The sequence below is a fragment of the Phragmites australis genome, chromosome 6 (genome assembly GCF_958298935.1).
Source record: "Phragmites australis chromosome 6, lpPhrAust1.1, whole genome shotgun sequence".
Classification (NCBI taxonomy): domain Eukaryota; kingdom Viridiplantae; phylum Streptophyta; class Magnoliopsida; order Poales; family Poaceae; genus Phragmites; species Phragmites australis.
Window position 1 is genome coordinate 32,877,961 of NC_084926.1, and position 72,089 is coordinate 32,950,049.

Below are 72,089 nucleotides of genomic sequence, written 5' to 3' on the forward strand. Positions count from 1 at the left end.
CATCCGTCGTGACCCGGAGCGCAGCTCCAAGGAGACAAAAATCTCGTCATGTGATCCGAATGGACCACCACCTCTCGCTGCGAGGCTCGCAAACCCCAAAGTGCCGAACTAGCACGATAGCCAAACGGAAGCTCTGACTTCACCTGAATCTGTCATCATTGCCGTCAAAATGCTCCAACGCTGGCAGACATCCAACACTAGAACGAACTCCAAAGCAAAGCCTCCTAGGAGGACACGACGTCGAAGATGCCACCGTCACCTGATCCAGGAAGCCAGATATGGGTTTTCACCTAGAGAACCCTCCGGAAGGGTGGGCCAAGCAGGGGCACCTCGGCAACGCCTCTAACGAGAGGAATGGCGCCCAAGGGCGTTGTCGTTGCCTGAAGTCTTTCACCTGGAGCCCTTGCACTACCCCACTGCAAGTGTTGTATGCATGCTAGGCACCGGCATGGCCAGCCGCTCCGAGATACTCTGGTCCTCAGCACGCGGAACCAGACCACTGCTACCGCCCATCATGTGGAAAGCCACCGCGCAAGGCACAGACACAACACCAGCTATCGCACCGACCACCACATCCACGTCGACGTGTGGGATGCCGCCGTAGTGTTGTCCTACCCGCCAAACCTCAACTGTGACCCCATCGAGTGGTGCCAGGTCCACTTCCCCTACATCGGCGTACACTGATAGGTCGAGCTGCCTCACCCGAGCCAGGTGCCACAGCCCCGCAGACACGTCGAGCGCACCGCGCTCCGCAAGCTGCATCACCACCACGACGACCGCCAGAGACCTCCAGCCACCCCAACTATCACGCGCCACCGCGGCCCACCACCAGGACACCCCTACCTCCAATCTGGTTGCGGCAACAAGCACTAACACCATGTGGCGCCGTCATGTCGCCTCTAGCCAGCCCAGCCCCAGATCTACCTCCTGCTGCGAGCCCCGCCGGAGATCAAGATGGTGACCTCAAGCCCTGCCACCGCAAGCTACCGATGTGGGAGGCGCAACCCAGTTGGGGGGAAAGCCCCACTGCCACTGTGCGGGCTTCCGGCAGCAGGCTTAGGTAGCGACGAGGTAGGAGGGAGGGGGTGACGGCGCCATGGGTGTGGAGCCGCCCGAGTCGCCTCCATTGCTAGCCCGCCACTAGACGACCGGATCCAAGCCGCCACCCATGGATCCGGTCACCGTTGCCTCACATGGCCCTCCACCGCAAAAAGCGCTCGTCTTGTGCACAAATGCCGTCGTCTGCCAACCAACCTGCGTTCGCATCCTCCATTGCATCAGCCCGCCACTACACTCCATCCCCATCGCCACGTGACCTGCCTTTGTCGCTCGTGTCGCCGCACCACTCGTGCACCGCACACTTCCCTATGACCCAGATCTGGCAGGGGGTTAGCCCCACCGTCGCTGTCCTTGTGGATCCTGGATTTTCGACGGCTCGCTCGGGTGACTGCAAGGCCAAGGGGGAGAGATACGGGCTGGTGATCCACGGCGGGGAGCCACCGGTGTCTGCTTTATTGCGGGATAAGTGTTTGGTTTGGGAAAGCATTTCGCATGTTTTTTTATTTCCCAACATTGGCACTGAACAGTATGAGCTTTTTGTTTGGATGTGGTCAGAGCATCGCATTCTTTGACAGCAGGGGATGCTGCTGCGATCGAGCAGTCAGTTCGTGTTTGGTTCGCTCAAACTTTGAGGAGTTATGTCAATGTAGCATTGTAACCACGTAGGGGTGATGCTCATGCAACGGTGATAGGGAGATAATATAATAATAAATTTATGTATCTTTCAGAATTTGATATTTCTATCACAATTACATATGAGATCACTATAAATCAATGATATATAGAACAGAGTGTCAAATCCTAAAAGACACGCAAATTTAATGTTACATTCTCAAATTTCATAGTGATCAGGCCTACCTCTCCGGGCAACACCTGCGTCACGTTGTAGCCTGCGATGCCTCCCAAGAATTTCCCATTTCTGGGAGGATAAGTATTGCAGTTTTTTTGTTCTTTTGTTTAAAACAGATTTTAGCAGATTTATTTATGCCAAATTGATTCTAAACTTAGACACCGAAATCGTGAAAATGGTAGGTCTAGGTTCAGTTTGCGCTCGCTAAAAACGTGGTTCACCTGGAAATGAAGTCTGGTATCGGAATGGTAACTGGTTTAGTTTGGAAACGAATGGCTCTTTTTAAATTTTTTTTAAGAGTGGAAACGAATGGCTCTTGAAGATGCATGCATGGTAGCAGTTGGGCAGGCACGTTGAGCACGTCTGGGCATGCATGTGCTCCACAGGTGTCATATCGTGCCCTGCATCTGCTCTGCTCATCGATTCGGTCATGCGGACGTTCCTGCGTCGTCAGTCATCCCTGGCCAGACAACACATGCGTGATGCGCAGTGGTACTTGTTGATAGAAAAATGGTATGAATAGATTTTTTTTATACACTGAATAGTATTGTGAACTATGCCGTGTTATCGTTGGGCTATCTGATGTTTGTAGTTCGATTTTTATTAGAAGATATATTTTTTTAAAAAAATAGTTTGATGAGGAGCTCATTGAACGTCGGACTATCTAGAGAATGGGATGAGAATTTAGTACAGCGAATCATGCTTTTTGTATAAAATAGTCCGACGAATGATCCAGTAAAAATACTGAACTATCCGGTGTGTAAAAGGTCAATATGCGCCGAAAACTTGCTCTCTGGGAGAAACGGTCCGGTGGAGATTCTGGGGTATCACCGGACTATCCGGTATATAGAAGGTCAATTTGCGATGAGAAACTTGCTCTCTGGAAAAAATGGTCCAGTGAAAATTCCAGGTAACATCGGACTATCCGGCGAGAAGAAGAAGGTTTTTAGCCGAAAATATGTTCTCTGGTGAAAATTGTCCGGTGTGATCTTTGATGATCGTCGGATCGTTCAGTGCGTTCAAAAGAAAAACTTTGCAAATTTTTTTTGTTCTCTGCAAATATTGGTCCGGTGACATACTCTGGTGAGTATAAATATAACATCGGAATATCCGGTGTGTGTACGACCGAGTCTTAGAGTTTCAGCCGAGTGAACTCGCCGGATGGTCTGGTATTCTGGAGTTTGTTCTCATCGGACCATCCGGTGTTCAGTCCGAAACCAAATCGAAGTGGATTCGTGGATTTGTTCGGATCTCTTCGCGATTTTGGCCGAACATGACGTGTTTAGGGTTGGAATAGAGTCTTACTTTAATTCTCTATGGTCAAGACCATACCACCCCTTATAAATAGTCGATGGGTGGAGGTCGATTGCATATCCATCAGTCAATCGTATCTATTGTATCTACTTTTCGTTTTGCCTTCACTTTTTTTGCAATTTAGGGTTAGTTCTTCGCTGCTACTTCGAATCCCTGTGGTTCGGGTGGTAGTTCTTTGTTGATTTGCTCATAAATCATCCAGACGGTGACCTCAAGGTTACCGATTGAAACATTTGCTTGTTTACTTGTAAACAAGTCACACGTCTTTGATGGAGCTGTGTTGACGAGATGTTACCTAATTTCACGCCAACAGTATTTTAGGGATACAATTTTTGTTAAAGCCTAACTCGTCAATTCCGTATGCCGAGGGGGGGAGGGAGGAGAACTCGCCTCCACGTTTTTCTTCTCTGACCCTTTCCTGGCATTCATCTATTCTCCCCTGTTCCCAATCATGGCGTGACTGCTGCTGTTGCTACACTCCGGCCCATCCGCCACATGTCCCCGATCTTGTGGCTGGTGGCGCCCTCGCCGCTCTCATGTGAACCGCCGCCGTATAATCTGCCGTCATCATCTGAATCCATGTATCCATGACGCTGCTGTTACAGGCTTTAAAAGTGCACTGAAGGTCGAATAAGGATTGCAATAAAAAATGGCTTTGTGGGAATACAAAGCTAACTTAGCGAAGACACAATTAATTAGGACTCATGAATGGATCATGTTACTTACCAGCACCGTAAAACTTCTCAATTAAATATGATTGACATATATTGGCGTAAGATATCTTCTTGCGTCAATAAGTATGATAAGAGTTTCTTCTAAGGAGACTTAAGTTTGGAGATGAAGTTTGAGAGGAAGGAACACCGAAAATATATTAATGGTAACCTGGATTGAGGTAAGGGGAGTATCACTACGTGTTGTGTGTCTTTGTAGGCCTCTGTGTCTCCCCTGTGTCTCTCTCCTTTTCCCAGATGACCATAACCCCCTATTTATAGGGTTGTACATAGCTTGGTGTATAAATTATTATCATGTACAAATATCTAGGACTGGCCAAATTACATGACCTTATCCTGTGTAACTACTTTTAATCCTACAAAGAAGATAAATATCTACCATAACAATTATTGTGGTACAAGCAACCCTGAGGGGTGAGCCGGTTGCCAATTGCGACCTGGTGCCGCACTGCCAGGGGTGTCAGGATGATCTCCGTAGCACTAGAGTGTCAAGATAAGACCCACTTGCACCGGCATTAATCACCCATCACTTCGTGTCAGGTTGGTCGCAGGGAGTGTCATTTCTTGCCCGATATTATATCTAGAGACCTACTGCATCTTCAAGCTTTGGGAGGGCCACACGGGCACTGGAGGGGTGGGCCCGAAGGGGTCCATAGCCCCCGGAGGGTAGGCTTCCTGCTGAGGGTCCGGAAGCTGCGGGTTCTGGAGGGACCTTTGATAGCGATCCTTAACTATTGTTCATAGGCTGGTCTATTTTTCCCGAACAATATCCCCTCATCTACTGGCCCCGACGTTCAGAGGGGTGAGAGGATATAGTGAAAAACCAACTCCAGCATAGCATAGTAACAAGGATTCCTGAACACAATCCGTCGCCTCTGAGGAGTTTCCTCAGCGGGAGCTGTAGGCATTGATGGTGAAGGTCGAGGCCGGTAGTCGTAATTCGAAGATATAAGCATGTTTTAGAGGAGACACCGAGGGAGGGAGTCTCCAACGTCCTCAGTGGCTCGTCATGATGATATCGAAGGTATACCTGCTGTTGAAGCCAAAGCCCATCTAGGTGTCATCACCAGTATACGCTCTAGAGCCTATGCTGAGGTCGGAGGTGTGGCCATTGTTGAGGCCGAAGATCAAAGATGTGCTGGTAGAGGAGACACGCTCCGGAACCTAATGCAGTTGGTACATACGGCATTGGGACTAGAGGCCGGAGGGGTGTCGGAGGAGATGACACACTCCGGGGTCCGTGCCGAGGCCGATCTAGATCCTTCGAACTTCTTGGAGATGAGTCCTCTTACCTCTTGAATTTGTTAAAGTGGCTACTGCGTGTGGGATCCAGGGCTCCCCATGTTTTTCTGTTTGAGAATGGAAGGACGGGATATGTCACTGGCGTGTTTGACTGGGTAATGCGTGGGTTCGTTTGGGGTCTTGTGCGTGCGCCCCTGGGATGTGCCGTAAGGAGTCCAAGCCATTAATACGATAGGACGTGCGTGCGAGACAATGAGGCATCACCGTAGGATGTCGCCACGTGTAGGTGGAACGACCGAGATGTGGTCACGGGGCCCCCAGGGAGTAATAAGGAGCGTCATGAAACGATGCCGCATTGGTTCCGCTTAGTCTCCTGAGCGTACGTGGCTGCTTGGCCTGACTATAAAAGCACGGGTCATCCAGTTGGGTTCATCACTGCCTTGTGAGCAAGTACTTAATCTTGACCTGAATATGGCATCATCTTCCTCCTCATCTTCTTTGGAGATGTCGATTGTAACATCCTGAGTTTAAGCCTGCCAATAAGTACAAATTTCACTCCAAATTAAAACTTTTTAGGGTAAATTAAGTTGATTAAGATTAAGAAAATAGGAGTGTGGATGTATATATACAAGTATATGTATACATTCATATTTATGAGTTGTGCTAAGTTGCAGAAGTATTCAAAGTGCACTAAGATCAAATTCAAAATAACCTCTGCCTTAAGTTGGTCCTTGTGCTTTAGTTGAGTTTTTATGGTTCTTTGGGTGGAGATTTGAAATTGAATATCTCTCAATTTCAAATATACTTTTAGTTTCTATTCAGCACAAATCCAAAATTGAGTTGGATCCGTTGGTTCAAATCATCTTAAAAATCTCGAGATCCAAGTTCAAATATTCAAAATAGAGTTGTTTGAATCCAAAGTCAAAACCAAATTCAAATTCTCCAAATTTGAATTATTCCAAAACCTTTTCTTTCCCTCTTTCTTTTCTCCTTCCAATTTTCTTTTCCTCCCGGGCCGGCTTTCCCTTCCCTCTCTCTTTCTTAGCCCAGCCAGCCAGCCTGGCCTCCTCTCTCCCGCGCGGCCCACTCTCGCCGCGCCGTGCCGAACCACTCCCGTGCCCGCGCTCGTGCGTCCTCGGTGGTCCGCTGAGCCACGCGTCGTTGATCCGCCCGCGTGTGTCCGCGCGCCTCTCCTTCCTTCTTCCCTTTCCAGCGCGACGACGCCTCTGCCGGTCGCCGTCTCTCCGGGAAATATCCCGCGCGCACCCGACCAGCCTTCGCGATACCGCTCGCTCTCTCTCTCTCTCTCTCTCTCCCTGCTGCCCATTCCTCTGCGTCGTGACTTTCGCGGCCCATGCACGTGGCCGGCGCAGAGCGCCCATGCTCCGAGGAAAATAGCAGGCGCCGACCGCCACCTCACCACTGACGTCCCTGTGACGCCAGCACGTGCACCGCCTCCCCGTGCTCCCCCCTCCCGTCTATAAATAGAGAAACCCACGTTTCTCTCTCTCCCTTTCTCCACTTCGCCGCGCCACCGCACTACCACCATCCCCATTTCTGCCTCTGCGACCTCGCCGTCACCCATTCGCCGTCCACGTGCTGTCAAGGGGTTCAGGACACTGCTGTCGTCCTTGTGCCACCGTCCAATCACCGGATGCCCGATGGGAGCTCACCCGAGTTAGTAGCCGAGTAGCACTGCCACCACCTCTTTGACGAATCACCGGCCGCCACTGTGCCCATCGTCATTTCTGCGCTCGGTAAGCCTCTTAGCTCCCCTAGCACCCCCCTAGAAAGCATGTGGCGTCTCCTGAGCCCTTTTTTTTGCTTATTGCCGCGTGCCGCCGTGCGAGTGTCGCCGCCGGCGTGCTTATACGCTCTGGGTCGTCGCCGGCCATCGTGCCGTGTGCTCTAGAGGTGTTAGGCCTCTTTTCCTCGCAGGATTGGGCCCTCCCCATGAAGGGGAGGCGCTGTCCAGTTGCGCTACGCCGTCATCTCCTCTCCAGCTATGATCTGGCGTCGTTCTCTCCGCTAGTCACCGTCGAGATGATCCTTGCCAAGTCCGCCATATCGCGTAGAGGCCTAGCGTTAACTTGTCGTCGTGAAACTCCGGCGAAAATAGATCCCGGTGAGCTTTTCGGCGCTGCACCGCCGTGATTCCTCATCACCGGCTTGATTCCTCTCCGCTCCGCCACTCCGCCGCTCGCGCGTGTCCGCATGCCGGCGCACTTGCGCAAGCCAGCTCGGGTCGTGTCTCGGCCTGGCCAGCACGCCTGGCTTGGCCCAGTGGCTGGCCGGCCTGGCTCCCCTGGCCCGTTAGCTAGCCAGCCCAAGACCCGAGTGGGCCAGTACTATGTAGCCCATTACTGTGCAGCCCAAGCCCAGCCTAGGCCCATCTTGGTCCGAATCCAACCCAATCTAAGCCCATTCGGCCCGACAGGGTACTGTTCATGTGAGTCCCACCAATTCAATGTTCATGTGGGACCAGGCTACTGTTCAGTGGGCCCCATCTATGAATAGTGCCATTTCATAATTTCTAGATTTAAATTTATATTAAATCTTCCAGGAGCCGTAACTACTCCGTTTTGGCTCCGATTTTGGTGATTCTTTCTCCAAAATTCATCTAAAATCGAGATCTAGTCATCTATTACATTATGATGTTTACTAGGGCTTATTTGGCTTTCCATTTGGTGTGATTTGGTTCTTCCCTAGTATAGCTCCTTAATGGTCGTAGTCGCAATTGCAGAACTGCAAGAATTCTATGAGTGCTGCGCGGGAAGCATCAGAAGCGAGGAAGATCCTGATTACAACCAAGATTTTAAAGAAAACTCCGGAGAAGGCAAGTCCTATTTCCTTGATCATACTGAACCTATGTTTTCGAATAATATACATGATCAACTAAAACCGGACTTATTATCGCATGTGCTATATATTGTGTTTTCTTTCAAACTGCTTGTAGTAGTTAATCCTATCAACACTGCCATGCTTTACATGTCATCATCCAGAATACATATCACCTTAGGAATACTTGTTAAATATATTAATAATAGGCGACGCCTTGATATCTAGCATGCTTAGGATTGAATACATCTTCTCTTGGATGTCGCTTTTAAAATACGTCTCCTCAAAGATATTGCTTTTAAAACACTTCTCTTCGGAGACAAGATTTACTGTGATGATAAATCATATACCATGCTTCCTTGATGGTTGTGAATTCCGTGATGGTCGGGAAATCCTTGATGTCATGTGGGACATGGAAGGTGATGTGTAAAAATAGGTGAACACTGTTTTGGCGCGGGCAGGTAGAGTAGTCCTCTGGGGAGGATGCTCTTGGGGGCTTGAGTTACATGATGGTATTCATTGCCCATAAAGATGCCTAGCCCGGCCGCTTAAGGACCGAGTCTTGTGCCATCATGCTTAGCCACCCTGTGCAACCATGCGTCCTGTATGGGCAGGACTTGACTTTTCCTTTACTGGACTAAGTTGGGCATCATATCAGGCGGCTGAGAGCAACGAGCAGCCAAGGGTCTATCTGTCCCACTGTTTGGAGGTTCAGGGACTGGCTTAGGCTTAAAAAGGGAGGCTAGCCTTCAGAACATGGAGCTCTGGAACTTGGCGTGTCTTGTGGAAAAGCCCGTCAGGAAAGGTGTTTGGAGAATCTCGGTATGATTCGCTCCTCCGCTTGTAACGGTTGGAGGCTGAGCATATCGTGTGGGTAAAGTTGTACAACCTCTACAGAGTGTAAATCTATTCGAATAATCGTGTCCACGGTCATGGACATGCAAAGCATTGACCTTACTTGAATAGACTCTGGGTGCGTGTGTCTTGATGAGTGAGTGTGTGGACTAGATGTCCGTGTGATGAGGTTCTTGGCTCGATCTGCCAGAAGCTGTATAGTACTAGAGGTACACCAGATGTGCTACTAGGGACTGCGGAGTGAGGTGTAGCACCTCCTAGGACCAAAGAACCCCAGATACAGCTTTGTTGCTGGTTTTTGAACCACCTTAACTGTTTTAAAAAGTCATTAGTAAATAATACCATTGACCATCTGCATAAAACTGCTTTATGCCAAAACTAAAACCGTAAGGCCTTGCCCTTGAAATACCCATTTATGCATCTATCAACACTTTGAAGTAGTATAGGGCTTGCTGAGTACCTTTTGTACTCACTCTTGCTGTCATTCAGATGAAGAAGCCGATGCCGACTTCACCGGAGGAGAAGCCGGCAATGAAGAATAGTCTCTAAAGTCGCGTTCGCACCCTCGTTGCTCGTGGCTTGGCCTTTTGTTCCGCTGTGTGCTTTGATGGCCGCTAGGCCAGGTTTGTAATATACAGTATGGGTTGTAACCTTTTGTACTCTAAACCATATTACTTATGCACAAAGTTTGACTGTGATACTATGACTGTTATACTGTGTGTATCAGCTACGTAATCCAGTTACTGATACTGGAGGAACAGGGGAACTCGGGTTCGGGGTCCTGACATCGATGATCTCGACTGGTTTGACTAGGGCGGGGTTGTCTCGACTACCGGCGGTGGGTCTGGAGGTCGTCATGCTTGTGCCCCTGCGGGGAGGATAGCCGCCTACTACTCTGGCTCAACCCCTAGTCCAAGAGATTGCGCCTGTCAAGATCATCGATATTTCTGATGATGAAGAGAAGATCGACTTGGATCTCCTAGGGAGGGAGAGTGATAAGGAGGAGAGTGCGTCTGCAGAGAAGTCGGCGGTCCTGGTGGCGAAAGAGGAGGCCAGGAAGAAGGGAAAGGAGGCCACAATGATGGTTTCTTCAATTTCTTCCCTGTCGTTCAACAGCTCGAAGGCCGGCTATTACATTAGTTTACGCAGCGGCAAGCCACAGATGAGGCGCATACACCGCTCCATGCGCAGACCCTACCGGGACCCGTAGGAGGCGAAGGCACCCTCCTGGGGAGTTCTTGGTGAAGTCGCAACACGTTCCTTTCTTTTGCCACCTTGTATTCTTTCTCCCCCCTGGTTTGCTCTTTTGGGGTCTATCTCCTCTGTAGCACCGTTTGTACTGTTTCTTCTTTGTACACACCCTCCGGATGCACAAGTTGTTAATAATATAGATCGGACTTTTGGGGATGATTGTATTCCTTCTTGGGCCAAAGTGTAAGGGGATCCTCCGAATAGGTGACCGCATGTCTGTGTGCCTTTGTACCTTCGGGCCATGCCTCTCCAACCCTCTTGTAGGCGATGGTTGGTTTTAGCGACCGAAGTACCAAGACCTCGCATAGGTCTTAGCCTGAATTCGACCGAGGTATGTGCTGGTGCGGTACGGAGGGTTTGGATCTTGTCGTAGTGGTTGAGCATACTAACTTCATTCATTTATGGAGAGGTGGCCTTGGGGATCTACTGGTAGTAGACATGTAGGGTAACCAAGGAGGGCCGGGTGAAGCAATGGCAACCTCGTCGTTCCCAGCCATCGCTAAATTTCAGCGCAACTTACTCGTCATGTCCAGCGTCGGTAGGGACTTCTTCCAAATTTGTTCAAAATTTCCGATTCAAAGCAGTCCATCTTGGACTTCGGGGACAAGCTCTGGAGGTGGTCCTCGACCCTTCGGGTCCTTAGCCGTTGCTCGGCCCCGGAGGCACCTCGTTCAGAGCCTGGTGGTGTTGTGTTGAGGGTGAGGCCTATGCTAGGCCGAAAGGGAGGTATGTGACCCCCTTGACCTGTAGCCACTGCCCGACTCCGGAAGCACTTCATCCGGAGCCTGGCGGTGGTTTTATCAAAGGCAAAGTTGAAGCTAGGATGGAAGGGAGGTCCGTGACCCCCTTTACCTTTAGCCGCTGCTCGGCTCCGGAGGTACTCCGTCTGGAGCTTGGAGGCAGTTTTGTCAGAGGCAAAGTCGAAGCTAGGTCAGAAGGGAGGTCCGTGACCCCCTTGACCTTTAGCCACTGCCCGGCTTTGGAGGTACTCCGTCTGGAGCCTGGTGGCAATTTTGTCGGAGGCAAAGCCGAAGCTAGGCCGAAGAGGAGGTCCGTCACCCCCTTGACCTTTAGCCGCTATTCGGCTCCGGAGGTACTCCGTCTGGAGCCTGGTGGCAATTTTGTCGGAGGCGAAGCTGCTGCCTCTTTAACCATATGTGTTTGAGTTATGTAGGCCATACCTCTCCCGATGTGGAGGGTTTACCAGGTAGGTTTTCAGAACTTCTCTGTAGACAAAGTTTTTCAAACATCTCCTTGCGCGGAGGTTTTCAAGACGTTTTTGCCTCATGGCTGTTTTTTCAAGATCCCTATTTGGCGGAGTTTTTGGAAGACATTCCCATTTTTACTAAGGTTTTGGGAGACGTTTCCACTTTGTGAAGGTTTTTGGAAAACTCTCTGTCTTGCAGAGGTTTTCAAGACATCTCCATTTTTGCGGAGGTTTTTTGGAAGGCATCCCCGTTTAGTGGGGTTTTGGGAGACTTTCTGTTTTGCCGAGGTTTTTCTAGACATCTCCGTTTTTGTGTAGGTTTTGAAAGACATCCTAGTCTTGCGGAGGTTTTTGAGACATCTCTATTTTTGCGGAGACTTTTTGGAAGGCATCCCCGTTTTGCGGGGGTTTTAGAAGGATCTATGTCTTGCGGAGGTTTTCAAGACATCTCCGTTTTTGTGGAGGTTTTGTGGAAGACATCCCCATTTTGTGGGAGTTTTGGAAGACTCTCTGTCTTGCGAAGATTTTCAAGACATCTCCATTTTTGCGGAGGTTTTGTGGAAGACATCCCCGTTTTGCAGGGGTTTTGGAAGACTCTCCGTCTTGCGGAGGTTTTCAAGACGTCTTTGTTTTTGTGGAGGTTTAATGGGAGACATCCCCGTTTGCAGGGTTTTGGAAGACTCTCCATCTTGCGGAAGTTTAAGACTTCTCCGTTATTGTGGAGGTTTTGTGGGAGACATCCCCGTTTGCGGGGGTTTTGGAAGACTCTCCGTCTTGCGGAGGTTTTCAAGACATCTCTATTTTTGCAGAGGTTTTGTGGCCCTTTCGGCATGTATTAATGCTGAAGGCCCTACACACTATCGAGCTATGCAATACCTTCTAGGAAACCTAAGCAGTCTTACCTTACAGGTGACCTAGGCATGCTGCGCCCGCAGTGTGTAGGCATGTCGTGCTCCCAAGGATACTCCCTGGGTGCACCGCAACTCCACTGGCGAGGGTGTGCCTCGGTGCGTGGCTGTCGAGGGTAGATCCCTGACAGTGATTCCGAGGAATAATGGACAGTGGGTGTGTGAACAGTGTTTCAGGAAACGAGTGTGTGTGTTCGGGCCTCCCAGAGGATAATAACCCTACATCATGTGTGTGTTATGAAGGATCTCAGTTAATTACAGATGATGTTCTCGCTAGTTCCCAGGCCCTTCTTTTCCCTTACCTTAGGAACAAGGTCCTCGTCCCTTTATATAGTAGAGAGAAGAAAAACTTACACGTGGGTCCAAACAGAAGACCTCTGCTCATTCTAATATCTAATCTAAACCATCATTATTGAGGACCAGGCGTGCCCACTTGCTTTGAGAGCACCATGCATCTTGTTGTCGTGCGCCACCGTGCTGGCCTATAAAGTTCCACCCCGCGGCATTTAATGCTACAGGATGGGACAAGGTCCTTTTGCGCTGACCCTATCCACTTGCCTGGTTGGGCTACTGATGGTGTCCCATCCGTCGTGCGCCACCGTGCTGGCCTATAAAGTTGTACCCCGCGGCATTTAATGCTATGGGACGAGACAATTCCCAACTGCACCGTCCATGACTTCGTCATCTGGTGCTGGCGCCTGGGGAAAGAAAACACTTGAGTGGATATTAGCAACTACGCTCTAGACAGGTTGCCTCAAATCTAGCCCTACGACTAGTGGGGCTGGTCACGGTTGTAAGCGATGGTATAGGGAGACTCATCGTGCGGACGTTAGACTGGTCGATGTGGTCGCACCTTGGTCGTACGAGGACCAGTCCTCGGGGAGTATGCTCCTCTAGTTGTTAGGTCCCTTGCGGAGCTCGTTTAGCCAGGGTATCCCCTTACTTAATACACTGATAGTAGTCCCTAAGCCTTCCCATGATCGTGTTCGACCTGGTTGTGCCACTTGGGTCTCAGGTAAATGTAGTCTGCCTAGAGAGTGGTCATTCGATGTCATAAGTTCCCAAAGCTCAACTCTGAATTTTGTGTCTTGTGGGGAGGCTTTAGTGTCCTGAGAGAGAAAAACAAAGGGGATGAGAGGAGAGACATTGAATGCCGCTAGACCTGAAGGACTCTTGGCTCCATTAGCGTGCCCCCTCGGGTTTCGAGTGTTTTGAATGTCCCGCCGGTTAGGGTGCCGCTGTAGGTTTTTAAAAGATGAGTGTTTGATGGCCTTCCGATCCACCCCCTGCCTTCCCTCCTCCCTTTAGGTCTTCTAGTGCCTAGAGCCCATTCATCTCTATCCTATCTCGCGCTCTGCTCCGCAGTGTAGGCAAACCCTCAGGCCATGGCGTACTCCCTTCATCGCCAAAGGGGTTGATGATCTTGGATGACTCGGCGGAGGTGGAGTTTCCTCCGCCTCTAGATCCGCCTGCCGAGGCATTTCTGGAGGCGGCTTCCATTGCGGATATGCTTGCGAGGTTGGTGCCGGTGCTTGCAAGATTGGAGCCAGTGACCAACAAGCTTCCGTTATTCCAAAGAAGGCCGCCTTCTGCTGGCCCTTCTTGCTTTCCCACCCAGGTGGATCCCTCGGCCGAGGTCATCGATATTTTTGATGACAAGGAGTGGATCGATTGGGACCTTCTGGAGAAGTAGATCGATGAAGAGGAAGAATTGGAGATGAGGAGGAAGAGAGGTCTTCAGGGCGCATTGGGGTTGGTCATCAGCTCCAGCAGGGCCTTTGCCTCGGCCTCCCTGCCTGGCCCTTATGTAGGTCGTCGCCCGATCCCTGGAGCGGTGAGCTGCCATTCCAGGTAGGAGTATAAGAGGTTTCTTGACTCGTTCAGAGGTAGGTAGAGATGAGAGTCCGACAGACTCTTTCTGTCAACTTCGCGTTAGTTACTTGAGTCGGGGAGGATAGAGCAGGCATGTACTAGGATAGTTGATCCGATCGGATATAACTAGTCGGCTTGTAACCCTTCCTTTTTATGAATGGAAAATGTTGAGGTTTCATGACGCTCGTCTTTATCCCATCCCGCTTGCTAGTTAGGTTCTTAGGGTGTAGAATAGATCATAGCTCGACAAGCCCATCGGTGGTGACAAGCGCTCGGCCCGAGTGGTGGTGTGTGGTATTGTGTTTGTTGCTTCCAGCTGTTCGTACCCCTGTTATCATACGGGATGGGGATTTGTACTATTCTAGGGTGCCTTGTCATTTGGAGGATCTTGTAATGGCCGTTAAGTGTGGTTGCATGTTGTGGTCGATGAATTAACCTGTCGGGATCCCATTGCCGGTTAGGGAGTCCTGCAAAACAGGGAGTCTGGTTTTTTGAATCTTAGAACTTACAGGTTCTATTCCATGCTCGTCCTGAAGGCCCTACAAAAATAGAGAAACATGCTCGTTTTCAAGCGACCCTACACATAGAGCTTGTGCAACAGGGCGATGTTCCAGGAGTTGTGTAATTCTAGGCCATCCTCCATGGCTAACCTGACCGCACCAGGCCGGGTGACATCAACCACCTTGTAGGGCCCTTCCCACTTGGGGGAGAGCTTGTTCTAACCTGCCTTATTCTGAATTTGCCTAAGGACGAGGTCACCTACAACCAATATTCGTTCTTGTACCTTCTGGCCTTGGTAGCATCTGAGGCTTTGCTGATATCGAGCGGCTTGAATTAAAGCACGATCACGGAACTCTTCGATCAGGTTTACGTCATCCTCTCGTCGCACCACCTGGTCATCGTATGAGTAGTTGCTGACTCGAGGCGACTGGAGGGCAATTTTTGAGGGGAGCATGGCCTCCGTGGCAAAGACCAAGAAGAAAGGGGTCTCGGTCGTAGCCCGGCTAGGGGTCGTCCACAGTGACCAGAGTATTATGGGGAGTTCATCCGCCTAAAGCCTTGAATAGATTTTAAGCCAGTCAAAGACCCAGGTTTTCATCCCTTGTAATACCATCCTGTTTGCCCTTTCGACATACCGTTGCTTTGGGGGTGAGCCACAGACGCATAGCAAACCTTGGTCCTAATTTCATCACAGTAGTATTGGAAAGCACTACTAGTGAACTGAGTTCCGTTGTCCATGATTATACAGTTTGGACCGCCAAATTGCACTACCAGCCCTCGTATGAACTTAATTGCTTCTGTGGCAATGATCTTCTTGACGGGTTCGGCCTCGATCTACTTAGTGAATTTGTCGATGGCCACGAACAAGAATTCAAAACTGCCTGGGGCTAAGGGAATGGTCCCACGATATCGATCCCCCAGACAGCGAAAGTCCAAGAGAGTGGTATGGATTGTAGTGCCTGGGCTAGTAGGTTGGTATTTCATCCGTGGTACTAACACGACTCTACCGTTTCACCAGCTCGCAGGCATCCTGGAGTGCAGTGGGCCAATAAAATCCTTGCCAGAATACTTTTCCAACTAGGGTGAGGTACGAAGAGTGGCTACCACATATGCCTTCGTGGATATCAGAGAGTATTGTTCTCCCCTCTTCTTAAGTGATGAATTTCAGTAAAAGGTTGTTGCTCTGGCGGTAGAGGTGTCCTTCTACCAGGGAGTATCTGCGGGCTTACCGTGACACCTTTTCTGCTGACACATCATCGTCAGGGGCTACTCGATTATGAAGGTAATCCGATGTTTGATCCATCTAGGTCGTACCCAAATTGAGCAGGGCGACCACATGATGGTCGCCCGAGGCCGATGGCACCGAGGGAGGCGTTTCCTTTAAAGGTGTTACCTCGGGTGTTCCATTTTTGAGTGGTGCATCCACTTCACCTTGGCCTGATGGATGGTCGTGAGAGTTTTTCTTCAAAGACTCCGACTAAGATAGGTTGACAAGAAGAAGCTAGACGGGCTAGCTCATCAGCTATGAAGTTGTCCTTGCGAGGGACGTGCTTGATCTCAAAGCCGATGAAGCGTCACTCTAGTCTTCTCACTTCAGTGAGGTATGTCACCATCGTCGGGTCAGAGCACTAAAACTCCTTTTGCACCTAGTTCACGACTAGAAGTGAGTCCCCTATCGCTAACAGTCGTTTAATCCCAAGTGTGGAGGCTGCTCGCATTCCGGACAAGAGGCCCTCATATTCAGCAGTGTTAATAGTTGCTGGAAAAATATAATTGAACTACGTACCTGAGGATGTTACCGGTGGGTGAGGTCAGAACCACTCCTGCTCCAGCTCCCTTCAGTGTGAATGACTCGTCAAAGTGCATGGTCCAGTGCTCGTCTGCCTCTGGTCGCGGTACCTGATCGGACTCGAAGGACAACCACTCGATTACAAAATTGGTTAGCACTTGGGACTTGATAGAAGTTGGGGGGGGGGGGGTGAACTGGAGGTTGAATCCCCCAATCTCTACTGCCCATTTTTCCGTTCTTCCTATCGTATCTCTATTATGGAGAATTTCCCTAACTGGGAACGAGAAAATTACCTTGATTTTATGAGCCTAAAAGTAGTGCCTGAGCTTGCAAGAGGCTATTAGTATGCCATATAGTAGTTTCTGAGCCTGTGGGTACCGAGCCTTCGTGTTGTGCAGGACCTCGCTGACATAATATACTGGTTGCTAGAGGCCATCCCGCTCAGCGACTAGGACCGCGCTTGCGACCTGTGTTGTTGAGGCGACATAGAGCAAGAGCTCCTCGTTGGGCCGAGGCACGGTTAGTATGGGATGGTAGGAGAGGTACCTTTTGAGCTCTTGGAATGCTGCTTCTGCCTCCGACGTCCACCAGAAGTGGTCATTTTTATTCAGGAGTTTAAAGAGCAGCAGTCCCCTTTCTCCTAGCCTTGAGATGAACCTACTTAGAGCTGTAATGCATCCTGTTAGCTTCTGAACCTCTTTTAACCTGATCGGGGATCACATCTGGTTGATAACCCTGATCTTGTCAGGGTTTGCTTCTATCCTCCGTTAGGATACGAGGAATCCGAGCAACTTCCCTGACGGAACTCCGAATGTACACTTCTCCAGGTTCAGCTTTATGCGGTAATTTCAGAGATTGTCAAATGTTTGTTAGAGATCTATGATCAGGTCTGTCTTGGTCTTGCTTTTGATGACCACATCATCTACGTATGCCTCGACATTTCTTCCAAGCTGTGGTCGGAGAACGAGTTGAATACACCGTTGGTAAGTGGCACCGGTGCTTTTTAAGCCAAAAGGTATTTTTACATACCAAAAGACCCCAAAGGGTGTAACAAAAGCCATTTTTTCCTCATCTTCCCTATACATACTAATTTGATGGTACCCCAATCGTGCATCTAAGAAACATAACAGATCACTGCCGGTGGTTGAGTCAACCAGCCGATCGATTCAGGGAAGTGGGAAAAGATACTTCGGGCATGCCTTGTTGAGATTGTGAAGTTGACGTACATTCTCCACTTACCATTGTGCTTCCAGACCATGACTGGGTTAGCCAACCATTCTGGATACTGCACTTCCCGTATGAAGCCTACTTCGAGGAGCTTGTCGATGTCCTAATGAAGTGCTTCCTTCCTCTCAGCTGCGAACCAACGCGTCTTCTGCTTTACTGGTCGTGCATCTGGTCACATAGATAGCTTGTGCTCGATCACACCCCTTGGGACTCCAGGCATATCAGACGGACTCCATGAAAAGACATCTGCGTTCGCTCGGAGGAAGGTGATGAGCACGAGTTCCTATTTGGGGTCCAGGGTGGCCCTTATCTGGACCGACCTGGTCGGGTTGGTGTTGTCCAGACTCACTACCTAGAGCCCATCTACGGGGCTGGAAATGATATGGACTTTTTTTGGCCGCCCGCTGGGTTCCATGGTCACGGGATGCGACCCGGGAGTCAGTTCGACCATGTCAAGGCTCATCTTGTCCCAGTGTAGGGCTGTCTTGGCGTTGCCAGCAACGGTGATGGCCCCTATTGGCCTAGGGATTTTGATCGACTGGTATGTGTAGTTATTTGGTAATGGCCATAAGCTGGGCTATCGTTGGTCGGCCTAGGATCGCGTTATACGCAGTCCCGAAGCCGGCAAAATCAAAACAGACTCTTTTGGTTCTAAAGTTGTCCAGTGAGCCGAAGGTAACGGGCAATTAGATTTGCCTCAGTGGCTTGGCTGAGGAGCCCGGAGTGATCCCGAAGAAAGGTGGAGGTTGATCGAGCTTCCACCGTCGATGAGCACGCGACCCAGGCAGATGTTCTGCACCGTGGGTTCAACCACGATAGGGTAGCGACCAGGGCGTTGGACACACACGGGGTGGTCGGCCTGGCTGAAAGTGAGCGGGACCTTCGACCAACTCAGGCGTGGGCTTGGGTCAGATGCGGTTGCCCACACCTCCCAGACCACCGACTTTTATTTCCTATTAGATGAATACATTGCAGTGCCTCCAAAGATGTAATGGACCATATGATCAGCCTGCTGGTACCCCAATGCCAACTGGTCGGGGCGGCCTTGTCCTTATCGTCATCGCCATGCTTGTACTTGTGCTCTCTGAGCTTTTGGTTGATGATGCCTTGCACAACCTTGCATTCGGTCAGGTTGTGGGTGTCTGAACGGTGGATCGGGCAGTAGCCCCAACCCTTTTTCCCCATCTTTCTTTTTGAAGCGCTGGCTTGTCCGGACGGTTTGCTCAACCACCAAGACTTCAAGAGGTTTGGCCATACGCTTGCTCTTCTTGTCCTTCTGATCAACCCCTTTAGCAGGAGTGGGTTGTTCGGATGAAGGTTATAGACTGGTGTCGATCTGTCATTCTCGGGCCTCGATGGCCTGTGCGCACTTATCCGCGAGCTCGAAGAGCTCGGTTGTGCTTCAGATTACCCAGGTGGCCAGCTTCTCAACCGTTTCCTGGTCTTTGAATCCACGTTTAAAAGCTATGATCACGGATTCTCCCATGATCCGTGGAATGGTGTTCTGGTGTTCAGTGAAATGTCGGATGAAGTCTTGCAACGACTCTCCTTGTCACTGTCGGATCTAATATAGGTCGTCCTCGACCCCTGGTCGGGCATAGGTCCCCTAGAAGTTAATGACGAATAGGTTGCATAGATCCTCCCAGGAGTGAACTGAACCGCGGGGGAGGTTCATCAGCTAAGAACGGGCGGAACCGGTTTGGGCAATAGGGAAATATTTGGCCATGACCTTCCCATGGCCTCCCGCAGCTTGCACCATGGTGGTGTAGATCTACAAGAATTCTTCCGGGTTGGTCAAGCTGTCATACTTCTCGGCTAGGACTGGCCGAAACTTGTTCGGCCAGCGCACTTCACGTAACCTAACGGATAGGGCGTTACACCCTGTCCCGTAACGGGGAGTCACTCGTTGTTGGGTGGCTGTGCGTGCCCGGGGAGAGAGACGGCGGTCTTAGGGTCCTGGTAAATGGGTGGAGCCGTCCGATGACTCCCTGCAGGGGGAAGGCATGCGGCAAGGCTGCTTGCCCTTTTCCTGCTCGCGCCAAGCCTTTTCCTCCTACTCTCTAGTGGCCACCTAGCTCTAGATCACGCCCCAGAGGTCACGTTGGCGCAGAGAGTTACGCAGGTCGGAGGGCTAGTTGTCCTGACATGGAGGTGGTCCGCGAATACTCCTCGTGGTTGGGGGAGCATGGGACCTATTCTACCATGGCCCCTGTTGTGACCCCTAGCGACCGTGATCCTCACCAGCCCTTGCGATAGGCGCGATGCATGTTGACGTGGTCTGGCACCGAGTGGTCTCGACCAGGAGGGCAAGATCACACAGCCATGGTGCCACAAGTGAGCCCTTCGTTACAGGTACCGATGGGTGGCTGAGGAGGATCTGTAGAGTCTGTAGGTTTTACGTCGGCATCATGGTCTTGTAATCGAGACGCTAAGCGCGGAGCAACGATAAGTCACGAGGTGGGGAGCCCCCAACTTTTGGGCGGTATGATGGCCAAGGTGACGATGCCATCATGGAATGTGCTCTGTGTAGCGGCTCATCAGGACGGTGCTGGGGATGCAGGGGTTGTCTTGAAGCACCTACCTGTCCTGCATCAGGCTGGTTTCCCTCTGGGCGTAAAGCCGGGGGTTCACCACCGGCGTTTGATACATTTGGGCCTTCAGTGCCTCCCGTTATATTGTCCGCCATGTATACCTCACGTTAGGTCTCAGAGCCCTCGGACTCCAGCTCGGTGTCCCATGCCTGGAGCACTTCAGGTTCATCCGAGTGGTACCTCATGATGAACACCTCACGGCGACCAGGGTCCTTGGAACAGGACTCAGCAGTTGCCGTGGATTCGGCCATGGGCGACCTGGTCAAGTTTTTTCAAACTTGCTAAAATGGCAAACGCGCCCCCCAACCTGGCACACCAAATGTCGAGGGTAGCTCCCTTACAATGATTCTGGGGTATGCTAGACAGTGGGTGCGTGGACGGTGTTTCAGGAAATGGGTGTGTGTTTGGTGAACTAGAGGACACAAGGAGTTATATAGGTTTGGGCCTCCTGTAGGATAATAGCCCAACATCATGTGTGTTTTGAAGGATCTTAGTGGGTTACAGATGATGTTCTCGCTAGTTCCCAGACCCTTCTTTTCCTTGACCTTAGGAACAAGGTCCTCGTCCCTTTATATAGTAGAGAGAAGGAGAACTTACATGTGGGTCCAAACAGAAGACCTCTGCTCATCCTAATATCTAATCCAAACCATCATTACGGAGGACCAGGCGTGCCCACTTGCTCTAAGGGCATCATACATCTTGTTGCCGTGCAAGCCGTGCTGGCCTGCAAAGTTCCACCCCGTGGTATTTAATGCTACGGAACGGGACAAGTCCTTTTGCATTGACCCTATCCACTTGCCTAGTCAGGCTGCTAATGGCGTCCCATCTGCCATGCGCCACCGTGCTGGCCTACAAAGTTCTACCCCATAGCATTTAATGCTACGAGATGGGACAATGCCCAACTGCGCTGTTCATGACTTCTTCCTCTGGTGCTAGCACCTCGGGAAAGAAAACACTTGAGTGGATATTAGCAACAGCGCTCTAGACAAGTTGCATCAAATTTGGCCCTGCAGGTAGTGGGGCTGGTCGCGGGTGTAAGTGATGGTATAGGAGACTGGTCATGCGGGCGTTATATTAGTTGCTGTGGTTGCACCTTGGTCGTACAATCGACTAGACCTCGGGGAGTATGATCCTCTAGTTGTTAGGTCCCCTATGGATCCCGTTTAGCTAGGGTACCCCGTTACTTGACATTAACAGTTACATTTATACAACTGAAGCTATGAAATACCTTCCATGAAACTTAGGCTTGATGCCTTCCAGGTGACCTAGACATGCTGTGCTCACGGTGTATATGCATCTCGTGCATCTCGAGGTGACTCCCCGAGTGCACTACAACCTCATTATCAAGGATATCCCTTCATATGCGGTGTCCACACTATCGAGGCTACGCAATGCCTAGGTCACCTAGGCTTGATTCCTACTAGAAAACCTAGGCATGTTGCGCCTGTAGGTGTGTGGGCTCCACTACCTACTAGAGAAATGCTATACCCTCCAGGAAACCTAGGCTTGATACCTTCAAGGTGACCTTAGGTTTAGGCAAGCAATGCTTACAGGTGAGTGGGCGTGTCACGCATCCCGAAGAAATCCCTCGAGGGTGCTGCAACTACATTACCAAGGACGTCGCTTGGTCACTGGCATCTACACACTATCGAGGCTATACAATACCTTCTAGGAAACCTAGGCTTGATGTCTTCTAGGAAACCTAGTCATGCTGTGCCCACGGTGTGTAGTCATGTCATGCAACTAGGATATCCTGCGATGGTATTCCTTAGGGAACCGCATATTCGTCACCGAGGATGTCCCTTGGTGCATGGCTTCAAGACTACCGAGGCTATGCCATGCTTTACAGGAACACCTTGGCATAACCTGCCCTCTGGGTGACCTAGGCGTGCTGTGCCTACAGGTGTGTGGGCCACACTGTCTACCGAGACTATGCGATACCTTCCAGGAAACCTAGGCAGTCTTGCCTTCTAGGTGACCTAGGCATTCTGCGTCTGTAGTACCTGGGCTTGTCATGCCTCCCGAAGAAGTCCTTTGGGTGCGCTGCAACACTGTCTATCAAGGAAGTCCCTGATACATACCAACTACATTGCTGAGGCTATGCAATACCTTCTAGGACACCTAAGCAGTCTTGCGTTTCAAGTGATCTAGGCATGTTGTGCCTGCTGGTGTGTAGGCATTTGCATGGCTATGTACTAGTTAAATTTGGCAGTCTACTGTTGTCAATAAGCAGCTAATTGCAGTATAAGGCATAACTAGGTCAGATGACTATTAAGTGCTCATGCCAAACTAAGATATAACTTAAGTTCTACTGCTTACTGCTAAACAGAGATATAATCTAGGTTTACTATTTCTACCAAGTGGTTTATCTGTGGCAAGAACTTCTAACAACAAGGTTGGATGCTTCCAACATGTTTTGATCTTACTGTATGAGAAATAGACCAACTAGGTAAACTATTGATAGGTGATTGTGGGCGTACCTTTGCCAGAATAAGGCCTCTATCACGAGGTTTGGAGGCTCAAAGCCTATGGCTAGGCCAGGGGAGGTGTTCCTCGACCCCCTCGACCCTTAGCTACCGTCCGACTCCAGAGGTAATCCGTCCGGAGCCTGACGACGGTATGTCAAAGGTGAAGCTGAAGGCTAGGCCAAGAGAGGTGGTCCTCGACCCCCTCGGCCCTTAGCCACTACCCAGCTCTGGAAGAAATCCGAACGAAGCTTCACGACGATGTGTCAGAGGCGAAGCCAGAGGCTAGGCCAGGAGAGGTGGTCCTTGACCCCCTCGGCCCTTAGCTGCTGTCCGGCTCCGGAGGCATTCCATCTGGAGCGTGGTAACGGTGTGTCGGAAGCAAGGCTGAAGGCTAGGTCGAGGGAGGCGCTCTGCGGCCCCCTCGGCCCTTAGCCGCTGCCCAGCTCCGGAGGCAATCCGTCCGGAGCCTGGCGACCGTGTGTCAGAGGTGAGGCCGAAGGCTAGGCTGGGGGAAGTGCTCTACGGCCCCCTCGGCCCCTATCCGCTGCCTGGCTCTGGAGGCAATCCTTCCAGAGCCTGGCGACGGTATTCTCTGACTTAGTCCTTGTTGCTGGGATATGGTATCGTCGGTGGCGGAGTTGGTGGTGACGGCGTGTCGGAGGGCTAGAGATTTGCCCGAGAGCTTGCCTCAGGCTTACGACCCATGTGCCATCCTTCACCGACCCCCTCTGTGGCTGGGTATCTTTCTTGTCTTGCAAGGCATTCCTCCCGGAAGATCGTGAGGGTTCAGCAGTCGTTGGTATTGTGGCCGCCCCCCGACCCATGCAGGATGCACTCGTATGCCTCCGGGGGTACCGGAGCTTGCGGTTGATGTTGAGGTTGTTGCCGAGGGTTGTCTGCCCCGGGGCCAGTGGTTTCCCCGGGGCCTCGTTCCCTTTGGGGAGACTGAAGAGGCCGTTCGGTGAACCGGCTTTTGGAGCCAGAGTGGCTCCGACAATGTCTCCCTAGACGGGGTGGACATGAGGTTCCCTACGCGCGGTTGGCGTCACGAGGACTGCGTCGGGGGCGCTGGCGGGGTCTGTGCACTCCAGAGCCCTACACCTCCTCGGAATCTTCTTTCGCCTGAGGGACCCAAGGAGGACGCTGGGCGGATAGACTCTTCGAAGATGTTGGCTCTCCCAGGGCATCTCGAGCGTTGTCAAAAAAGGTACTTTAGGACCAAGCCCAGATGGGAATACCCCTGGGTTTGACCGCCCAGAACCATTGGAAGGCGGCCTGCTTGGCTGCGACTTCAGCCGTGGACTCTCTTGGTGTGGTGGGGTATTCGCCATGCAGATGCTGGAAGGCCTTCGTGCTGTCTTGAGCCTCCGTACGAACCCAAGGTTTTGGGTTGGCAAAGGCTGGAGGAACGCCATCCCACACAGTTGCGGGGCTGGCGGGTGCGCACGGTGTGCCTGGGTGTGGCAGCCATGCATATGGTTGCATGGTTGCAACGGTGGATATGGCTACCGGAGCTAGCGTTTTGGTGGTTTTTCTGGTGGTGTCCTAACCTCTCTTAGCACTTCTGTGTTCGGGTCTCCACGGACGACGCGCTGTTGGCGCAAGAGATCGTCTTGCGCTAACAAGTACGACGAGAGTTTCTTCTAAGGAGGAGACTCAACTTTGGAGACGAAGTTTGAGAGGAAGGAACATCGAAATGTATTAATGGTAACCAGGATTGGGGTAGGGGGAGTATAACTACGTGTTGTGTGTCTTTGTATGCCTCTGTGTCTCCCCCTATATCTCTCTCCCTTTCCCAGATGACCATGACCCCTTATTTATAGGGTTGTACGTAGCTTGGTGTACAAGTTATCACAATATACAAATATTTAGGACCTGGCCGAATTACATGGCATTATCCTGTGTAACTACTTTTAACCCTACATAGAAGATAAATATCTACCATATCAACTATTGCGGTACAAGCAACCCTGAGAGGTGAGCTGGTCGCCAATTGCAGCCCGGCGCCGTATTGCCAGGGGTGTCAGGTTGACCTCCGTAGCACTGGACTGTCAGGATAAGCCTCACTTGCATCGGTATTAATCGCCCATCATTTCTATCAGGTCGGTTGAAAGGAGTGTCCTTTTTTCGCCGATATTACCTCCGAAGACCTGTTCTATCTTCAAGCTTTGGGAGGGCCACGCGGGCAACGGAGGGGTAGGCTCGAAGGGGTCCATAGCCTCTGAAGGCCAGGCTTCCTGCTGAGGGTCCAGAGATCGAAGGCTCCGAAGGAACCTTTGATAGTGATCTTTAACTATTGTCCACGCGCTGATCTATTTTTCGCTAACAAGATACTTAGTCCATTTGGATTCCATAAATTTTACAGGAGTCAGTATAATTCTGACGGGATTTGAAAATGAAGAAAACTCTTGCGTTCCGCCTTAGCTACTATAGGGTCTAGAGTCCATTTGCAACCGCCCTTGTTCAAATCCAACTCTATGTCGGTTTACTTGCTTGAAAGCACATGCCTACGTTCTATGAAGTCCCAGGTTTATCCCTACCTCCATATAAATCCCAGGTCATCTTCTCATCTTGCTTTGGATCCATATGTTTTCAATTTCACGTGACTCTGGAATAATTGAAAGGCTATTCGTCTGGCGCATATAGTGTGCCGCCTATGAGTAGGTTCTAGTTGGTAGTGATGATGAAACGAAGGATTTTGGTCTCAATAGATAAATAAATAAAATTGGTTTGATGAAAAATCTGAGTTAGATGTCATGTATTTAACATATTGATTAGTTTTGGATAAAATATGGTCTCCAATATATATCTTTAACTACTATTTTTTATTAGAATATATTTATAAAATCTGTTGAATTTATGGTATAATGAAAGTATTTTTCAAGACAAATTTATTTAGATAATTTTAAAGTTTTCAAACTAAATATTTAAAAAATTATTATTAGTTAAAGTTTAAAAGTTGATTGAATCCTTTTTAAAACTATATATTTATGACCGGAGCGATTATGGCTTCAATCGGATGTATGTCATCTCTGACTCTGTTTATCAATGGAGAGAGTAGCACATGGTTCTGCTTAGTAGTAGTTTCGTTTTTTAAAAAGCTGATAGTTTGAAATAAACATTAAATTTATTGTTAGTTTATGATTTTTCTGATAAGTTGATTTATATGGAATGAACTAAAAGTTAATAAATTGGTTGAGATCAGTTTTTCTGAAAAATTATTGTGCTGAGAGCCTAAAAATTAAATCTATAAACTAACCAGTTTTCTCATAAGCTATAAACAATTTTCGAATAAGCAGTTTTTTTAAAAAAAACTTATAAATTTCAGTTATGTCAAAACAAGACTAACGTGAGCTTAATCAGTTGGAGACAGAGAAAGTGGTACGAGCATTTGGTTAGGATATGTCGACGACCTTGGCAACATGAGATGAACCTATAGGAAATTTGGAACCCCATGTCACCTGTCTGTAAGCAACTGTACTCCACAGGTCGTGTTTGAAAGTTAAATGTACAGTTGTACTACATACAGTACTTAGGTCCTTGTACAGTTGTGTCTGTCTGGTAATGGGAACAAACAATGCTCCTTGTACAGTTGTACTACATACGTAGGTCGGCTGATAATGGCGATGACTAATAGGGTGCTTATCTATTTGTTCCCGGCACAACATGAAGGCATGCTAGGGCCCCATGCCGCCATGCGCCTCGGTGACTGCTAGGGCCGAACGTCGCCGTCGCCGCCGGTTCTGTTTCACCGGTGAGCTTTATCCAATTCCTCGCCCTCCGTGCTACATCCACCCTTCCATACTTTGACTCCCCGCGATGGTTTTACACTGTCGTCGCCATGGAAATCCCGCGGCCGCCGAAGCACTTCGTTTGCGCAGACCTCGCACAGCCGCACGGTTCCTCTCCCTGCCAATCACGTGGGTCGTAAGTTTTGTATTTTCTGAATTACTGTTCAAAACTAAGAAAATGAATTAAAAATTCATCCCACTCACTTAAGTTAAGAAAAAAATAAACTAAATACTGATGTACAATTATCCATCAGTTATCCATTGTATCCCTACATTCACACCATTAGTATTCTTATAGAAGTTTTCTGAAGCTCTTGACATGCCTAGTGGCGGAGCCGGTAATTGGTTATATGGGGGCCAGGGGCCAGCTGGCTAAAGACGGAGCTAAGGCTAAAATAACCATCGATCGGGTTGGGTAAATATGTCACTATATCATCCTAATACATGATATAGATACATGATTTTCTAATAAAAGCATATATATAAAGCTTAAAAACACAAAAATATTATAGTATAATATCGCAATTACCTGACATGAAAAGAAATAGCTTGCCCAATAAAATCTGACCTCATCTTTGAATCCTTGAATACACCATATGTCAGTTGTCACTAGCCATTCCTTAATCTAGGTAAAAAAAAAAATCAACACCTAAATAAAAAAAAAGAGAATTAGATTATTCATGGCATCATAATCAAAGCAAATACCTAATTTGATTAACCCTACCTAATCAATCTAACTCTAATACTTAGTTTAATACCTAATTCACAATTAGAGATTGGGATAGTCGGGAGGTAGTAGGAGGCATACCTTCCTTGAGCTCAAGGCTTCGCGGCCCTAGAGTTGCAGCAACGGTCAGAGGCACAGCCATTCGGAGGGCGGTGGCAACACGTCGTACTCATAGAGAAGAGAAGAAGCTAACGATGCGTAGTACATCGATACGGAACCAGCGAGGCAAGACGACTGCCTGCCTGACTTGGCAAAAAGGCCTATAGCCTTGGTTGGGCCTATTGGGCTTAGAAGCGCAAGAACAGCAATGAAGGGTGGAGCTTACATCGACTATGCATAGCAATTAGCATGAAGATTAGAGGTTTCCTATGAGAAAATTGTTTCGTTTGGGGGCTGGCCCCTGCCCCTGTCTCCACCCCTGACATGCCTACACCCGTTAGGTTTCTCCCTATGTCTATGACAAGTAGGTCCCACTAGCAGGAGTGTATAAGCACTCCTATAGAAAATATCATCCGTGATAGTCTATCACTACCAATTCAGCTAGAATCAACAGTAATAGCTTATTATTGTAGGTTCATATCTCGAATGTTCGATTAATCATTTAGGTCTTATGAACCGATAATAATAATACGTATTACTATCGATTTTTGTAATACATCACTGTCGGATCATAATAAGAATCAGTAGTAATAGTTTGAATATTATTGTCGATTCATATTAAAAATTGACAGTGATATATTACTATTTGTTTGTAATATGAACCGGCAGCGGTTTAGAAGTATTTTTTTATGAGCCGACAATAATACTACCATATATACATTATACTAAGGCCTTATTTGGCCCATCTACTGGATGGACTGGGGATTGAGTCTTGCCAAACAAGGCTTAAATGATTTCTCATTGATTAATTCGTGGGTGAACTGTCCATGGATCGTTCACATATCAGCCTAAAAATTAAAATTAAGATCAATAGTACAACATTTTGGTTAACTTGGGACTGTGTTTCCGTTTGCTGTTTAGTTGTCATTTACCTTTTTTTTTGTCGGTTTTTGTGTGTAGACGTGGATGCGACAACGTACAAGACCTGAAATAGCACAGCAGCAGAAGCAAGACCCTCCGGCCTTCTAGCAAGGCAAGACCTATTGAACATGTTGGTAGAAATCGTTTACTATGATTACAATGTGTTAGGTACTTATTACGTATGTACCATATTGTATTAAGTAAAATTTTGACAAGTGGCAATAGTTTAGTTTAGAATATTAATTGTCAGTATTATTACCGCATTCAACATTGACAAGATTTCTTTACTGGCCCTAGCTTTCATTAATATAATAAGAATAGTATAGTAATACACACTATATATAGAGTCAGTATAACTGTTTAACCATGCTTGTCAAATATTAGGTACTAATTACATGAAAATATTTTTAATGAGATAAAGTTCCATGTGTTATTCCGTAGCACCTTATGGAAATTAAAATAGAAAGGGATATTTATGGAGTAAAGCGAGTGGATAGTTGAGGGTGGTCCAGTGTATACATGAGAAAATGTGTAACACGCCACTTTTCTAATATTTTATTAGTTCAAAATTTCCTGTAACAAGAAATAGTTTTTTATCGTCCAAATATAACTTAAAATCTTGACAGTAATGATAAGACCTGAATGAAAATCTATTATGATAAAGGTTTTAAGTAAACCCTAATCGCAAAAACAAAACAAAAAATAGCAAACTGCAGAAAAATAGAACATCCAAGCGATACATAGTCTCCTCTACAAACCCACCACTTTCACCCCTTCATTTTCTTACCTGACAAGAGGCGACATGAGCTCAGCGTTCCCCTTTCTTTCTTCCTTCTCCATGCCCATCCTACTTCCATGTCCCGTGCAAGTGGTGCAAAACACAAGTTGACCTTACAACTTGCATGCCTCACTTTAGTGCTGACTAGGGCCAACAATTGGACCCGTGGATTCGGTTACCCGTGGATTCTGCACCTGACAGGTTCGGATTTCATTTTCCGCCCACGGATCCATTGGGTCGGGTTAGGCTCAAGTTTTGCATTTTGCTCGCGAGTGCCCAAGGGTTACTCGAAACCCAATCTAACTCCCTCGGTCCCCTCTCAACCCAATATCAAACGAGCCCATCAAACTACCCCAGCCTCCCCACCCTCCCCTCCGCCTCCCCTGCTCTCCACCCCGACTCTTGTTCGCCTCCTCTCCCCGGACTCTTGTCCGCCACTGCGCCCCGGCCTCCACGCACTGGTGTCGCCCCGCCCCACGCCATCGCCGCCGCCTCGGGCCTCCGCACACCCCGATCTCCACCCCGCACCGATGTCGCCCCGCCTTGTGCCACCGTCATCGATGTCGCGCTACCCCTCGCTCCCGTCTCCACCGGCTTCCTAAGATCCAGATCTAAGTGCTTGACGGGTACGCAAAACCCGACCCGCGTCCGTCGGGTGCGGGTTTGGGTGCTGGTTTTCACTCACTTTCTATGTCGGGTTCAGGTTATAGTGAGGCTGGCGGGTTTTAGGTCAGGTATAGTTTTGCTCCACCCAAACTCAACTCGATCCATTGCCAGCCCTAATACTGACCCCAACAGCCACTCTCAGCAATCCCAACTTTACACAAACTTGGGAGCCAGCCCATACGGTCAAAATTAAGTACCAAACAGAGTGAACAAAGTAATCGTGACTCATGGTGTATTTAAATCTACCGTTGATGTCGCTGGGCTACTAAACTTTTGCGATAGAATAGAGCGGAATATTTGTAGCCCAGCGGTTCCATCGGTGACTTTTCATCATGCTCTCGATTATTTTGTTCAGTAGTTGTTTGATACTTCATTCAGCTTGGAACACGATACGTTGGAGAACGGGATGCTAAGGTAGCGCAAAATAATAATTTCTACCACACTTGACTAGGAAGTCATGGAGGGACATTTCGCTCACATATAAAAGTAGAGGAAAATTACTCTTTTTGCAGTTTTTAACGAAGGTGGTGTCATCATGGCATGACGAGGAGAAACTTTGAAATTCCATGGCATGGAAGGAAATCGCGGTTCTTCGATAGCAAATTGTGTAAGTTCACTTATTCAGTGGAATAATATCATAGATTTTTTTTAAAGATTTTATTGACAAAATTACAACTATTTCCTTAGAACCAAATTTTTCCTTCCCCTCCTAATTAGCAAGAAAATGACTTCATCCAAAAAATATTTTTGTGTGAAAAATCAAAAGAATTGTGTTGGTAAAAAGGTGACATATATATAGAATGTGAATGTCTTCTGAATCCTGAAATATCATTTACCAGCCCCAAAACGATCTTGGGCCAAAACCCACTGAAGGCCTAGTTACTTTTCTTTCTTCCAGGCCCAAGCTCATTTCATTTTCTTTTCTTCGTGGCCGTATGGCTTCTCTTTCGTCCCATTGTTCCATAGGTGCTATACTGACTGTTACCAAGCTTTTGACATGCTTGTAGCTTCATTCCCGTGCGTGTTTGTCGTGAAGCCATTGAAATTGCTGGCGCCGACACTAGTGCGCTATGTTATGTTTAAGGGTGTCGGTGTATCAAATAAGGGTATTCCGGCTAAACAAATCTTATGAAGGGTGCAAACAGTCTGAAAAATATCTTTAAAAATACTAATCGGTCAATGAGCTATCATGATCAGTACAAGGCTTCTAGCGATCAATCTCGCTATATCTTCATACAAACCGACGACTAGTCCCCCTAGTCGCGGGACTGAATTGGACACTTGTCCGAATGCTTCTCTTCAGCAGGCACCGGCTCCGATGGATAAGGTCGTGGGTGGTGCAGGGGGCGTTGTCCCATCCCATAGCATTAAAGGCTACGAAGTGAGACTCTACAGGCCGGCGCACCGTCGCACGACAGATGGAATGTTGTCATACATCTGGTAGGGAAAGTGGACGGAGATGGCGTAGAGAGGCAAGTGGATGGGGACGACGCGGAGAGGCAAGTTGACGGGGATGATGCAGAAGAGCATCGTTCCGTCCCGTCGTATTAAATGCAGCAAGATAAGGCTCTACGGGCTAAGCAAAGATGGTGCACGGCAGTACGATATACAACACCGTCAGAGCAAGTTGGCATGCCCGGTACTCCATAATGATGAGTTGAGTTAGATATTAGAATGAGAAGAGGTGTGTAGGATCCGCATGTAAGTTCTTCCTCTCCCTACTATATAAAGAGATGAGGACCCCGCCTGTAACAAGGGAGATCAATTTTGGTAAATTGCTAGAACATCGTCTGTAACCAAGTGAGATCTACTATAATATAAACACAGGACGTAGGGTTGTTATCCTCTGGGAGATCCGAACCTGTATAATCCCTAGTGTCCCCGAATCCATCATCTGCACACAAACACACCCGGTCCCTGAAACACCGTTCACGCACCCACTGTCTAACATACCCCGGAATCGCTGTCAGGGATTTCCCCTTGACAAAGGGTGTGTTTTGTTTTGTACCCAAATGTGCCCATTCTTGCCCAGCCAAAATTTCGCTTTTGGCATGCCAAATTTTGGCTTGTCTACTAAGTGGCAAATTTGGGTGCAAATTTATAATGCCCAAGAGTCTAAACTTGCTTCTACCCATAAAATGGTCAAATCATACACTCCATCAATCCACTTATGTTTTTGTCCTTGCTTTATTTAAAAAGGTTAACCCGAATTAGTAGCATGGATTCAAGTAACCTGATAAGTTGATTCTACTCTTGTTCAACTAGGTAGGTGATACTAAATATGTGCACTTATGGACTCTATCCCAATTGGGTTGGGTGTCACATAATCCCCTCCAAAGCATCTGACGTCCTCGTCCAACGAAAATACCCATACTTAGGCAAATGACTAAGAACATTCTCTGTTAGCATATGTTTGTGTGTCTAGTGCCGGCACATATATCATGTTGTGTCACCACTCAGGGCCTACACGCACTATGCATCGCATACCCAAACCCATTGGCCCACATGCACTTGTGTAACCACAAGAATTGACTCATGATACCACACTGTACGAACCGTCCAAATTATCAATTTAGAGGATACTTAATATGAGCTCGCATGAGCGTAAATCAAATGTTAAACCAAATCTACAAGTCATTCCATTAAACCCACCTCTCAATTACAGCAAAGATAATTCCAATAGTCCCCGGTATGTATCTCAAGACATACCTAAGATCAACACACACAAGTAGTTTCACATGCATATCATTATCATCATCACAAGACTAAAAGAGTGCAAACTTTAATATAGATTATAAATCTTCAAATATATTACAAGTTCCAAATACCAAATGCTAGGTTCTAAATTTTAATATGAGAGTTTGCCATACAGGTTCAATAAGCTCTCAATTTAACTTAAGTTGCAGTTAGGCTATTACACATCAAGTTCATCCTAGCATATTTGGTATCAACATTGCAGCGGAAGGTATCTTAAAATAAATAAAAGGCCAGCAATGTCATTTCCCATAAGACAATGGCGGAGTAAATGTTGCCAAACATGACTTTTTTCCTCACTCAAAAAAGAGCATTATGAGTATGAGTACGAAAATACTCACAAGACTTACATATATAAAATAAAGGAGAATGCATTTGGATTTATCAAGGATAAAGAGGCAATATGATAATCAAAGCTTGACACAACAAGAGTATGAAGACTTAGCAACATAAACAACTTATGGATAGCAACTACCACTTCCCAAAGTCCCAGCTTAACCCAATTCTCATGATAAACCCTATAGTTCAAGTTTGACATTCCAATTTTACATTAATCATTTATCGTAACTAAACAAAATCCAAACGGCTCGCGAACGATGGTGCCCTTACATTGTTTGGCCCTCTAACGGTAAACTAGAGCATGGCTAAGTGACTAATCATAAAAATTAACATGAATGTTTACCTATGCTAACAAGATGACAGGGTAAAGAAAAAAATTATGAAGGCATAGGAAATGCAATAATAAGGAGGTAAGCAGAGATGGTTAAATGGATCACTTGAGTCGGCTCGGCAGGCCCAACTACGGCACGGCCCGGCTACTGTAACGGGCCGTGCCATGCTGGCCCGTATGCCTTCCCCTCGACCTACGGCACGGCCTATCGGTCACCGTGCCGTGCCGGGCCAGCTTGAGCACGATTGCGGCCCGGTGGCACGGCTGGCCCAACAGGTACGACAGGCATGGGCGGCCCAACGACACACAGGTGGTTTGTCGGCACAGCCGGCCCGATAAAATAAAAAATAGTTACAAACTAAAATAATATATAGAAAATAGATAAAAATATGATAAAAATATAGAAAATAGATAAAAATAGCTACAAAATTAAAAATAATGTAGAAAATAGAAAATAGGCAGGCCTATGTGTACCGAGCTGGGTCGTGCCCGTGCCGACTCGGACTAGGTTATGCCCGTGCCGGCCCGACTCAGCCGGCCGTGCCATGCCTGGACCATATCTACAGTGTCGTGCTCAGACCGGCCTAATAGACACGGCCTATTTAGACATCTTTAGAGGTAAGATATCAATAAACCACACACAGATAAACCACATGGATAACTACCCATAATACATAATAGCCTATTTAATCTATGGAGCATCACTTTTCTAGTAACATCTACGGAGAGTGAAATGACAACATTGAGCAACAGATTTTTGAGATCTCCGCATATGGACACACTTAGGAGAGGCATCAGAGGGGAAGTTGATGGGGGATACACCTGGATGTTTGGCGAATGGTGGCATTTGGCTTTTCGTCTTCCTTTGATTTTGAACACATAAGAGGAGGAAAGGGAGTCTCTACATTGTTAGTGTTTTCATCTGACGCTATCAAATGCAGAATGGCCGTATAATAATGGGTTGCACCTCTTGGGCTTAAAGGAGCTGAGGCTCGTGAAGGCCCTCTATCTTTCAAATCTTTCTCTTTTTCATTTTGTAATATTTATAATTAATCCATTTATGTATAGAATTATGATTTTTGTCTCTTATATTCACTCAACAATGTAAAGATTCGATTCAACGGCCTATGAAACTTAAATAAATAATTTGGAATGACATGTGCAAAATTTTGTATGTAGTTTTTTAAGCGGTGTATTCACTCACCTTTGATATGTTGACATCATTCAAAATTGATCTTGTATTTGAAACCAGAGTTCTTTTATCACCATGGCCATGTTTAAATTCTAGTTTTCAGATGGTCCCCCAATGTAAACATTCTGTGTTTTTTTTACACCTCTCGACTAGATACAAATATAGCATCTGTTCGTACATGCACATACATAACACACACCACACCACACACTCAACACATACACACAGACCTACATCTATACGAAGCAAAGCGTTCTTCTGGGAATCGACGAAACCATCCGGTTCCGTAGGTAACGGGCACGTTACAACCCCTTTTAGCTCTACGCACGAGAAGCAGACCTAAAATTAAACAGAAAAATCCCGGTACAAACCCGTATTGAGCAACGCTCGAACGACGAACGCGCGCTGACTCAGACGCACACGCCGTCCTTGCCAACCGAGCCGACGCTCGGATGCCCACTTTGCCCGTCTGTTGAGTGCCAGGCGAGGGCATCTGCGCAAATTGACCATGTTTCCCGTCGCTAGACTTAATGTTTCAGCTTGGTTCACATCTAAAATTGTTTTAGCATTATACAAATTAAGTAACCCTTTCGAATCTGCGCATATTGATCATGTCGGCCATCGCGCTAACACATCTTCAAACAGTACAAAAGCAAACCCAGCTGCAGTCACGTTATCTGCAACTGCAAGCAGTGCTCAATGCCGTGAATCAGAGAGGTCGATCATCGTGTTTCTTCCAGATGCCCACACCCTCCTTTTCTAGCAGATTCTAGGTGACACGACTCACCGGACAACAGGCATCCACAAGTCGGCAACCAAGTGGCGTTATTCTGCTCATGAATGAATTATTGCCATAGGGACGTGCGAATATCTAAAGGGCAGCACAAACAAATGCCAAAGCTTCATGTGCAGCTGCCATCTTCCTCCAGTTGCACAAAGAATCATTCGACTAAATATACTATCTCATTTTCGTTTACTTGCCACCAGATTTTTTATTATAGTAATTTTAATATTACGTTTTTTCTAAAAAAGTTTATAAATACTCAAATGTATATAATACTCTTGAAGTACATTTCACGCAAATTTAGTGATACGAAAATTTTAAGTATCTATAAACTTTTCGTAAAAAAACGAAAAAGTCAAAATTACTACAATAAAAAGCTAGTGACAAATAAATAAAAACAAAGGTAGTAAAAAAAATGAAATGGGAATCACAATAGCCTGTGATATGAGAGAATAATTTTTTTATGGTACTGCGATCAGCTCGAACGGAAAATAAGACGGGAATACATCATGCTCAGTTATACACAAGTCACACCCCTAAAGCACAAAGCATGATGTGGAGAATGCAAATAATTCCAAGCAACATGTCAAAAAAGGAGTTACTCAAAGCAAATAAACATGAAAGCGAACAATAATAAGCCATTCGTTTCTTCTGTCTCAAACAGAAAGTACTGGTTGCAGGTAACACCTCAAACAGGATAAGAGGAGCTATGTTTAAGAGGAGCACAGTTTCTTCAAGGATAAGGATAACATAAGCAACAGTGTACTAAATGATATAGTTCAAAAAAACAATGTACTGAATGAAGGTAAAAGCAGTCATTACTGATCATGACAAAATAAACATGGCTAAATATAAGCATCGATCGAATCTCTCTCTGATGAGGGACGGGAACGGGCTAACCAAACCGGTCAATCAAGAAATTTTTGCATACGAACAAAATCAGATGCCAAACACGACCATATCGTTCTTGTTAGTTTCAACCAAGCATACTTGTGCCTCAATAATATCACAAATATATTCCAACAATTTCTTTTACCAATTCCAAAATTCTTTCCAACAGCAATTCAATTACTTTCTCAACTGTCTTCCACCTGTCAAAAAGTGCTCGTCTCATTCTAGAGACATACTGACTCTAGTACAGAATTTAATGATTTTGCCACACCATAACATCAATGAAATAACAAGTGTGACTCCAGTCGTCAACTTAAATCAGCAACTAAAGAAGCCTTGCTCCAGATACAGACTTCAAGAATAATATTAATCCCCACAGTATGGGGACCAAAGAAGAGAGAAGCGAAGGACTCAAATAATCCAGGAAATGACAAGCGCAATCGGTTGTTGTATCTAGTTATAGGGTGACTACTACAAAACCACAAAAAGGCATTCGTATATATGAAGCGTTACAGTATAAAAATGATACAGAATGGTATATAACTAATTGTGTTAATGAAGAGGAATGAACGCAAAGGATACAGCAACGCAGGGCACAAATAGCATAGACAGAGCAATGCGTGATTCTGCCTTATGTGAAAGCATAGAACTACAATCAGTTTATACTCAGGGGAAAAATTCAGTAGTTGTCAAACTGCATTGAATATCATCCTTGATGCCCAGATTGCAAGAAGCTTTTCGTGCTATCCAAAGGCTACAAGCATATGTGATCATAAAGACAAGCATATATGATCCCTCTCATGCGTCTAGACCAGCAATGAACCATCATACAACTCACTAATCACTCAAAGGCTACAAGGCCCACATATCCCAAATTGCAGCAAACCAGTTGAACATGTGTCAATTGAACACGGAAGAGATAAAAACAAAATTAAATCGCACCCAATTACATTACAAAAATGAGGAATTTGATTCAATTCCAATCCATTCATGTTATTACTTATAGCATCATTTGGACCCACGATTATTAGGCAGAAGCAGAACGGCCCTCAAATCCTTTTACACAGGCCTCGGAGGCCTCGCCGCCGGTATCACACAACACAAGTCACAATACCACGTTGCATATTTTCTTACTAGTCACGAAGACAAGCATAACCATCACAACAACAGAATCAGATAGCTATTGTTTGCTGTATACCAATTACCACGGCCGGCCGAGGGAGGTATCGACGAGGAGGGGTGATCAGATCTTGTCGATGTCCTCGTCCTCGAACTGTATGTAGTCGTCCTGCCCGGCGGAGTCCTCCTCGTCGACGACGCCCTCGTTGAGCCTGACAGTGTCGGGGATCTCCCCGTAGGCCTTGAGCAGCCGGGCCTCGTCGTTCATGTACTTGAGGATGACGTCGGCCTTGTCGTCCTGGTAGTCGCGGAGGCCCACGAGGACGATGTCCCCCGCCGCGATCCACACCTTCTTGTGCATCTTGCCCCGGATGTGGCAGAGGCGCTTGGTGCCGTCGATGCAGAGCGCCTCGCAGCGGCCGTTGCCCAGCATCCGGGCCACCTGCGCGTACTCCTGCCCGTCCTCCTTGAACACCAGCTCGCGCTTCTCGTCATCCGCCTCGTTCTTGCCACGCTTCCGGTTCTTGCCTCCCTTCCCCTTGTTCTTCGGCATCTCCGACCGGCTGCTTGTTCTCGCGGCTGGGGCCTTGGTTACCCTCCCCTAGCGCGGTTGATCGAGGTAGCGCTGGGGAATTTGTTGCGTCTTGTTTGTGCTCCTCTGTGTTGACGACGACGGGGAAGCTTGCTTTTTTATTGGCTTTATAGAGAGGAGGCGGCGGGTGAGAGGGGGTGGACGGTGGGGATGGGTCGTCGGGTTACCGACGCGGGCTCTAGTCGTGGCCCGCCACCGGAAGGAAGATCGGGGCAAGAGTCTTTTCTTTCTTTCTTTCGGTTGCTTGGAGAACCGGATACCTACCTGGATCTTTTTTTTTAGGTCTCTGGAGTCTGGAACATTTAGTGGTACCCATATAGTGTGACTGGACTCGTCATGGTTCAGCGCCTGCTCCTGGGTTGTTGTCCGGAGCAGCATGAGCTCTACCAAATGCCACCTACTTGAAGCCAACAAGAATTTGAATCTCTTCATTCTTTCCTCTACTAATGGCCCGATGAAACAAGGGATGGAACACGGATTATAAAGAACTCGAAGCCACTGCTAATATTAGATGTAAACAAGACATGTGGAAATAAAATGATGCATCGATACTTGGAAAGAAAAATAAATGTTTTAGGAGAAGAGCATAATGATCTTCACAAATTATACAAAACCATTTATGGACAGTCAACGTCCCGCTTCCATTAGTATACTTCGATGCGAATTTAAAGAATAGCACTTTCAAAGAACTATTTTAGTTGTGAAAATGCTACTCAAAATTTGGTTCTCACCGGTGTAGGCCATTTTATTTTCTTCCATCCCACTTCAACCCTAATTCGACATTTTTCTCTTCCTTCCTCTTTCTCTCTTTTTGCTAGCATGAAAGTACATTAGTAGGCGGCAATGGTGCATGACTACTCCATGATGCTTGAGGCCTCCCGTCCATATGACCTAGCATGTGCCCTGTGGTCAGGGGCGAAGCTAGGCATCGGTCAACTTGGGCTTTAGCCCCCATGCCACAATTTTTTAAAGACCCCAAACCATTCATAGCTGTGCAGCTAATCAAGCCCACGAGTAGTTAGCTCATAGAACACACGAACACACAATCTCTTAGCTCATCTCACCTCGCCTCACCTGATTGGAATTGGAGAAACGAAACACCCACACGATCTAGCCTGACGCATCGACGACATCCACGGTGGCCTTAGCCAGCCGCTGTGCTCTCTGGCTACAGTAATTACTTAGTGCCGTTGCTGCAACCCACCCAACCGCAACTCCACAAGGCTCCATGGTAGTGGCAGACGTAGGAAAGAGTTATTCCTTCTCCACCTCTCCCTCCTCTTCTCCCTCTCTCTACTTCTCCCTCCTACCTCTGGAATTCCAGCTAGTAGGGGTCTTAAGAACCCCTAGCCCCCTGTAGATTTGCCCGTGTTGCTTGGCTATAGCTCCCCACATGCGTAGGTTCTCCTTCTCTTCTTCTTCTGAACCTAAGAACTAGTTCCTTAATCCTTAGGCTTATAGGTTAGGAAGGCTAGAAGTGCCTATTGGAATGGTAAATTGTAGTAAATTGGGATCGATTGTAAATTTTTTGTTGATAATTTGAGATGCTTTGTGCCGATAGGTAGTATAAAACTACCATATAAGAGTACCTTATACGTATCCAGATCCACTAGGTTTTCTTGTATTCTTGGAGAATATGTTCATGCCTCGGAAATAAATCCTTTGATATATGAACAGTAAAGAATGATTGTTGGAAGAAGAAGGATCTTCAAAAAAGCCTATATATAAAGAATGCTTGTTGAAATATGTAGATCCTTTGCATGGGTCATATATAGATTGGAAAGTTGAGGAAAAATTTGAATCAATATCACCACAATGGAAGATAGAAATGAGAGAAGAAATTCTAAAAGAGTTGAATGATAAATTTGAACAAATGAAGAAAGCTTACGATGAAAGATTTGAAATTCCACTCTTGGATGAAGATATAATGGATATTGCCAGACATGGGCAAAATCCAAAATAAAAATTATATGTATGAATGTATTAATAAGTAATATCAATAATTGGAGCGTGGAAGACCCATGCATATAATGCAGAAGACGATAGACCTGAAGACACTAATAATCGGAGGCATTCATATAAAGACGAAGACACCAATAAGTGAAGGCACTCAGGTAGAAGCGAACAAAAGATAACTTCACGTGGGTTCACGTGGTTTTCACGCTTTGTCAGCCGTCGGCAGGCGAATATATTCCAGGCTATGTGATTCCTGGCTACTACCTAGATAAAATTAAATAAGGAGGAAAGAGCCCCTCTCGCGCTATAAAAGGCAGCTTCAGGCACCAGACACCAGACCACCAGCAGCCTTCAAGCATCCTCCAGAGCAGAGCGAGAGCATCTATAGTACTCTATCTCATTCCTAATAATAGTCCACTTGTAAAATAGGCTATATTGAAGGAGGAAATTGTGCTACCACCTCTATAAAGTAATCTTCCGTGTGTAAGTAAGTTTTTGGGGTTCCCGAAAGGAAAAACTATTTGTAAGCTATGCTTATGGAAATGAAGTAGTGTTGTCTTTGAAAATCCCTTGGTTTTCTAGTTTGTCTATATGAGATGAGTTTTTATGCCATGTACCCTATAGGAGAAACATCTTCAGTAGTTCTCAAGTAATCCCTGCATCTGGCATAGCCATAATAGAGGAAGGAGAACTCTGTGTCCGTAGAGAAGTGTTCACTTTAGGTGGAATTACCTGGAGTGATGATAAAAACTTATCACATATATTCATGACTAGAGATATTCAGAGAAAGCTTTGCTACTTCTGAAATAATCTAGCAATAAGAATGGTGAGTACCGAGTAGGATTTTTACGACTATTGTGCAATCGGCTGAATTATTAGTTTCGTCAACCTGCAAAGATCCTGAATAGCATCACTAAATACTACTGAAATAAAAAAAGGTCACTTTCAATATTGAATATTTTGTTATTATTGTTACTACTCAAAATAGTGTTTTAATAATATTAAATCAACTCTTTACTATTCACATGGTGTGTAAACAGTACTAAATAGTACCTAAATAGTACCAAATAGTATCTAGATAGTAATTCTTGAATAAAGAATTGCACGCAGAATAGTATCTAAATAGTAATTCTAGAGGATGAGTTAATTCTATATCCTTACACCATCTCGTGCTTACGATAAATATTGCTTATCATTATCTTATTAGTGAATACTAACTCGAATTTGAATAGTAAAATTATATATATATATATATATATATATATATATATATATATATATATATATATATATATATATATATATATATATATACGGACCCAAGAGACCCTGCGCAAGACAAAACACAAGCCCATCGCATAGGCCTACAGAAGTCTCAAGCGCACCACGAGCCCTAAGCCTTCAGTATTCGCAATCTACATCAGCATCTTGCCGAGACTACACGCAAGAAGCCCTCGACTGGGTTTAGATCCTATCTAAACTAGCTAAAAACCCCCTTTAATCTGTCTCGAAGATCAATACCACAAGACGTAGGACTATTATCCTTCGGGAAGCCTAAGCCTATATAAATCTATGTGTTCTGGCGTATGATTCGGCTACAGGGAGCATCCCCTACTTTATTCATATATTCATAAGATTGGTGGTTTACTAATCATCGACAGCTGACGCCGTTCATGGGGATTATGACCAAAGATACCAAATTCTCATTACACAACATGTCGCTAACTCCTCCCAAGTCTTCACCAAAAATTGGTTTCTCGGTCGAGGAGTTCTACGACAATTTTACCCTCTTGACCGACAAAGATCCGATGGTCAATTGGGTGGATCTCGGGGACGATCTTACTAGTGACTATTACAACGATAAGGTAAGTCATTTTATGGATCAATATGCTAGAGACTATGACATCGAGCTCGAATCGCTCGATGACCAAAATGATTGTGCAAGCGACATTCGCCGCAAGTTGGGATCTTCCCCCTCGGCTTTCGACAACAGGGATTGTCAAAGAACCTATCTGAAGGCATCCTCCAATGACAAGTCCATGATGGATCTGTACTCCTCCTCTACCAGAGCTTACCCCCGAGAAGTCTTTGCAACCGGAGATGGGGGCACTGGTCCATCTAATCGTGATGACAATCATGCAAATTCACAGGATCTCGCTGATCTGGCTGCAGGGAACAACAATCAACCTGCACCGATGACAATGATTTTGATAAAAATCCCAGTGGGAACCTGTATCTCACATCTCCCAATCATCAACAAGGAACCTAGCATTTAAGATATGCAACGACTCAGATGCTCCTACTTCTATAGGATGCTCTTCGAAAGCCCCCTGCTACAGATCTGACTACCCCTAAAGGCAAGGGATGGCTCAACTTGATGGACGATATAGCTAAGGAAGCTCAAGCTCAGTAAGAGAACTCTCATCATGTAGTGGCTGCAAATAGCTCTAATTGGGGGAAGTCCTGTGCTGGTCCTTCTCATGACGATTCAGATCTAGAAAGATGTAATCCCTGGAACAAGATGAGCCAAGAGGATAACCGAGCTCATCACCATCGCAAGACCTCATGGATCAGGAACCACCCCATCACCGATCTACGCAAAGTCATCAACAAACGAAGACACTCAAGGACCTCCTGAGGAACAGTCGACCTCTCCTCGGTGACCAAACCGGAGGTCACCCAAGCATCGTTCAAGTAGAAGCCATGGCCGGTCTCTGACACCAATGGGTAGAGCTCCTGTCGCTACCTAGATCAACTAGTGTGCCATCAATGGTTTTGATAGCCTTTGACTCTAGATCTATAGAGGGTTAACTGGCTAGCTTGGTTCCGACCCATTTCAATCGAGAAGTACAACAAAATCATTAATCCCATTGATTCCTCCAAATCTACACTACAGCTATCCAAATGGCTAGGGGGATGATAAGGTTATGGCCAACTACCTCCCCACAATCATTGAGTGGTCGGCCAGAACCTAGCTAACCAATCTATTGCCATGGAGGATCTATTCGTGGGAGTAGCTCTGCAACTTATTTCGAGCAAACTTCCAAGGCACGTATGTTTGTCCTGATAAGAAAAATGATATTTTACGTGTTGTGTAGATGGAGAAGGAAACCTTGCGTGAATTCGTCTGACACTTTAGCAATGCACAGAACACCACCCCAAAGATAACTGACTATGATGTCATCCAGGCATTTATTCAAGGGGTCAGGAGTCACCAGTGCACCGAGGATGTCACCATGCATAGAAGAGCTTGAGACGGTCAAAGAACTAATGGAGATCATCGACAAGATGACCACTCCTGAGGAGGCTTTCCTATTCATCAAAGAAAGGGACCAGTGTATCAAGCACCCTCAACCGGGACTTGATGACGACTCGTCGAAGGCAAGCACAAGAATAACTCTAAGGGAGACAAAGGTAAGAAAGCTAAAACTGATGAAATTTTGGCAGATTTTCTTGATAAGCGTCTTGGCTCATCCCAGTGCAGGGGAAATCAATTGGGCATTAGCAAACGCTCCAGCAAGCCCTAGTGTGAGTTCCACCAGACCAATGGTCATAGCCTCCAATAATGTCGCATCTCCTAGAAGCTTACCAAGGCTGAGGTCAACAAGGCTAAGGGAAAGAAGACCCAGCATAGGGAATCCAGTTCTAGCAATGACTCGGGAATAATGTCTTACATGGAGGAGGAGAGAACTATTGAAAACATGTTTGGCAGCTCGACATCCTACGAGTCCAAGAGGCAGTACAAGACTGTGGCCCGACTAGTACTTACAGCTATCCCCAAGAATTGTCAGGCCGTCAAGTGGTCAAATGTCAAAATATCTTTTGGCCAAGATGATTGCATGGAGAACTTCATTTGTCCAGGCACGTATTTTTTTCCTGATAAGAAAAATAATATTTTACATGTTGTGTAGACGGTGAAGGAAACCTTGCATGAATTCGTCTGACACTTTAGCAATACACCAAACACCACCCAAGATAACTGACTATGATGTCATCCAGGTGTTTATTCAAGGGGTCAAGAGTCATCGGTGCGCCATGGAAGAGCCTGAGATGCTTAAAGAACTAATGGAGATTATCGACAAGGCGGCCAATATCGAGGAGGCTCTCCTATTCATCAAGGAAAGGGACTAGGGCTTGAAGCGCCCTCAACGTGGACTTGATGATGACTTGTCGAAGGGCAAGCACAAGAATAACTCTAAGGGAGGTAAAGGTAAGAAAACTAAAACTGACAAAATTTTGATAGATTTTCTTGATAAGAGTCCTGGCTCATCCCAGTGCAAGGGAAACTAGTTGGGCATTGCGAATGCTCTAGCAAGCCTTGGTGCGACTTCCACCAAACCAACAGCCATAACCTCTAGCAATGTCGTATCTACTAGAAGCTTATCAAGGCTTAGGTCGACAAGGCTAAGGGTAAGAAGACCTAGGTCGCAACCTAGAGTAGGGACTCCAGCTCCAGCAATGACTCAGACACAATGTCTCACAAGGAGGAGGACAGGACCATTGACCACATGTTTGGTGGCTCAGCATCCTATGAGTGCAAGAGGCAGTACAAGACGGTGGCCCGACTAGTACTTACAGCTGTCCCGCCAGGCCATCAAGTGGTCAAATTTTATAATCTCTTTCGGCCAAGATGATTGCACAGAGAACTTCATTCAGCCAGGTTGCTTCCCAATAGTGGATGAGCTTACAATCAACAACTACAAGGTTACTCGAGTGCTAAATAATGGAGGGAGTTCTTTAAACATCCTCTTCATGGGTTCACTCGATGCGATGCAGATATATCGATCTGCCATCAAGACAGTTATTTAGGCCTTTCATGACATAGTTCCTGGAAACTAGGTCACACCTATCGGCCAGATATCACTTCCTGTCACCTTTGGGAAGCCCGATAACTTCCGAACGGAGAAACTTTTGTTTGACGTGGTCGATTTCGAGATCGCGTACAATGCCATCTTAGGATGACCAACCCTAATCAAATTCATATTTGTCATGCACTGCGATTTTCAGTGAAGATTCCAAGGCTTGAGTGAGTCATCACCATTTGGGGCTGCAGCTGCACTGATGCAAGTCTATGCTGTGACAAGAAGAATCTCAACATGATGACTTAGAAACAACCTGACAAGGAGACCAAGAACTTGAGGCTCAAGGTGGCTAAGAAGTCTTCATCGCTACCATGACCAAAACGTCTGAAAGCAAACCCGATAACTTGGGGATGTGGTTCTACAACTGGTTTGGAACCAATGTTATAGCAATAAGCTATCCATGAAATAGGAGGTTCCTTGTACATTGATTAAATATAATCATCTTGGGCCATATAGGTTAGAAATAGAAGATGCTCGTGTCCTCAATAGTTCATGAAATGTCGATTACCTCTGTAAGTTCTATATGTAAGTACTAAGTGTACTTTTATGTTAATAAATATCATATTGTCTGAAAAGTTACATGAATACCCTTTTTGGACTTATCTTTGTCCCTTGCACATTAATGTCTTGCGACAGGGTAAGCCGCTATTAGGGGGCTTAATGGGTACTCGTCACTGAAAACTAAAAACAACATATTTTGTATGCACCAAAGTGGATTCCAATAAGAGTGGATGATCTTCTAGGTTGCGACCTTGAAGCTGTGAAAAGGTTTCTTATCGTGTCCATGAGTGCTCGAAGGCTACGACACTTTCACTCAAGTCGGACCTAAGGCTGACTATAATAAGCGCCCCGAATAGTGGCTGATGTTTCCTGAACTAAACGGAGAGAGAAGCGATTAAGGCTATGCATGATAAGATGCCAAATGCGTTTGATAACCTAACTCCTACGAAACTCCCATATCAAGAGCAAACATTTTAGATAAATATCTTAGTTTCTAATAGAATATTTAGTTCACATCACATACTGCAGGAAATAAAAAGTCCTAGGTGATGACATGAAGGTCATCGTATCCATGTACCCCTTTGTCGGCCCATGCATCTCCTCTACCAGTTGGTTCGCTAGGGAACTCCGCCTAGAAGACATCGATGTCAATCTCCCGGTAGTGCACCTTCACGATCGTCAACACCCGGGCAACCGCCTCCTCTGCACCTTGCTAGGCCTGGCTCAAGATGTGGTCCACCACCACTGGCTAGAAACCTCAAAAAAATTCAGAAGCCTTTGTCACATGGTTGGCTAACCTGGCGGCACTAGCGTTCTCCATATGCTCCACTGGATCCCGACTCCGTTGAGAGCGTCCTAGAACATTTCCAGGGCCATGGCGAGCTGTTGTTGGAGGGAGCTTATCCAGGACCCCTCCTAGGCTAGGACGTTACTAGTTTCGGATAGCTCTACGCAGAAAAGACATTTGGTTCAAAAGAGACAAGCATAGTACAACCATGACATCGGGAAGATTACCCCGAGACTTGTTGTCTAACTCGGAGCGCAACCCCTCCTTCTCAGGAGACTCATTGGAGAGCTAGAATCCCATCTCGTCCAGTCAACAGTCCTTATCGATGACCTGTGTTCTTTCTCGGCCTCGTGCCCGGCTAGCTGAGCCCTTAGCTCTCAGACTTCTCTACGAAGGGTGTGCATACGCGACATGGCCAACTGCGAAGCCCTAGGTTAGCACGCATAAGTCTATTAACTAAACAATTGTCTTGTAGAGTAGCATTCACCACAAGAAAGGAGCCTAGGAAGTCCTCCAGGTTGAGACCGCCCTGAACTCAAGTCCCCTTGATGACATCCCTCTAGGGCATCCCATAGGGAAACCCATGGATAGTTGGCTCGGGTTCCTCAGGTGATGCGACTTTTGCCTCCACGCTTCCTCTGGCAGAAGCCAAGGCCTCGGCAAACTCGTCCCCCCATCCTTCACCCGGATTTCTTTCATTGGGTTCAGAGAAGTTGTCCTCCTGAGGTCAGGATTCTGGGGGCTCGAGAGCAAGTGATGGCGCTCCATGTGGTGCATCTCCCTTCGACAATCTATGAGAAAGAAGCTAAAGATCACGTTTCTAAAACATAAGAAGGGTATCAAGATGAATATATGTACCTCGGCTTCTTCAGGTCTCAAGACATCCTTAACTTGTCTAGGTGGAGACCCATTCTCTTGGATGTCTTCTGTGGGGTGACCACCTCGACCATAGTTTTTGGCACGCATAAGGCCATCTCAGTCGAAGTACAGGTGTAGATGACCGTCTTTTTGTGATCCTGGTCCAGCATCTACTCGTGTTTCAAATTAATCTTTGCCATAGCTATAGGGGTTCAGCGAGAAGCTCGAAATTACTAGAGGTACAGGTTACGGGGACAGAAGTGCGAGGGCTGGAGTCAGAGCTGGAAGTGGTGCCACATGGTCACTTGCTGATTGGTTGCCTCTTGTTGGGCCCATGGCATCCTTCGGCACGTCATCGCCGACAGTGGATGAGGCTAGCAACGTGGCCATGACACCTCCACTTCTGCTTGGGCCTGTGGCCTCCATGACTTCAACAACGTCCAGATCCTCATCATGTACGCCTGTGTTCTTGGCTTCTAGGTTAGGCCTCCTGTGTCCCACACGCTCCATTATCTATGTAGACTACTACCCTGAATTAGGACTATTCGAAAAAAAAAGATGCCCGGAAGGTCTCTTGTTTCTCTACCTTCTTGCAGCCCATGATGCCCGGAAGGTGGGGGGGAAGGTTAGGGTTTTGGTGGCGGTTGCAGGCACAAGACTGAGGATGAAAAAGGAAAGGGCCCAAGGAAGACGATGATGAAGAACGAAAATGTCGCACGAGCTACCTCAGTTCCCTTTTATACAAGGATGAAGATGCACTTAATGATTCTCTGACTAGAATGATAATTGTTCTAATTACAACTCGGGGCCACGATCTTCTGTGCTAGCATCTCATTGCATTTAATGCTCAGAATCTCTTTCGACGCATGCTAGAGCAGTTGAAACAGAACCCCAGGGAAACCGATGCACTACCCCATCAGACGTGCACAATTTTCAAACATTTTAATGATCCTTTTCCAGGGAGAGATTCTCTTCACCACTACGCAAAATTTCCGAGCAGTGAATTGTCTTTTCTTCCCACCTCTTCAAAAGGATGGGATGATATTTCTCGGATGACTCAGAATTCCTACTCAGGGGCTGACATGAGTACCCAGAGGTGTTCAAAATCCCAACTAGATAACCTGAGGACTCCCAGATACCTAGCTAGACATACAATCCTATCTATGGACTCAAGTTACCACGTGATGAAACATTCTATCAAAAGGATTCTCTTTGCTGGACTACATTTTTGATCTGTGAAAGCCTCATTTCACGTACTGATGGGGGACTTTCTGATAGGTAGTATAAAACTACCATATATGAGTATTTATGCGTATCCAGATCCCCTAGGTTTTCTTGTATTCTCGGAGCATACGTCTGTGCATGGGAAAGGAATCCTTGGGTGTATGGAAACTGCCCGCAACTACCAGGGTATCTTATAAACAGGGAAGTTTATCTCTCAGGAAACTTTATCTCTCAAGATGACAGAATCTTACTCAAAAAGGAGTTTGGAGGCTATACGGTAACCCCCATATATATACAGAGCCAGAGGACCCTGCAAAGGACAGGACACAAGCCCATTGCACAAGCCTATAGAAGTCTCAAGCGCACCATGAGCCTCGAGCCTTCTGTATTCACGATCTACATCAACATCTCGCTAAAACTACACGCAAGGAGCCGTCGACTAGGTTTTGATCCTATCTAGGCTAGCCAAGACCTCCATTATAATCTGTCTCGAAGATAAATACAAGACCACAAGAAGTAGGGCTATTATCCTTCATGAGGCCTGAACCTGTATAAATCTCTATGTTTTGACATATGATTCGACTACCGGGAGTATCCCCTACTTCATTCACGTATTCGTAAGATCGACGGTTTACTAATCATCAACACTTTGCTAGTTTATTAGCCTTAATTTCATAGTTGATATGGTATTCTAGTTTTATTGTTATTGACTACTTTGCAAAAACAAAATTATTTTGGTACAGTGGTTACTCAGAAACCCATTTATTAATTTTTCAAAAGAAAAAGAGAAGAACTAATTATGGAGCAACCTTCAGATCCTACCACTATAATTGAATTGGAATGTCAAGGCAAGATGAACAAGGCATCGAGTTCTTAGAGCGATATCTGGCAAAACATCCACAAATTTGGGAGTATCCAAGCAACAAGCCAAATAAGTGTGGCGAGCATACTTGAAGTCATGTCCAATGCAACTCAAACTGAAGAAATATAAGTACTAGCACAAAAAAGCACATCACAGTTGGTTTCTGGCAAAGACTATGTATGTATGGATGTGTGTGTGTGTGTGTGTGTGTGTATATATATATATATATATCCAAATTTTGAATGTTAGATCACAAATTCATATCAGAGTTACACATATAGATCGCATAAATAGTTCATACACATAAAACCATACACATAGTCCTTGATCCTTTGATAGTCTGTCTAGATAGGTTTCCATGAGCCAACCAATCATTGATAGTCATGAACAACACGTAGGTTAAAGTACTCTCATTTGTTCTCATCCCTCACATGAACCCCTTCTTTCTACAACTTTGCAAGATCTTCCATTATTGGTCAAAGGAACACATCTATATCATTGCCAGGTTGCTTCAGTCCTGGGCTAAGTATCATCATCATAAGGTACTTCTAGTTCATGCACAACCGAGGAAGGATGCAGATACAAAGAACTACGAGCCATGTGCTATGTGCACCATTCATGTCACCAAATGGATTCATTCCATCAATACTCATCCATAACCTTATATTCCTTGGTTCCGCATCGAAGGCTGGGTAGATATCATTGATATTTTGTCCATTGGATAGCAATGGCACAGTGTTGCAGCTTTCCATCTCTCTTACGCTTATCAGAGTGTCATTTCAGCATTTAGAGTCCTTTGGGTTCATGAATAAACATTGTAAGCCAGGAATAACATGGAAATACCACATGACCTTAATAGAAATTCCTTTCTTCATGGCCTCACAATCATCATTAGATAAATCCTTCTCTTTGTATTGAGGTGCTTTGCACACTGGACATGCAACAATGTTTGCGTAACCTTTGCGATAGAGGATACAATGTTTCTAATATGTGTGTATTCGTTTCACATCCAATCCTAATGGATAAATAATCTTCTTTGCTCTGTATGTTCTAGTGGGCAACATGTTTATTTTCGGAAGCATGTCTTGAAAGAAACATAGCAAGTCAGTGCAACCTTTATCAGATATACCATTGCTTGACTTCACTCTCATAAGTTCGAGCATCGAATGCAATAATGTATACTTCTCATCACAACTCACATACAAAGATGTCTTTGAGTCCCCGATCAATGCCTCAAATTTTCTGAACCCTTTCTCTTTGCATAGAGCTTCCACATCATGCAACATCTAATCCTTGTTATAAATCATGTCATCGTCCACCATAGTCTCATCTTCAACAGGGTCTTCTTCATTGTTAGCGGTATTGCCACCGCCTTCTTGATGTTCACCATTCTTGCTCCAACATCTATACTTCTCCATCCTTAGAATCAAATGTGATTTAATAGTCTTAGGTTCACTCCACATCTTTTTATTCTCGCAATCAATGCATGGGAAAAGTGTGTGTGTGTGTGTGTGTGTGTGTGTGTGTGTATATATATATATATATATATGTATGTATATATATGCATATATGCTGCTGCTTCTTCAACATGTCCTCCATGGTGGCTCTTACAAAACCAATCACTTCATTGATGTACTCATCGTCAGCTCGCCACGCATCATACATCCATTCTCTGTCCATCTAGAAATTTAAGTAAAAAGATGCGTAAATTATCAAATTAATTAATTTGTAACTAAATATAGTGTACAATTTACAAAAAATGCATCCAAATTAGATGGAAATTAAATTTATCATCTATTACCTATCAAGAATTATACCTAAATTTAAATGGATCTCTTCCATCCATCAAGAATTATACCTAAATTACTAGTTACCTTGGCATATATACTGACCTAAATAATTAAATTCGCCATCCATGAAGTTTCTTAGATCACATCTATATCTAATGAATTGAAACTCAAATTAGAGCAAGATTTGGGATCTCAACATGAAAAGATTGCTAGATTCAAGTGGATCTCTTCCATGGATCAAGAATTATATCTAAATTTCAAGCCCTAGAGCAAACTAAGCATGAATCTAGGGAAAACTAGCCATGAATCTAAGGCAAGCTAACCATGAATCTATATCTAAACTAAGTAACCAATAATCTAGGTAGATCACTTACCTTAATCCTCCTCCACCTCCTCCAATAAAATTTGCTCCTATAGCACCCTTTTGTGTAGAATGAAGGAGCACCCTGAGTGGCCACTATTCAGACAGCAACTGCTCTATTTGAACATTGGCTACTCAAGGAAGAAGTTGCTACTAAATTAGGGCATTATCCCAGTCGGTTTGTGTAAACAACTAACTGTGATAGTGCTAGTAATTATCCCAGTTGGTTCATAAGTGAAATCAACTAGGAAAAAAGGTATTATCCCAATTAGTTGAGGGAAATAACCAGCTAGTATAATGTGCAGTATTACCCCAGTCTGTTGTTTATACCAACCGACTGGGATAATACTTTTCCAAACAACTGGGATAATCTAGAGGCTCGTGGAGTGGAAAACCAACTGGGACAACTGTTTTCACATGTGGTTTTTGGAAACCGGCTGTGATGGCCTATTCTTAACTGACCATGATTTTAGTTTTTGTAGTAGTGAAGGCTTTTGAAATGCAAGGGGCATCAATGTCATTTCCAGTACATCTGGTTTAGTGATTCTCCATCTTAGTTGAAGTACTCAAAGAGCAGTGGATGCACGTATTGTCTTCTTTGCTTGTTTCCAGCAAAAATATAAAGAAAAGAGGTGGTTTTCATGTCTTCACATCATAAGGTTTTGACAGCTAGGAGAAATTTCATTATGGCAAAATTTGTGCATTCTTGGTTCATATAGGATTTGATCCTTGCTCACAATACAAAAATACAATGATAGGATGTCATACATTGTTTAATCAACCGAATCATATAGCAAATATTACGGAGGTGACAAGCGATCAAGAGAAAGAAAGAAACCAACTATGGCTGAAAACATTACTTGTTAAGTGGCTAACATTTTAATCTTGTGCTTTTAGAGGTCATGTTGTGTCACTTGAGTCAAAAAAATAGAGGGAACTTTCTTGAAATGAAATGATAAAATTTCTTGCAGAATTTAGTCCTAAAATTGTATGTGTTGTCTTAGAGAATGCTCCACAAAATGCCAAGTACACATCACCTAATATTTATTGCAATGAAAGTCAGGAAGCATATCAGTGATGAAATTGGGGATGCAAAGTTCTCTATTCTTGTGGATGAAACATGTGATGTTGCCAAAAGAGAGCAAATGTCACTTGGTTTTAGGTTTGTTGATAAAGATGATGTTTTAAAAGAACAATTATTTGACTTGATACATGTAGAGAATACCAAAACATTGACACTGTAAGAGGAACCGTGTCATGTATTGTCCAACCATTCCTTTGATGTCTAGAATCTTCAAGGCCAAGGGTATGATGGTGCCAGCAACATGAAGGGAGAGTTGATGAATGGACTGCAAGCACTTTTTCTCAAATAATGCCCTTATGTAAATTATGTTCATTGCTATGCCCATCGTTTACAACTTGCTCTTGCTATTGCATCAAAGGAGGTTGTTTTTGTTAGCCAATTTTTCTTTTTCAGAAACTGCTTATTGTAAACACAATTGATTCATCATCAAAGCATCATGATGATCTCTGTATGCCCAATTGGATGAACTTGCACTCATGCTACCTATTAATGAGCGTGAGATGGGTCAAGAAGCAAATCAAATAGGCTCATTAAAACACGCAAGAGAGGCCTGTGGGCTTCACACTTGGGTTATATTTTCATCCTTATGGATATATTCAATCATGTAAGTGCAAACCGTGCTGATGGAAATACTTCTTTCAACTATTTGATATATTTTTAGTTTGTATTTGTCCTATGTTTGATGAGAGAAATATTGGAAAACACTGAACAAATTGGTCAAGCTTTACAGAAGAAAGTTCTTGAACAAATAAAATCAGATGATGATACGGAGGGTGTCCAGACCTTCATGACGTAGGATCATGAACAAGATAACTAGCTTCAATGAAGTCGGATAACTAGCTATAATCAACCAGAGAATAGTGTAGCCTGGCAAATAAAACTCAAAGCCAACCACTGCCTCAATAGGGCAACTTGAATCGAGGATTCGCCCAATCACACTCTCAAAGAACCAACCAACACAACCTGGAATCAATGGTCCAGGAGCACCAATTAGGAGCTGATGACGTGGCAGCTTCTGTAATCCCACAAGGTAACCACAAGAGCAAAGGGGTAGAGACCACTCTCTAAAATTGTTAGCACACAACTAAACAAGGGGGTTTTGATTATCAAAAGTCTGCTCATAACAGTGATACAAGAGGTTTTTATACTAGAAATACCCTCTTAGCTAGGTGTGAAAGGTTGCTGAAGTTTCCTTGAAGATAAGTTAGCTGAAAGGTCTAAAGTCGAGGAGTCTCGTGCAACCTGTTCAACATGTGTCAGTGTTCAGTAAATTGTCCATTACTCCTTATTGGGAAGTTGAAATGATAAGCATTTGTTGGGTGTGAAAGTAGACTTGATTATCTTTTCAACCATATATATTATGCATGCTAAATCATCACAGGCTTGGTCGCGTGATGCATCAAAGTAGAAGCAGTTGTCACAAGACTGAGAGTGTTGAAGGTTGTGGAGGCGGTCAAGGCCTCCTCTTCGTGGTCGATGAGGTAGTCATCGATATTGACCACTTTCTCTTCATGGTTGCTATTTCTTCTTCATGGTCGAGGAGCACGCAGCGCTGCTCAGAGTTGGTCGAGGAGCACGGGCGCTGCTTGCAGCTGGTTGAGGAGCACGCAACGCTACTCGAAGCTAGTTGAGGATCACGCGACGCTACACAGAGCTAGTTGAGCCCCTTTGCATCCAGATCAATGTCCTTCTCTTCAGGTGTAAACCTTAGCAAAAACAAATGTACAACATTTAGGTAGTATAAAATTCTCATCAATATTAAAGTCCAACTCAGTAAGAAGCGAGTTCACCACTTGTTGTATCTTTTTGGCATGACTTCATGTAATCGGTCCTTGGACTGCGTATCTACCTTCATTTGGTTGGTTTACAAGTGAAAGTGGCTTCATTTATGCTTGGACCAACTTGGTTTATGGGTGAAGCATCTTTGTTTACATGACTAGCTGGGATGTCCGCATCATCCTTCACTTCTTGAAAAGGAGTTGTCTCCATTGATGAAGGGTGACAAATCAACAACATTGAATGTTGTGTTTACACCATACTCTTCAGGAAGCGCAATCTTGCAAGCATTGTCATTGACTTTGGCCAGGACTTCGAATGGTCCATCTTCTTGTAGCATCAACTTGGATTTACGATTGTGTGGAATGCGCTCCTTACGTAGATGTACCCAAACTAGATCACCCGGTTCAACAGTCATCTTCTTGCAATGCTTGTTGGCCTTACAACATAGTGTTTTGCCTTCTTCTCAATTTCTTCCTTAGTCTTTTCATGTATCTTCTTGACATATGCACGTCTTAAGGCTTCCATGTTACTCCTTTCTTGCAATGGTAGATGCATCAAATCAATAGGAGCAATCGGTTTGAATCCATATACAATTTCAAATGGACACATGTTAGTGGTACAGTGTATTGCCATGTTATAAGCAAATTTCACATGTGGAAAGCATTCTTCCCACTCTTTCAAGTTTTTCTTGATCGTCATTTGCAACAGCATTGAAAGTGTTCTATTCACCACCTCAGTTTGCTCATCCGTTTGTGGGTGACATGTTGTGGAAAATAGCAACTTTGTTCCAAGTTTTGCCCACGATGTCTTCCAAAAGTAGCTCAAATATTTTGTGTCACGATCTGAAACAATTGTCTTTGACATCCCATGTAATCTCATGATTTCCCTGAAAAATAGATTTGCTATATGGGAAGCATCATCGCTTTTATGACATGGTATAAAATGTGTCATCTTTGAGAATCTATCAACAACAACAAAAATTGAATCACTTCCCTTCTTAGTTCTAGGTAATCCCAACACAAAATCCATGCTACTGTCCTTCCAAGGAACACTCGAAACTAGAAGTGGAATATATAAACCATGGGGATTCAGTTTCGACTTAGCTTTGTGACATGTGACACAGCACTGCATGAATCTCTCAACAACTCTTCTCATTTTTGGCCAATAGAAATGGTCGGCCAGAAGCTCATAGATCTTATCACGTCCAAATTGACCAATCAATCCACCTGCATATGTTTCCTGCAATAACAAGAGTCTAACTGAAGAATTTGGAACACACAACTTGTTAGTTCGAAAAACCCATCATGCAAGTGATATTTCTCCCATCTTTTCCCATTTTTACATTGCACTTATGATTCTAAAAATTCAGAGTCTCCACCATACGAATCTTTCAAACTTTCTAGGCCAGGCACCTTCACCTCTGGCTGATTCAACAAGACATTTTTACGAGACAAAGCATAAGCCACAAGGTTGTCCTTACCTTTCTTGTATCTCGCAATATATGGGAAAGTTTCTATTAACTCAACCCACTTGGCATGTCTACAGTTCAGTTCAGCTTGGCCCTTCAAGTACTTTAAAGCTTCATGATTTGAATGGATAATGAATTCTGTTGGCCACAAGTTATGTTGCCAAGTTTCAAACACTCGGACCAAAGCATACAACTCTTTTGTCATACACTGAATAATTCAGTTGTGCACCTCCTAATTTTTCACTGAAATATGCTACAGGTTTTCCTTCTTGCATGAGCACACCTCCTATACCAATCTCACTAACATCACATTCAACTTCAAAAGTTTTAGTAAAATCAGGTAAAATCAACAAAGGTGCTTCGGTCAAACGTTTCTTTAGTTCTTGAAAAGCATGTACTTGTGATTCTCCCCATTCAAATGCAACACATTTCTTTATCAATTCATTCGAGGGTGCAGCTATGGTACTAAAATCTCTCACAAATCTCCTATAAAAACCAACAAGACCATAAAAACTTCTCACCTAACTTACATTCACAGGAGTTGGCCAATCCTTGATTGCCTTCACCTTTGATTCATCCACTTCAATTCCATTTCCTGAAACAACAAAGCCAAGAAACACAACTTGTTTTGTACAAAAGGTGAACTTCTCAAGGTTAGTGAATAATCTTTCTTTCCTATGCACATCCAAAACTTGCCGAAGATGATCAACATGCTCCTTAAAAGACTTGTTATAAATTAGGATATCATCAAAGTAAACCACAAAAATTTTTCTAATGAAAGCTCTCAAGACATGATTCATTAATCTCATGAAAGTGCTAGGAGCATTTGTCAAACCGAACGGCATAACGAACCATTAATACAATCCAAACTTTGTTTTGAAATTAGTTTACATTCAACGCCAATTTTCATTCTTATTTGATGGTAATCACTTCTTAAATCAATTTTAGTGAATATTATGGAACCACTCAACTCATCTAGTATATCATCTAGACTAGGAATATGATGAAAATAGAAAACAGTGATATTGTTGATGGCTCTACAATCAACACGCATCCTCCATAAACCATATTTCTTTGGCACCAAAATCATAGGAACAACACAAGGACTTACACTTTCACGCATATAACCTTTATTTAAAAGTTTTTGCACTTGCCTTTGAATCTCCTTTTTCTCTTCTGGGTTGGTGTGGTAGGGTGGTCGATTTGGTAGTGCAGCCCCCGGAATGAGATCTTTGATGTTCAATGCCACGCAAAGGAGGAAGTCCAACTGGGGTTTCCTTTGAAAAAACATCTTCATAGTCCTGCAAAAGATGAGACACAACACTAGGAAGAGATGTTATGTCGTTAGCTAAAAGCAATACATCCTTGTACACAAGCACAAAGAGTACTTGATCTAGGTGATTCCTCACATCTCTCATTTCAGATTTGCTGGCTACATGACTAGATTCTCTCAATCTCTTTTCTTTTTATCTCTCACATTTGGCTTGTGGCTCTCACTCACCGAATTGTGGGTGGCACTTAGATTATTCTTTTTCTCTCTTTCTTGCTCACTCTCCACTTTCACTTTTGAACTCTTTTGCAAATGTTCAGCCATGATTTGCTGAGGAGTCATGGGCTTAAGCAACAAATCTTTGCCCTTCCACTTGTGAGTGTAGTTGTTAGTGTGTCCATAATGAAAGGATGAACGATCATATTGCCAAGGCATTTCCAATAGCAGATGGCACACTGTTATGGGCACCACATCACACTCTACGGTATCAATATATTCACCAATCTTGAATAGAACTTTAACCCTATATGCAATCTTGATATCTCCCGAATCATTCAACCATTGCACATGATATGGGTGTGGATGTTGCAACAGCATCAAATCAAGCTTTTCAACCATCTCTTTACTTGCAAGATTATGGTAGCTCCCACCATCAATGATTACCTTAACAACCTTGGCCTCAACCTTGGCTCTTGTTTGAAACAAATTATACCGCTGTCCATTTTCAGTTTCCTTCACCTGCACACTCAATATTTGAGCCACAACAAGAGTAGCACCACTCTCATATTCACATGATGTGTGATCCTCATTTTTAGGAGCATCCTCAAATTTTTCATCTTCTTCAACTTCTTGCTCTTCTTTACTAGCCGATTCATACTCGCCATGCTCATTAATAAGTGTGGTGCGATTATTTGGGCACTCTTTTATGGCATGACCACATCCTTCACACTTGAAGCATTGAATTCCAGTACTCTTAGCTGTAGAACCCTTGGAAAGAGTGGTGGATGCTATAGGTTTACTGCTCGAACTTGCAGCATGCATTTCCTTTCCACTAAGAGCATTGGCTCGTAAACCATCACTTGAGCATGTAATGGTTCCTCGAGCTATAGTAAACCGTGAGGAATTTTTGCTTGTATTAGCTGCAACTCTAGTGCTATAAGGGATGACTTTGCTTGACTCCACATCTTGCTGTAATTAACGCTCAACTTTGCTTGCTTGATGCACTAGTTCAATAAGATTTTGATATGGCTAAAATTCAACAATGTGTTGAATATTATGGTGTAAACCAGACATAAACCACGTCATAGATTATTCTTCATGCTTCAAATTCTATAGCTTGTCAAAAAGATAACGCCGATAATGCCTCAGTATAAATCGAGCTCCCATTTCTCTTTTCATTTCATCCCATGAGACAATAGCAGGCTGTCCCGCTAGATTAGAGCATAATCATCATAATCATCGAACTCAAGAGAAGCCATTGCCAACTTCTTTTCTCTAGAATAGTTATGCATACGAAATATCTTGTCAACTTTTAGCTCCCAAATGAGATAAGCTTCAGGGTCAGATCCTCCATCAAATTTAGGCATGGTAAATTTTAGTTTACCAAACCTCTTTTCTTGGGGCTGATTACGTACCCGATTGCCTTGACGTCGGCAGCCATCATTTTGTAATGGTTCATACTCGTCATCTTCTTTTTTATGGTCATTATTCCCTTGACCTCGACCTCTTCCCTACCATGCACATCATTGTTTCCATGTTCTGGACGTGATGGTTGATGACCATGGAAAGCATCACATTCTTGTTGTTGTCTTGCACGCCGGGCAACAGCTTCTGCATTGGTTTCATCAACTTCCTCAGACTGATTACTCTCACCATCAAAGGCTTGTTAGTGACCACGAACAAGATTCATGAGGACTTGAATTTCTTGTGAACTCATCTCTAGTTTCTCCTTCAAGCTTTGCTTCAGCTCATTGAATTGAGCAAGGGACACACATTCCTCCAGATTAATAACCATCTTGCCTGCATGGTTAGTGATACTCGAGCAGAAAAAATATGTGAAATAGGACCAAATATGAAATCGCACAACCTCATCGTCTCTTACCAACCCAAGCTCTTATGTTTTTCCTACAGATTACAAAAGTAAATGTGTAGAGGTAAAAGTGATGGTTAAGCGAATTCACGACCAGATTTTCATTTGCGGTGGCTTGTTTATGGAGCTTGGTGGGGAGTTGATGCACTAGGAGCAATCTGAATTCGTAAAGCTAAGTAACAATCCAAACTAAAGATTCAATATCTACTGTTGATCACAAGATATGAATGAACTATATGGATCAACTCACGCACAAAGAAAATTCAGATTTGATGCAAACAAGGAGTATGCCCGAGATGCAAGTGTTGCAATCAAACCCAAGCAAAATTTGCACCAAAGAAATGATAGCAAACTGGTTGCGCACTTGAGGGATGGTTTACAGTCTACACACTTCGACAAAATGATTACACTTAATTACACAACATGATTTAAGGTTTACACACTTGTGCAACCGAATCTTTCTCACTTCTTTCTCAAGCTTTCCTCTTTTTTTCAGCAACTTTCTTTCTCTCTTTATTTTTGACCTCTAACACCACAAGACAAGATATATGACTAGCACAAATAGAAGATAAAATCCAACACAACCAGTAGCTAGAATTTGATGGGATCAAAGTTTTCGTAAAGGATGAACTTGGCCTATGACTTTTTTGGGGGATTTTCACTTATAAATATGAAACGACACAAGAATATAGAATGGCACAAAGGATACATAAAGGATGGATGATCAGCGACTAAACTAAAGACTCTAATGGACGAAAACTTAACCAAACTCACCAAAATAACATATGCAAACAAAGGGCTTTGGCAAATTTTTTTGGCTTTTTATTGGATAAGACGAACACAAAATATAGGTAGATAAGAGTAAACGATCCTACTATGGCAACAGAGACTCTGATACCAGATGATATGGAGGGTGTCCCAATCTTCATGACATAGGATCACAAACAAGATAACTAGCTTCAAAGAAGTTGAATAAATAGCTACAAGCAACTGATAACAGTGTAACCTGGTAAATAAAACTCGAAGCCAACCACCACCTCAATATGGCAACCTAAACCGAGGATTCGCCCAACCATACTCTCAAAGAACAACCCTCCAGTTAGGTGTGAAAGGTTGCTGGAGTTTGCTTGAAGATAAGTTAGCTGAAAGGTCTAAAGTCGAGGTGTCTCGTGTAGCCTGTTCAACATGTGTCAGTGTTCAGTAAATTGTCCATTTAATATTTGTTTGCATAGATTATTGAATAAGGGAGAAGAACAATTGGGGAATTCAAGTGGATGAACAAAAAAAAGATGGAAGAAAAGGAAGAATGAAAAAGAAGAAAGCATATTGCATATATCAAGTAATACCAAATTATTAGCATTTTTACGAAATTAATGATTCATAAGGATGCCCCTGAATGGAAGTTCTAGAGTGTATATATTTTCTTAAAAATGCTTTCTAGGGTGAAAAAAAACTATGTGGTTTTCTTTAGAAAAAAAAGCAAAATTGCTTTCATACCACTATCATGGACTCAAGTTGCAAACATACCATGGGCCAATGTCGTATTACTCTTTTAGCACTCCCTACTCTCACCTCCGCTCTACCACTCCATGGAACAGAACCCGCCTAGCTCCTTTTCAGACTGTTGGCGCCCAAACCCACATTGTTTTGCCCACTTTCTTCAACCTCGCTCCCCTGTCCTGCTCCTTTGCCCTTCTCAGCTCATCATAGCTCCCCTTTGCTCTCTACTTCCTCACCTTGTCCCGGATCTAGGTGCCTCCACCATGATTCGTCACTGCCATGAACCAATACCCCTACTGCAAGATTCTAACGATGGAGAAGCAATCTAGGAGCAGTATGCAAGATTCTTAAATGAATTCTGAAACATCATTACATAGCAAAATAGTTGGCCATATAGAGCCACTTACAGGTCCACAAATTTAATAAAATTGCATACAAGATGCTGATGACCAAAATACGAGATAGTAGATAGGTGGGCATATACCCACTTACATAACTAAATTACTCAAGTTTTACACACAATGTCATGAGTTCTTAAGCAAAATATAATCTGGAGGCAACCACGTCATCACATTAAGCCTTCTTAGAGGTAGTAGCTCCCGTCTGGCTCCTTGTAACTGGACCTAGGCTATGGGTAGTAGCAACAGTAGTTCTTGCTTGCTTGCTTGGTGTAGATGGTCCAACATGGCCCTTCTTCCTCTTGCTTGGTTTTTTCCTGCAATCATTCAAATTGAATAGTTGTCAGTAAACGTAGTTTGAACAGTAGTTGGTAAAGGAGGATGCACTCATTACCTATTAGTGTTTTTTAGGGCATGATAGGGCATGGTGCCAAGGTCAGCCATTTTATTCCTGTAGGTCCTAGCAACGTGACCATATTGTTTGCACCTGTTACACACTCTTTGCTTAACCTCAGGTTCATCATGCTTCTCAATCCTTTTCTTCCTCGGCTGGCCTGCCGATATGTCTAGCTGTGGAGATAGCATGTGAAAACCTGGATCCACATGAGGCCAATCAGACTTTTCTTCAATAGGTGTTAACACACTTGAGTAGGTAGCTTTGAAAGACTCAACTGAGTAGTACCCATCCATCATATATTCTAGTTTTAATTCTGGACCAAAGAAAATTAGTGCAAGTGTATGTGTGCATGGCTTCCCAGTTAGTTGCCACTGCCCACAAGTGCATGTTTGTCTCGGCAAGTCAACTGTAACTCTCCATGGTTTCTTGTCCAGCTCACCCCTGATACGTCTGCAGCAATCATCAATCCAATATGTATGGTATAATATAACCCTTTACTTTTTTTTGTTGAGCTCCTTAATCACTCCAGGTAGAATGATGTCTGTTAGCTTGCCTGCAATCTTTCTTCTGTTAGCTAGCTTTACCATGATTATTTGCCTAAGTGTGTCTACTAGCTTGTAACACCCAAAATTCAAATTTTTGCAATAATTTAAAACTTTCTTAGATTTAACTCAGGTGTTGCAACTTAGCTCAATAGGAAATTAATTTCTAAAATTAACATGGCCTAGGATAATTGTTTGATTGCATTCATGCCGTTGTACATGCAATAAGGTTTTATTGGGTTGAAAAAGTTTGCAAAATTTCGCTAGGTTTCGCCGCTTTAAAACCCCATTGGAAAATTTGATGAAATTCATTTGGAAAAAGAAATTCTAAAAGGAAAAATGCCCTCGGGCCGATTCTTTCTCCCTCGGCCCATTTTTCCTCCCCTTCTCCTCCTCTCGTGGGCTGTCTTCCCTTCCCCCGCGCTGGCCCATCGGCCGAGCCGGCCTACAGTCGCCCCCCAGCCGGCCTCTTCCGCCGACCCCCCTCTATCGGGTGGACCCCGCGCTGAGCCGCCCGCGCCGAGCCGCACCGCCCGAGCCGCGGCTCTGCTTCTCCCACCTCCGGCCGTCGGCCGTTTTTCCCAAAATCCACCACCGACCGATTCAAATTCGAGCCCCCGCGCACTACCTCGCCAATTAATCACCGCTGCCTGGTTCCACGCCCCCTATTCCCTCTTCCCCGACGGTTTCCCCTCTCCATAGCTCGATTGAATGCGAGGGAACCGACGCCATTCAAAGCCATGGCCGCCGGCCATTTTCTTCAAATTCCGGCCGATCCCCTCCCCCTCTCTCGTATTTAAGCCGACCATCGTCTTCCTGGTGACTTTCCGTGCTTTTGCAACCGTTTCCCCCTCTTCTTCTGCTCGGATTCGAACCCGGCGCCGTCTCCTCCATTGCCACCGGTGAGAAGCTCGCCGCCGCCTTGCTTCACCGTGCTGAACCTTTTTTTTTACTTTAGCCTTCGCTTCTTTGGTGTCGCAGGACACCGGGCAACGCTTCCCGATGCTCCTCGGTGTCTCTCCCGCCGTCGAACGCCTTCGCACCGAGCTCCAAGGCCGCCGCCCGATCTTCCCCGTCGCCGGCCATCACCCGGACTATCTCCGCCTCTGTGAAGCCTCGGTATGCACTCCTCGTGAGCTTCTCCTCCGTTTGAAAGTCTTTCCGTCGCATTTCGTGGCCGTTTGCGTGATTCCGGTGCGGTTCCGGCCATTCCGCCGCCGCCGGCAGGCCACCGCCGTGTTTGCGCCACCGGTCCGAGCTCCCTCTGTTTCCCACCTTCGGATCCGTGATGGATGGCCCAGATTAGATGCTCCAATACCCCTTCGCCTAGCCAATTCCGTTGCGACACGTGGGCTATGTAATCCCAGTTGGCAAAGAACCGCCACCTCATCGCCCCTGTAAGCCGGCCACCTCAGCCTTTTTGCCCGCGTAGCGATGCCACATCATCACCCATATACCTAGTCAGATTTATATTTGTTTTAATTCGGGAAAAGTGGTATTTTTGCACTTAAGCCCCTAGACTTCTCTGTAACCTCATAAAAGCTATGTACTTTTATAGAAACCCCTGGATTTGTTTTATAAATAGGATTTTCGGTATAAAATCAATTCGGCAATTCTCTGAAATTCAAGTAATTTGCAGAATAGCCCCTGGAACTTCAAAAGCTCATAACTTTTTGCTCGTAGCTCCGATTTAGGCGATCTTTGCGCTCATATTCTCGTAGCAACGTGTAGAATCTGTTTATAGGGTTTTTCTCTAGTTTTAGGAATGTTTGGTGTACTGTTCTCATGTTAGATTGTGTGCTCGTGTAGACGATTCAGTCCAGGAGTTTGGCAATTTTCAAGAAGAAGATTTTGAAGGACCTGTGCAACACTTCGACGAAGGCAAGTGTCTTGACCATGTTGCAAACCCAGCTTTTACATCAAGTAGTCTTTCTCGAAATATGCATGATGCTTCACAAAAATGGGTAGTATAGCAAATACTAGTGTTGGATATAGATGCTTTATCCATACAAGATCATCATGGTTTTGCTTAGCCATGCTTTAGATGAACATGTAGCGTGTAGGATGATGAATCTTGAGTTATGAACTAAAAATTGATATAGGAAGAATATCATGGAAAATTAATGTTGTTAAGGGAGTTAACAACGGAGATAATTGGGGTTCTGGGCAAGAAAGGGGTACTTTTCCCGACATGGTTGGTTGTTTGGTTGTTGGGTAGTATACCCTTATGGGGTTATTGGAGGTCTTGCCCAGACCATTTTAAGGACCGGTTCGTGGAGCGAACACCCATGGCAAACAAGGCAACCACGAGACCAATATGGTACGGCTTGACCTAGTAACTAGATGTTCTCCCAGGGTTGTATGAGCCAATCGGATGTGTAGATAAGGAAGGGTTACTTCCCGATTCTACCCGGCACAAGAGGGGGCCTCTGGGGTGGAGGGTTACTCCACTTATGTACGGCGGTGAAACCTCAGTGGGCAAGTGTATTCTGGGAGACTCTCTGGAAAAGCCTCGTAGTGATCTCTTGGCGCACACCCCGGAAGTGTGTAAGGTACCATCAGGTGCCGGCAACAGAGAAGATCACGACTCGTGGGTAAAGTGCACAAACTCTGCAGAGTGTCAAACTGAATATTCAGCCGTGCTCACGGTTATGAGCAGCCTGGACCCTCGCATGATTAGTCGGGGTGGGTGTTTTTCTTGGTCTGGGAATTGGGTTGAATTCCCGGAGGTTAAAGAAAACATTTGGTACATCTTTTCTCGGTTAAAATAAAAATTTGTTTCCGTAGTTCAGGGCTAAAAACCAGCTTTTATGCAAATGAAACCCTAGCATAGGAAAACCTTGCCTCAAGCCACCATAGTAGATTCATTTGTTTTCCCCCACTTGTTGAGTATTGGAAATACTCACGCTTGCTGTTTCAGAAGGTGACGCATTTGAAGATTTTCCTGAGGATGACTTCCCCGAGGTTGATGCCGAGTTCTAGGCTTGTGGAACCTCTCGGTCGGCTGCCTGTTGGTTTGGAGCTGCGCCGCTCCCTTTTTCCGCTGTGGTGTTCTTTTCTTTAGACCCGTGGGTGGTCATTTTGTAATATTCTAGCGTTGTAATAAGAAACACTGTGTCTGTTACACTAATGAAGTCGCTATATGTATGAATAACTGATCTTGGCATACATATAGTTTACATCTGGTTTTGGTCTTTAAACCGGGTGTGACATAGCTCAACCAAAGGCTACTCCTTGATGTTTCTTATCCAATTGTTAAAGCATTCAACAAGGTTGCTGTTCACATATTCAACCTTCCTAGTAGTTGAGAACATGCATTTTGACCAAAGGTGATTATGATATTCCTGCAAATACTGAATTGTATCTAGTCTCTCTACAGCCACATTATCCATGTATTGTTGATACTTGTCTTGTCTATAGGTCCATGCTGCTGGCCACATGTGAACTAGAATGGGGCCCCTATATTTTTTCTTGAACTTTGACAATAGATGCCTGAAGCACTCTATGGTTCACTCTCTAACGAGTATTGCGATTTTTATTGAGTTTGCTACCCTACCCAGTCCATATGGGTTTAACTTCCCTTATGTATCTTCTAGGCCAAAGAGACATTGCAAGGACCGAAAGTGAGTGATCATCTTCAAACGTACTTAAATTACCACATCACAACAACCAACCAAAACGACAAGACCTACTCGACTTTTCTTGAGGTTTCTTTCGTTACCGAGCTTAGATGAGCCAAACTCGAGCTTGACTCGAGCTGAGTGTGAGCCCATCCACAAGCTTAGCCACCATCATAGGCTCGTTCGAACTCGGCTCGATCTTTTATCAAGCTCGAGCCTAACAGAGCAAGCTCATTTGAGCTCGGCTCGTTGGTAGTCCAGTTCCAATATGGATCGAGCAAGAGGACCACCTACGTCATTGCATCTAGATTCCTGATTCACGGTGGTGGAGCTTGGGCCAATTCCAAGCATAGGCTAACAAAGCAGACTGGGCCGCACCCGAGGCTGAATTCTGGGCCGTAGCAGAGGCTAGAGCTGGAGCCAACAATATTTTCAATGGGCCATAATTGGGCTAGAGGGGGCCACGGCATAATTTGGTCTCCACTGCTGATTCCTAAATAAATTTGCCTTTTCTTTTCATATCTTTGGGGTCGAGAAACCTAGGTCAAAATGAAATTCAAAATAGGAAATAAGTTGCCAACCTTTCCCGGAAATTCGCTGGAGTCGTAGCGAAAGGGTAAAGCCAGCGCCGATGCAGAGGCACAATTCCGACTGTCCGATCTGGATCCCCCAAAAGCACGCACCGAAGAAAGAGAAAGAGAAACAGAAAGCGAAGGAAAAGAATCCGCAAAAGACACACCGTGCCTCCCGCCGATCGCCACCGCGAGTGCGTCCTCTGCACCGTCCGGCCGCCGCCGCCTCTCCCCGGCCCCTCCTCCTCGGCGTTCGCCCCGTCCTCCTCCTCGGACACCATGGTAACGCCACCGAATCTCTGTCTTGATTTGAGGCCTACTCGTGGTTGGATTTTTGGTCCTGTTCTTGCTTTTTAACCCGATGGCGGAGGCTGGCTGTGTTGTTGATGGATGCAGTCGGCGCTGTTCAACTTCCACTCGTTCGTGACGGTGGTGCTGCTGCTCATCTGCACCTGCACCTACCTCAAGATGCACTTCCCCTCCCTCCTCATCCGCCGGACAGGGTGCGCCCTCTCGCTCCTCCCTCCCTTTCATCCGATTCTATTATTGTTTTTTTTAATCTCAGAAGCGTCACTGTGTACTAAATCTTCTTCTTTCTTCTCCCGTTGCTTGTTCCTGATCTCATTCTCCTCATTCCTGCATTCTAGTGTATATCTTTTATAAAAAAATAAATTGTGTTATTCTTATTTCAAAAACAGAAGGAAGAACTACTGTATATGTTATTGGTTGGCAATTTGTTATGGTGAATTGGTGATGGAGTAGATTAAACGGGAGACTGGAGAGAAAAAAAAGAGTATGGTTCGATTTTGGGCTACGTAGCCTGCGCGGCCTGTGCCCATTGTTTTTTAAGATTCCTGTTAGTGCTTTTGTTCGGAAAAAAAAAATCCTTAGGGCCTCTTTGGATGGGGGGATTTGGATCCTAATCGTAGGATCTAGTTCATATTTCTTAAGAATTCCTAGAGCAATCCTCCTAATTCATTCATCCCCTTCCATGTCGTGAAATATCTTAGTGTTTTAGAGATTGTAGGTTCCAACACTGATGTAGTGCAGCATACATTTCTCTTATTTAACTCATACACATAGCAACTCCCCTCTGTTTAGAAAGATAAAGTTTTTGCTGCATAATGCTGGCAGTGTCAAAATTATGTTTGCTCTTATGATGAGATCCATCAGAGGAAATCAATCAGAAAGAGGATCCTTTGTGTTGAGCAAGTAATGGGCAGCTACAAAAAGAAAGAGAAAAAAGTCGCAGTTGTGTTTTAGAAGATTGTCCCTAATTCTCGAAGGTTAATTTATCAACATGACGTTATGTGGAATTTATTCTTCAAGTAGGAATGTAGGATTATGTGATTATTGATAATTGACCTCTGACTTAATCACAGTCCTGCGTGCCAAGCTAGAAATATTTTATGTAGCAATCCAAATTTCAGTTCGTTGCAAATAAATCAGCAGAAAGTTATATACAGATGGAATATGAAGTGGCTTGTTATTGCTGCATGCTGCACGGTTGTGTTTTCATTTAACTTAATGCGTTCCATCTTTTTAAACCTTATACTGACCTTACCTCACCTCCCTGTCTCTGAGCTATTCTAATGGAGGCAAGTGGCATATGATACTTGGTTAAACATTAGAATTTTTAGCAATTCTTTAATAAAGAATGTATTTTGTAGTATGCAGTTGTTGTACCTAGTCTATATTTGTTTTGCTGACCTTGTTATCAAGGTCCTTAAATGGTGCTTGCCTTGAGATTGTACACTTGCAGTGGGGTAAATATGGGTGTATAGTTCACTGCAGCTGAGCTTGTGAAGGTGACCTCCTCATTTTAACCGTTAACTATCTTATAATCATTTGAAAACAGGAAACTTGTTGTGACAAAGGCCTGCTAGTGCTTTCTTGGGTTCTCATAGTCTTCTAGTGAGCTTATTGCCAACCCTCTAGTGTTATATAAAACATTCAAACATACCATTAGTTTTTTTTTCTTTTAGTTCACAATTTTTTTCATTGTGATTTCAGTATTCAAAATGTATGTATTATTGAATATAATTATTGTGCTATCTATTGGCCTGAACTTCGTGACTATTACTTTCGACTTCAGAAGACATACATTTCACTAATCATCTTACTTATTTCTCGTTCACAGGTTCCGTGGTTTCTTTTGGAAGGCTGCTAGGATAGGTAATTTCCTAGTTGCTGAATATCTTGTCACTCCATTTAAATCAGACAATTATTAACAGTGATAGGAGTAGCAAATATTTTCTTATAATTAACATGTGTTTTGACATTAGTGTGAACTCTTTTTTAGAATATATGTACCATGCACAATAGTCTGCAAGTCTGCAAGATTATATGATGGTAAAGAAAGCAAAAGTGGAAAACTTGCATTGTTATGTGAGAAGCTATATGTATTGAAATGAATTTATGCGTTGATGGATATGGACCATGTAGTGCAGACATAGGACAGCAGTTACATTTAGCCTTGACTGTTTCATGTGTTGGCAAACCGGTAACATCATTATTTAGAAATCTACCTTTGAGGGCTTCAGAATTTCAGGTTATCCTTTTTTTGGTGCTTGACAGATCTTAGGTATATCTAATGGCAGTTTTCAGTAGTGTTTAATCACTTGATAATAATAGAATTAGATTGTCATTGCCACAAGTTGCACATAATAATTCGTAGTAAGAATTATCCAGCATGGATGAAGTCTGGCTCGTTAATTGGGAGTTTGTATTCCTGTCTGTTTAGCAATTTAAACACCTGGGAACATTCTTGTCGCAGCAGTTTACTTTTGTGTATGCATGCGTGTAAATTTTCTTTGCAAGTCATATTGTCTTGAATTTTAAGCTGATGGAGCAATTTAAATGATTAGGGCTTTACAGTGCCAAATTGTCTTACGTATTCTTTCCATCTGGAGACTGTACTTTTGTTTTATTAGTGCACGGTTGAATATTTTTTTATATATTCCTCCATGTTATTGTTAACATTTGTACATAGCCTATCAAGATGTTATAGATTGCATAATTTAATGAATTTGCCGTTTGTCTCTGTCTTTCAGGTGAACGCCTTAGCCCCTGGGTAGCCATTGGGTGCTCTGTGATGGGCATATCTATTTTATTTTGGTGAGACTAGAAGATATATGTGGCCTTCTTTGCCGACAATGACTTCGCTGTAGATAGCAGATTAGCAGGAACATACTAGCCTTTCTCGGTCTTCTTGTTCTTGTCCTACAAGTATTTAATGAAGTGCATGCTTCTCGTTACCTAATTTCAACTTCAGAAAAGGAGAAACATGTGAATTTTGCAGAGTTACATAGTCTGATTAGTTTGTTATTTGGTAGGTCAAATCCTTATTATCTTGTAATTGTGGTGTATCTTTGCACTATGCTATGCTTTTTCAGGACTTCATGTTGTGTTATTTTTATTTGCACCATCAACGTGTGTATACCATTATATCCGTATTAACATATCTATCTTGAATATTCTGTGTCCCTCAGGTGGACTTGCAGTTCAAAAAGAACCAAAAAAAATAAAATAAAAATCAGACGGACTTCTTAGTGAAACCCATGCACAAGTAGCAAGCCTTTGATACATGGTCAGTGTTAAGACTTTTCCTATGTCATACATCCACTCGCCGCTTTTGATATCGAAGTGTTTGCACTTTCGTACCAGTGTTATCGCTGAAGTATATTTTGCTAGTCTGTTTATGCAATTGCCACTTCTGAGTAATAGTTTTCATTCAGCTGGCCTACTATCTGAAACAAAATTTGGTCTTTCTATTTTAGCACGTACTTATAGTTCAACCTTGATCCAGATGCTGGTACCTAATTGTTTGAAGCTTGCTTTGTGTTGTAAGCTAAGGCTGCCAACAGGCGCTGAAATGGCTACTCCTGGTGTTTTTTTTTTCGTGCAATTTCCTTATATGCCATTTGGACAAACTTATATCCCCGAGCTGCCACTGCAAACTCTGATATTCCTTCAATGCAACTGAGCTGAATTTTTTATCCCCTTAATAGCATTGCTAAGAGATTTCTTTTATCCCTTATTGAGCACTTATCTTTCACAAGAGCAACGGATGCATTTAGCCCGTGAGATTGCAAGTAGTACTCGACACCCAGCTCACAGGGCCAATAGTAGCTCCTACCAGTGACCAGTTCATCGAATCCCATCTTTGCAACTTGGCGATATAGCACTGCATGACAACTTTGGTTACCATATGGTAATAAATTAGATTGGGTTACACCATCCAAAGATCTTCATCACTACTTAAAAAGAAAGCTGTGGTGGTAGTCCATTCTACGCTCCCACCACATCTCGCTCACGTTAAGAAAAGAGTTGGCGAGAAGCGAATAGAGCATATAGAAAATGGTTCGCCGTTGGCGTACGATTGTACTCGTCGTTGGATTATTTATGATCTAAGGAAACAGATTTACATACTTATAATAATATATACATAAAGGAATTGATATGAAATATAGCTAAAAACAGAGAGGTATCATAAACTATATACATAAAAAAGGTCGGGATGAGTGAACTATATATACATCAAAATGCAAACAGGTTTTGTTTGGTCTTACATCATGTAGGTTCAGCATGTTATGTGACAAAAAGTTAGGATAAGGGAACTCTATACATCAAAATGTTAACCGCCCCAGGTACTATGTTCTGCGGTACCTCTTCATGCACGGATGTTGTGCACCCAAAGGTGGGGATGAGTGAAATATATATATCAAAATATTAATAGATATTATTTGCCAGAACTGCATAAATGATCAGTATGTTGATCACAAAAAGTTAGGAAGAGAGAACCGTATATATGGAAATGTTAACCGGTCTTGTTTGCCACAATATTCTTGTACAGGTCCAACATGATCTGTAACAAAATATTGAGACCATAGCCTTAATTAGAATCAGAAAAATATATAAATGATTAAGAGCTATTCGTTAATCATGTTCTATATAAGTAGGAAAGAACTGATATTACTAGCTAACCTCATACAACTCGAGACATTCTAATTTGTACGATGTTATACAAATGAGCTCAAGGCTTATACATGTTATAAAATATATAAATGATTAAAAGTTATTCGTTAATCATGTTCTGTATAAGTAGGAAAGAACTAGCTAACCTCGTACAAGTTGAGACATTCTAATTTGTATGATGTTATACACGTCGGTGTTTTCGAGATACTTATGCTATGTGCAGGTGAGCGACGTGATCGTAGGCTGCCATGCGATCACTGGTCTGTAATTTGCGATGATATGATCTTTTTTATTGAGGTAGATGAAGTGTAATGGACAAATTATTACCACTGAACTGTTGTTGCAGCTTAAGAGCTACTCGGCCAATAGAATTGCGCCACGTCGTGACTGTTGTTCCTGAAAGAGAAAAGGTCCAGAAGTGTAACCAACGATAATCTGTTATCCGGCCAGATATACAATAACAATTGTTTTATTGTGGCCCAAGCCCACCGCACGACTATTCGGTGTCAGCATGACCATGACCCTGATCTTCGAGGGATTTCTCACCACCAGCTCTTGATGGTCGTAGGGCAGGTACTCGTCTGACCAATCAAACCTCATTTAATGCCGTTAATAATGTTGTTTTTCCTTCCCCAGGCGGTTCACTCCGGTTGAGGCGGCATGACCGCCGCACGATTACCGTGTCCCGTCTAGCAACATAAAACCCGGTATGGATGTTACATATGATGATAAATATTACATGAGACGTAGAGTTTTTTTATCGTAACATGAATAGACCCTAACTATATAGAGATGACGATAACAAATGTTGACATATATGGTATGGTTAAAGACTAACCTAATAGTGTATCGATACTAAACCTAACATGCCTTATGGAATAAAAATAGCTCAGATTAAAATAGATGCTCTCTGCTGAGTGTATCTAGAATATTTACCTTGTGAGGTGCAAATCATTTGTGGTGGTGGCTCTGCTCCCGGATGTTACAAATATACGTCTGAGGAGATATTTATTTGCTAGAGACTGTGCGATTTGCAAGATGAGAGAATAGTGGGAGAAGTCTCTAGTTGGAACACTCCAGAGAACGTTCTTTTTTTTTCTCTTTCCCTTTATTTGTCGGGATTTGCAATGTGAGAGGATAGTGGGAGAAGTCTCTAGGTTGAAACACTCCAGAGAACCTTCTTTTTTTTTCCCTTTCCCTTTGTCCATCGGTGCAGCAATGCTGCAGTACTTTTTAATATCTCTAACAGTTCATCAGCATTTGGACGGCCATTATTCACAAGCCAATCACATCTCTTCCTCCCTACCGGGATTCAGAGATATAAGACTAGAAAAGTGGCGCGGCTTGCCGCGCCCGCTGACCCGTCATAAGATGACCCTCCATAAGGTTTGTCAAATGTATGAACAATTGATATTATGTGATATAATGATAAAAATAGGATGTTTGTCAAATGTGGACTTATAAAATGAAATGATTTCATAGTCACTTTCAGATGCATACTTATA

The 72,089-nt window shown here is 44.7% G+C and overlaps 2 protein-coding genes across 4 annotated transcripts; one reads left to right on the top strand and one right to left on the bottom strand.

Annotated features, from left to right (window-relative positions):
- Window positions 1-36,898: 36,898 nt before the first annotated feature.
- LOC133922244 (eukaryotic translation initiation factor 1A-like) lies at window positions 36,899-37,819 on the bottom strand. Of its 2 annotated transcripts, XM_062367483.1 has the most exons (2): window positions 37,544-37,819; window positions 36,899-37,504 (listed from the first exon to the last, which is right to left on the bottom strand). In XM_062367483.1, exons 1-2 carry the CDS (start codon window positions 37,646-37,648, stop codon window positions 37,220-37,222), a joined length of 390 nt encoding a protein of 129 aa, XP_062223467.1. In that variant the 5' UTR covers window positions 37,649-37,819; the 3' UTR covers window positions 36,899-37,219. The 2 variants fall into 2 exon arrangements, with proteins under 2 accessions (XP_062223467.1, XP_062223466.1); XM_062367482.1 differs by having other exon boundaries at window positions 36,899-37,798.
- A 27,761-nt stretch (window positions 37,820-65,580) lies between these two features.
- On the top strand, window positions 65,581-69,034 carry LOC133922245 (uncharacterized). Of its 2 annotated transcripts, XM_062367485.1 has the most exons (4): window positions 65,581-65,889; window positions 66,004-66,110; window positions 67,748-67,782; window positions 68,661-69,034. In XM_062367485.1, exons 1-4 carry the CDS (start codon window positions 65,887-65,889, stop codon window positions 68,726-68,728), a joined length of 213 nt encoding a protein of 70 aa, XP_062223469.1. In that variant the 5' UTR covers window positions 65,581-65,886; the 3' UTR covers window positions 68,729-69,034. The 2 variants fall into 2 exon arrangements, with proteins under 2 accessions (XP_062223469.1, XP_062223468.1); XM_062367484.1 differs by lacking the exon at window positions 65,581-65,889 and having other exon boundaries at window positions 65,896-66,110.
- The last annotated feature ends 3,055 nt before the right edge of the window (window positions 69,035-72,089 follow it).

Bases quoted from the DNA above. Each gene is read 5' to 3' on its own strand.
- LOC133922245 (XM_062367484.1), top strand. From the start codon at position 65,998: ATGCAGTCGGCGCTGTTCAACTTCCACTCGTTCGTGACGGTGGTGCTG. The intron at 66,111-67,747 runs GTGCGCCCTCTC...TCTCGTTCACAG, and splicing joins CTCCTCATCCGCCGGACAGG to GTTCCGTGGTTTCTTTTGGA. The intron at 67,783-68,660 runs GTAATTTCCTAG...TCTGTCTTTCAG, and splicing joins TTGGAAGGCTGCTAGGATAG to GTGAACGCCTTAGCCCCTGG.
- LOC133922244 (XM_062367482.1), bottom strand. From the start codon at position 37,648: ATGCCGAAGAACAAGGGGAAGGGAGGCAAGAACCGGAAGCGTGGCAAG.